At 42.7% G+C, this 72089-nt stretch overlaps 2 protein-coding genes across 3 annotated transcripts in view; both read right to left on the reverse strand.

Moving 5' to 3' along the window:
- Positions 1-6652: 6652 nt before the first annotated feature.
- Positions 6653-47522, reverse strand: vps4a (vacuolar protein sorting 4 homolog A). Of its 2 annotated transcripts, XM_084334569.1 has the most exons (11): positions 47356-47522; positions 39058-39169; positions 36161-36305; positions 27651-27712; positions 25515-25634; positions 24328-24484; positions 22419-22567; positions 18578-18659; positions 17731-17950; positions 14657-14797; positions 6653-10715 (listed from the first exon to the last, which is right to left on the reverse strand). In XM_084334569.1, exons 1-11 carry the CDS (start codon positions 47374-47376, stop codon positions 10614-10616), a joined length of 1311 nt encoding a protein of 436 aa, XP_084190695.1. In that variant the 5' UTR covers positions 47377-47522; the 3' UTR covers positions 6653-10613. The 2 variants fall into 2 exon arrangements, with proteins under 2 accessions (XP_084190695.1, XP_084190696.1); XM_084334570.1 differs by lacking the exons at positions 36161-36305; positions 39058-39169; positions 47356-47522 and adding an exon at positions 36071-36090.
- Positions 47523-66265: 18743 nt separating this feature from the next.
- The window catches only part of sntb2 (syntrophin, beta 2), a gene marked incomplete at its 5' end in the record, with an annotated part of 95284 nt that continues 89460 nt past the window's right edge, over positions 66266-72089 (reverse strand). Inside the window, 1 exon segment of the mRNA XM_084335061.1 lies at positions 66266-66394. Coding sequence (XP_084191187.1) covers positions 66302-66394 — 93 coding nt within the window. The 3' untranslated portion in view covers positions 66266-66301.

Consider the following 72089-nt stretch of genomic DNA (forward strand, 5'->3'; position numbering starts at 1 on the left):
TACTGGCAGCGTTCTGACTGCGCGTGCTTTCGAGCCAAGACAATACCGGTGTCTTCCTCTATCACTCTCAGGAGCGCCATCTACTGACTTGGAAGTATAATAAATGTAATTTACAATGTATTCACATTAATAGATATACATACAGTTAAGTTACAACAGACCCACACACAGATCCAAATGATCCTGTTCTCATATAAGATATAATTAATTATTTGAAGAATAGCATCTGCAAGGAAGGACTTCATTTGAAGATTTTGTGCGCCACCTAAAGAATAAAAAAAAAAATCAGTTCAGGGTTCCTACACATTTTTGTTGATACAATTCCAGAACTTCTCTGTGACTGTTCCATATGACAAATAGCCAATGTCTATGTTCAGTTCATACATTTAACATTGAATAGTTGATTTGAATGTCCCAATATTTATTTTGGACAGCTCCAACAATCACTCACAAAATATGTTATCTGGGTTGTTATTCCTTCAAAAAGATCTACCAGCAGCCAAGCTTGACATTTATTATTTGACCTTGTGAAAACAAGAGTATGAACACATTTCCAAAACTATTTGGACATGTAACATTTTCCATAAATTGTTCAGGCCTGCAATTAGCCTAAATATGTCTTTTCCAGCTTTTCCATGACCATGAGATTTCCTTTTGCATCTCAATATATAAAAGAAATTGCGCCGTTTAAACCTTTCACTGCCACACTATACAGAAGGTTAACCCTTTACTATCACACTACCGACGGTCTCTGTATTGTCGCAAGGCAAGGGTTAACCGTTTGGTAGTGTGGCAGTGAAAGGGTTAATCAAATGTGGAGTTAAACTATATGGTAAAACATGAAACTTTCACCATTCAGACAGATCTGAAGAGAGGTTTGTCTCACTTCACTGGACTTAGAACAACACACTAACAAAGTAGCATAGTTGACAATTACACAAACTGGACTTGAATATTTCTGCATACTGTGTAAATAGTCAACATTTTGCGAAACTTGGGAGAATATTTCCATCACTTCCTGGTTGAGCTATGGAATGGCTGGTATCTACAGATGAAAAAAGTAGTAGAACGCGCTCACCTCACTAGACTTGACACTGGGTGCTGTAACCTCTGATATATCATACATAAAAATAGGGAAACAATGTCCAGGCACGCACTCCAGGTTTTTCCAAATTTATTGGCAGCCTGTAATCATGACGTTTCGGTGTGAACACACCTTCTTCAGAATGGCTTGCATGGCCATTCTGAAGAAGGTGTGTTCACACCGAAACGTCATGATTACAGGCTGCCAATAAATTTGGTATCTACAGATCCCTCAAGATCTCTAGTTTCTGTTGATATCTCCTTCGTCACACCGCTTTAGAACTGAGCCCGCTATAGTTTCCAAAAGACAGTTATTTCAGCTGAATTGTGAGGACGTCCGACGGTTCTATGGGGTTAACACTAAAAACACAAGATACAATAAAATAGGCACCAAGCTTATTTAGTTTCATTATTATTGAGTTATCGCACAGCAATCTATTCCAATGGAACTCGTACAAAGAACCTGTGGGTCTAGTCATACATTTCACTAGCTCCATCTCAAAAAATGGTTCCCAAGGTGGGAAGAGGGTTGAGAGGAACCCAACCTGAGCATTACATGTGAATACTAGGACCAATATTTCTTTTGGTCCTTGGGCCTGGAATGACCTCCAGACACGTCTCAAATTGGCCTCTCCGATCCCCTTGTATTGTTTTAAACTAAAAATATCCTAAATACTTTCCACCTGCTGCTCCTGCTTTGGTGTTGAATTAAAAATGTTGGCTGATTGCTATTGTGCTTGTATTTTTTTTTAAACTGAATTTGACTTTTCATTTAAAATATCGGTTGTATGGTAGTCTACTGTATGTGTATTGTGTTATCATCTGTGCTCGCCTTCTTGGCCAGATCACCCTTGAAAAAGAGACCTCGGTCTCAATGGGTTTTTATTTTCTGGTTAAATAAAGGTTTGATGATGAATAATGGTCAATAATGGTCACATAGCTCCCGCCACCAGGGCAGACGTCAGACTCACACAGTGGTCCCTGGCATATGTAGGAAGTCAAACAGCTCCTCAGTGCAGTCCTCCACCGTCGCAGACCGAGGCACCACGCGGGTCTCACACTGCTCCAGTCTCGCTCTGTTGTGGACGCAATGCTCCGCAAGCTCACACTTCTCCCGCACTGAATCAAGGGGATCCTACAACAGGACAACCGACTGTGATTAAATCCTTCTAGAACGCTTAGAATAATACATGCAACACACTGCCACGTGGAAAATGGGCAAATCAGCTAAATCTACCACTGTCTCTCTGCAGGTCAGTAACCTTTCAAATTCACTGGCCCAACCATTAAAGCCACTAACCCTGAAATAATAGTGTTATTTGATATGAGTGTCATGGTCCACCAAGCCCAAGTTTGATTTGTGCCTTGGCTTTTGGTCCACTGTTCTTGAAAATAAAAATGTAATATTGTAAAAAAAAGAAAAAAGTATCATCTGCCAATTATAAATATATATTCATCAATATGCCGTAACGCATGCTTTGTTCATGAGGTATTGCGGCACGGTGGTGTAGTGGTTAACACTGTCGCCTCACAGCAAGAAGGTTGTGGGTTCGATTCCCGCTTGGGGACCAGGTTGCAGGTACCCAGGTGTGGTATCTCCCGGGCCTTTCTGTGTGGAGTTTGCTCTCCCCGTGCTCGCAAGGGTGTCCCCATCAGTTTAGATCAACCTTGAACAGACAGAACAGATCGCTAACGCTGTCGTGTCCCTGATGAAGAGGGACAGGAGCACTTGGATTGGTCCTCGGGCACGGCCCACGCCGCAACCCATGTCTGCTCCCGGTTGCCCTTGGGAGGGAAGGACGACAGGATGGGTCAAGTGCAGAGAGGCAGCGTGTGTGTGTGGGTGTGTTCCTCTGTGTCGCTCATCTTACATGCGTGTGTTCAGTTGCTGCATGACAAATAAAGACTTCTTCTATTGGCATAAGTTATTGGAGATAAATAGAAAAATAATCTGGCCTAAATGATTTCCAACCTGATATCCAATATAAAAGCAGTGAATGGCATCACAGATCTGCCTACAACCACGAGAGCTTCCTGCTTTACAAAGGACTACACTGCGGCGAGAAAAAGAGGCGGGCATCAAACAATATCAGTCAAAGGATGCGACTCCTACTGAAGACACAGGAGGAGAAGGCTGAGCTTTTACTAAGGTTACTCCATTACCTGGCTGAGAGAGAGAGTGGGAAGCTGATAGAGAGAAGATTGAGACAGAGGAAACGCCACTGTTTACATTTACATTTACATTTACATTTACTGTTGTATTTCTTCAAAATGTTGTGAGGGTAGCGTGCCTCTACCAAATTAGCACCTTCCACTGCCAATATTTCCACTGCCAAGCAGAGAATGCTTTTGGCTCAACCACATAGAGAATTAATCAGTTATGCTTCAATCTGGTAAATGATTGAAATTTAGCTTTGCGGTGTAATTTGTTTAACATCAGTCTTGTTTGTAATGGTGTTTGTTTGGAATGAACTGATGGAACACCACCATATCCTCCTCCTCTTCTTCTTCTTCCTCCTCCACCTCCTCTTCCTCCTGAAATAGTCACATTATTATAATTTATATAAACTCAACGGTCATCCAGTAAGAGACTGCGGTATAAACAGACGTATGAGTTTGCTATGAGTATGAAGAACCATAGACTGTAAACGATTTATAGAAACAAAGGATGTTTCTTCAGTCAAAAGTCTATGATAAGTTGGTGGACCAGGGAGTCTTTCAATGCATTTAAAAAGGCCCTAAAGGATCAAATAATTCAGGAGTACAGTTTTGAGTAAAACATCAAAAAAATCATTATTTCTTTTTTCCTAATTTTTTATAATAATAGGTAATATCTTGCAGCATATTTAAAGTTTTTCTTTCTTATATTAAAGTATAGTTTTTAAGAATTGTAAAGGATAGGCAAAAATAAGCATGTGCTTCAGCCTATTCCTTTTTTCGGTCATTGAGTTTGGATTTTGTGTGTGAGCTTACTTTGAATATGTACATTTGTGATTTTTTTTTTTTTTTTTTTAAGTCCAAGTTTTTGATTGATCTGTAAACAAAGACCGAAAATAAACTATTCATCATCATCATCATCATCATCATCATATAATCTCTGCACAATGGAGGTTTTCACAACATTGAAAGATATACAACATGTATAGGATATTCCTCAGGGAATGCTTGTTGTGTGTATTGTCACTCTACTTTGCATGTGCGTTCTTGTTATTTCAGTGTGTCTGTACAGTATTTTGGAATCGTATGTGCCTAAGAAGAACAAGGTCACTTGTTTAAATTATGTGAGGACGCTGTTCATAAACTTCAGCTCAGCTTTCAACACCATATAGTCCCCTCCATACTAGACACCAAACTCAGAGACCTGGGCCTCAACCTCAACCTGTTCAGCTGGGTCCTGGACTTTCTGTTGGATCGGTGACAGGTGGTGAAGATGGGCTGACAAGAACAAGGATCTGACCGTTGCCTCCAGGCAGGGAGGAGCGCAGCAGGACCCCACATCCACCTCCACCTCCAGGCAGGGAGGAGCGCAGCAGGACCCCACATCCACCTCCAGGCAGGGAGGAGCGCAGCAGGACCCCACATCCACCTCCACCTCCAGGCAGGGAGGAGCGCAGCAGGACCCCACATCCACCTCCAGGCAGGGAGGAGCGCAGCAGGACCCCACATCCACATCCACCTCCTGACAGGGAGGAGCGCAGCAGGACCCCACATCCATATCCACCTCCAGGCAGGGAGGAGCGCAGCAGGACCCCACATCCACATCCACCTCCTGACAGGGAGGAGCGCAGCAGGACCCCACATCCACCTCCAGGCAGGGAGGAGCGCAGCAGGACCCCACATCCACCTCCAGGCAGGGAGGAGCGCAGCAGGACCCCACTTCAGCATGGAGACACACCTCCTGAGAGACACACCTCCTGAGACACACACCTCCTGAGACACACCTCCTGAGACACACCTCCTGAGAGACACACCTCCTGAGCAGTGATGCCAGTAACTATTACTAAGTAACTAGTTACTCTAATCTGATTACTTTTTCAGTAAAGTCATCTAACTTACTTACTTTTTACAAGCCAGTAATCTGATTACAGTTACTTTTCCAAGTGGCTGTGCGTTGCTATGTTATCTCATAATGCTGATATAAGAGCCAGGGGTACAGTCAGCTAAACTGGAGATGGGATGTGTGCTCGCGCACGCACGCACACAGCCACGTGTTTACGTTTATAGCTGATTTTAGAATGGCTTCAGCATGAAGTTAAATCAACTATCCAGTTCGTTTTATAGTGTACTTTGGCTACTTGAGAGAGAGTGAGAGTGTGAGAGAGAGATTCACTTGAATAATATACTGTACTCGTCCAGAGTTACCAAGTCAACGGCACAGTCTCAAGAAACACCAAACTGTCCAGGGTGACCACTTCCCTGTAGGAGAGACGGCAGGGAAGAAAGAGAGACCATTTTAGAGGGTTGCTGTAACCTTACCCTTTTCACTGTTACCCGTCTTTGCGATGGATAAATCGATGGGACGATGGGCTTGCCTGTCAGAGATCCCTCAAAACTACGTCGGCGTACAGCGGGTTTTCAGGCATATGAGAAAGTGTTGCATCCCGTCAGTATGCTCTCCGTGGGGCCTCTGTAGAAACTCAAACTACTTTTAAATGTATACTAAAAAGTAAAAGTGAAAACTTTTTTTATTCCGGGTTAATAAAATGTTCCGTTGCGTCCTCTTCGTCACTCGTACTATCGTTTGCGGCCATCTTCTGTATAGCTTGTTACTCTGACTGTCTATTCTTCTGATAGCAGGTGTTTAATCAAATATCCCCGCTTTCTAGTCTTGCATAAGGACCAATCAGCATGGGTATGGGCGGGATCATTTTCCATTGATGGGGATTTGATTGGCTGTCTTTAAATAAAGAGCGGCCGCAGGATTAATAACGTTAACGTTAGTTTGCCCAGAGAAACAAATATACGAATTAAAATTGTTGGACCTGCGAGATTTGTACTTTACTTTGTAGGTCTGCATTTTAAATGTAACAAGTAAAAAGTATTTTTTTTTCTCTGAAATGTAATTGAGTAAAAGTACAAGTATACAAACCTAATAATACTTGAGTAAAGTACAAATCCCCAAAAACAGTACTTAAGTATTGTAACGAAGTACAATTACTCAAGTACTTTACACCCCTTTTCTGTCGATACGACGTGCTGTATATAGAAAGGTCACGCAGTAATACAATTCTGTACATATGTAACATGATTAAGACATGAAAACACATATTTCTGTTTCTGCATCTATTTCAATCCCGGTATTGTGCACGCCTGCATGCCAATAAATAAAATCACTATCAGCTGATTATGTTCACTGATACATGCCAAGTCACCGATATATCGTGCATCCCTACTTTTTGTGTTGCATTAAGTCTTTTCAGATGCTATGTACATTACCATCACCATACACTACTACAAATAATGTATACCGTAAATGCTCATTTGAAATAATGGACACAATGTCGAAATAATCACAAACGCATGAAAATGCAACCGCTTCATTTGAAATGTCTTGTTTTAATTAATTCAGGTTAGTTTAGTAGTCATGGTTACATGGACCAGCAGTAGGATAGGTGAGGGTCTGCGGAACTGACTGCAGACTGAATCTATATGTACTGTACCTCCAATTATAAACACACAGCAATACTATCAGAGGGATATCTCAAGAAGCAGGAATACGCAGTTCACCAGATAATGAAAGATGATCATGAAATAACTTACTCAAGTATCAGTTCTTATGGCTGGAACAAGGTTTGATATAATACATTTAAAAATAATTGACGTTACATTTGTTTTGTTATCTGGCTCACTATAGGTGAACCTGCTCCTTTGAAATACCTGCCAGGGTACACATTCCCAAAAGCATCAATGCTCCGTCAACACCTTTTTAGCTTACAATAGAACAGATACGCATCGAAGATGCTATTAGGGGGGAAACCCTTATGGGGTGCATTCCAGGAAACAGGGATTATAACGGACAACTTTGTCAGGCACTCAAACCCTATTCCCTTCTCATTATAGGTCCCAGACACATTGAAACACATCACAAACATATGTTGTCATTTGAGGGACCAACCAGGAGAGGGCCTGTGACCCATTTTGGGTCTCAAACCATAGAAACCAGGAAATAACATCCAAAATGTTGCTCGTAATGAGATCATTGGCTGGTTCTGCCTACAATATATACTGGAGTTTGCTTCTCGACAGTTATGATAGAAATATTGGTTGTGTCCGTCCTGGGAACCTACTGTTTACACTGTTACACCCCCACCCCCCCCCAATCTGTCATACAGGTTACATAATGAAATGTGTCAAATGGAGAAAAATACTAAAAGTGTAAACAGGTCTCCTTATCTACCATGAGCTCTACAGTCAGTTTGTGATACGGACACAGTCAAAGAATTTAAATATAGATCTGAGAGAGATGTCATTAAATAAATAAGTTAAAGTTGTTCAGTAACACTGTTGGCAGAAAGCGCATACCGTAAAACGTATTACTAATTAATACAAAGTAATATTTTTTTGGTTGTTGGGACACAAGCAAATGCCTGGGCTGGTACTATTCCATATTTTGTGGTATTTCAAAACGGTTTCAATGATAAGTCAGCCTCCCAGGATGTACTAGATTTGCTGTGGCAGGGATACTTGGTAATCCCAGTAGCAAGATACTGGGGCAACTGGTCTTGCACAAAGTGCCATGCCTGTGAGCCGCCACTAGGGGCAGAGTAGCTAAGTGTGAGTGAGTTTGGGACATTTGTTCAGTTTGCGTGTAGCCTTTCTCCAACGTGTTCGTGTTTCCGCGTCTCTGATTGGCCAGGTCATGTGACATGTACGCCCAATCGTGGGAGCGCAAGTTTTTGGATGGTTAAGCTTAGGCGCTCTTTCGAAGTTGGTTAAGGTTAGAGTTTGTCTTGACTTAGAGCATGGCGATAGAATGCCTGCCCTGATTCCAAACTCTAACCTTAACCAACTTCGAAAGAGCTTAACCAGTGATAAACTAGGCGTTAGGTAGTTTGCAGGCTGTTCGACCCTGAAATAGGCGCAGAACTTGCCGTCCCACGATTGGTGCACATGTCACATGACCTGGTCAATCAGAGCGCAAAACGGGAACCCGGAAGCGTTGGAGAAAGGCTACACACGTTCAGTTTTCCATTTTTGTTTTGTGCACCAGTCATGAGCAGCACAGGCGATCCTGTAAACGCTAGGACAGTCTCTTAACCCTTTCAGTGCCACGGACGACATATCTCGTTTTATCAGCCCGCCCGTTGAATGCCCACGACGACAAATATCGTTTTATTCTTTTATTAGCGATCTGAATTCATATTTCATCAACCGAGTCTCCCGTTGGTACACCAGCCCCTACAGGAGCTCAGATTGGAAAAAAGCGCCCCCTATCGTCTATCCCTGTGTAACTGCAGGTCAGTCGCTTAGACCTGGGATCTCTAGATCTCTGGGGGGGAGCCAACTCGCTCCTTGTGCTGGCGAGCAGTATGCTCAAGAGGGATCTGCTCGCGGGACGGGAATCAGCCTGGAATATATATTCACAGCAGCCAATAATAAGCGTGATCGATATTTGGAATGGCGATCAGGAATTGGAATAATCTTTTTGGAGAACATCTGATCTGAGGTAAGGAATCTATTTTTACCAGTCTTGGGATAATCAGTTGTATTCGCTGAGATCTCAGTGTTTGCCCTATGTGTGATGTGGCTGTGAGTGTGTGATCGCTGATGAGGAAATAAGAGAATTGATTTTTCAGCTTGCGTCTATAGCGTGCATACGTACACATATACTATCGATAATCTAGCGTTTATTTGAAACCGATTCATAAATGGGCCGAAAAATTACAACGTTTTTGTGTATTCTAGAATATTCCAGTAAATGTCTTATCATGGAATCTTTATATTTTCCTTGAAAACGAGGGCTTTTCAAAATGCTATAAAACGAAACTGAACCGATAAAAAAACAATCCGCTTCGACAATGTTGACTGCAAACGAGTCATTGATAAGCGACGGGCAGATTAGACACATAGCCATAATTTAAAACATAGATTAGGCGTTTTTAACGCTAACATTGAAGTGGATGGTGGCATTCAACGGGGTAAATCAAGGTTAATCAAAGGCTCTGAAAGTGTTAACAGACACAGTTAAGAAGAAACAAATCAAGGATTCCTCCCGTTTTTCCCCATAAAGATTTGAAATGAAGCTAGACCCTTTGCCCAGGTCCAACTGCTTGTACCACCTTAAGGACAATTCTGTTAAACACAAGTGTATATATATGGAGTGACAATGGATAAGGGATGATCAATCAACACCAGATTCACCCATCAAAAACTGCAAAATAACAATAACAAACAGGGCGGTCAACAAATAACAACACACAGTAAAACACACAAATTCAATAAAAACAGAAATTATGCATGTATGCATTCACACACTCGCGTTCCTGGCAGGAAAACTAACATTAACACTTATTTTTTACTTCAAAAGCTTTTCAAATATCTCTTCACATTTCTTTCAGAGTAAACAAAATAAAAGTGCAAGGTGGCAACAAAATGACAGTCCTTCAGTCAAGAGATTCAATAGTATAGTAGGCTCAGAAGGACAAACAATAGGCATTTCCGGGGTTAAAAATGCTCCTTCGATTTCGCCAATGTAGGTTAGTTGGGAAAAAGTCTGTAGAGAATGATGTCGTTGTGGCTACTGTTGGTACCGAGTATGTGGGTTTTTGACACCTCCCTCTACCATTTTACCCTAAATTCTTTACGGTTCTTCAACCGCTTACATGGATTTCAAGGCGTTCAGTCGTGGGGTCGAGGATTCAAATGAAATAATAAAACTGGTATATTGAATTCAACACTCTTTTTAAGAGTATATCTCGGTACGCCCACATTCTCTTTGATCCTCCAACCACAACTGTTGCTTCCCTTTGTCAGAGGGAAGCAACAGTTGTGACTGGAGGATCAAGAAGGGGGCGTGGTTTGAGAGGTAAATTCTTAAAAGCGAAACTGACCCTGAAAACGAAACGAAAACTGGCCATAGTGTAACCGCAGCCTTAGTAGACCAATAGTCCTAGGATCTTTACAGACTAAATTGATTATCTGGAAAAATTGTGTTTCCAGACATTATTGTGCCCTCTCTAAATGAACACAATTGTGCAGAATGGCCTCAGTCAATATATGGAATATTAAAAGACCAAAAGCATATTGGTATGAATATTATTGTGATGCCAGAGATATACTTGAAGAAAAAAATAAATTACATTTAGAAAATAAATAATAAATAAATAAACAAATTCTAATTTATTAAAAACATAGGGGCGGCCAGTCCCATTCCTTACACACCACACCACCAGCCTTTGAAATCCATGAAAGGCAATGAACCAAGTATACGTTTGAGAGTAAAAGGGGTCCAGAATGGTACAGCAGGCAGGTGCCAGGTAGTAGTAGTTTTGACTCTTCATGGGCAGTGGAGATGTCTCTCTCTCTCTCTCTCATCCCTCCATCCCAAAGTCATCTCTGAACTTCTTCACCTTCAGCAGGTCCTCAGAGTTGACGGTGGGTCTGGTGGTGGTCAGGGAGCGCAGCATGTCGGTCTGAAAGAAGACACCCAGGGAGAGACGGACAGGACAGACGCAGGACATTTCAAATAAGTTAATAAAGTCCAGGCGGTGTGTGTGTGCATTATTGTCGTCTTGGGGGAACATTTGATTCCTAGATGCATTGCGATGCGGACGATTCTGAATCGATTCACGTCAAAAATCTAGTCAAAACTCAGAAGTGCGGAAGTGCAGCGCCTATGGAGCACATAACAGGAACTGCTGTGAACCGTGGATTATTTGCTAAATGTAATCATCATAGTGAGCTATATCACATTATATTTTCCAGCATGGATGCTGTTTGGGCACATTACAGATTTAGAGATGGATTAAACATTACAGATTTAGTTTTGTCTATCGCAGAGATGGATCAAACATTACTGTTACGTATGGGCTTTATGTATGTAGGCATATCTTGTTTGGTTCTCTTGTGTTTTTGTCTCCCTCTTCTGTTTCTACTTCTCCTTTTCTCAGATGCACCCCTAGTTTCAGTCCTCATCATCCACCACCTGTTCCCCATCAGCAATCAAGCATCCCCACACCTATATATATATATATATATATATAGTCCCCTTTGTGTTCAGTTCTCTCTTCCTTTTGGGTATGTTGTGTGTAGAGCTGGTGGCAGAGCTCTGGTTTTTCCCTGTTGTGATTATTTGTGCTGTGTTATTTAGGTGAAGTCTGTCTTTTTGTTATCCATTTACCCATTATTGTTTGAAGGTAACATTTGTAGGGGCGGCTAGGTGGCGCAGTGGGCAAGGCGCTCGCCACCAACGCAGGAGATGCTGGGTTCGAGCCCAGCTCTCGGCGTTGCTACCAGCTTGGCTGGTCGTTCATACTAATACAATTGGCAGTATTAGGGGGTGGGAAGCTGGTGGGTGGGGATCGGACGTTGTGGACAGCGACTCCTACAGCGACTCGGTTGGTGCGCCTGCGCAGTAGAATCAGGAAGCGATGGGGGCGGCGTGTCCCTCCCACACAGACCCTCGCCGCTGAGACATCACGCTGTTCAGGTGAAAAGATGCGACGGCTGCCTCCTCGAGTACCGGAGGGGACACGTGATGCAAGGCTTCGTCCACATTGCAGCCGGCTTGTGGGAGGCATGGCCTAACAACGACCTGTAGGAGTCGCTGTCCACAACGCCCGATTCCCACCCATCAGTTTCCCACCCCCTAATACTGCCAATGTGTATTAGTACGGACGACCAGCTAAACTGAAAGCAATGTGGAGCGCTGGGATCGAACAGGCGAACCCAGCATCTCCAGTATTTGTGGTGAGCGCCTTGCCCACTGCACCACGTAGCCGCCCTGTTGCCTTTTTTTGTAAATAAACATTTTATAATCGGTTTCTTGGTTTTGTGTCTCTGCACCCTCACCCACCATGTCTGCTGCCTTATGTTGTGCCCTTCCACTGAGTGACCACAGGGGGGCGTAACATAAAATGTATAGATTGAGTTTTGTCTATCATAGAGATGGATTAAACATTACAGATTGACACCTATTGTTTTATAGGTTTCTCTTTGTGTGTAGCATTTTTTCACAGATGAACTCTGGACAATGGCGCAGGTGCACAGCAGGCGATTCTGAGAGATGTGTTATCTTATAAATGTACTCTGCTTGGTTCAGGTGAGGGTGGGTAGAGCAAGGACATGACCTCCTCTGCTGGGAACGGAAGATCATCATAAAGGGGAACTATCTTATAAATGGCCTTTTTGAGTGTTTAGCATTGTTTCCTAGCTATGTGAACTTATATTAATATGATCTATGTCTCAAAATTCTCATATTGGCGCATTCTTCCAATTCTCCTCTCACAATATTCACCCTCACTGAACTGAGTCGTTTGAAAATGTGCCTATATGTGATGTCATATAGTCACCGCTGCATGTTAATGTTCAGGCGAACACGACGCTCCGCAGTGGTTTAGGAGCCCAGGCTCAAAACAGCTCGAGATCTTGAGGTAGAAAAATGCTGTTTTTGAGGACTTGATTAGAAATACAAAACAATGAATAAAAAAAATATATATATTACAGAGGTGTTCCATAGACTCACAGGAATTGTGTAAAAGTGCCCAAATAGTGAAAGAAATAGTCAAATAGTTCCCCTTTAACATATTTATTTAAATGCCATGTATCTCGACATTGTTGCAAACGAGGGCAAACGTTTAGTTAAAATAAAGGTTTGAAATTAAATGAGATAAGTCAACGGTATCCCAGAGTGAAATAAGCAGCCAACAGCGTTCTGTACAAAAACAATTGTATGGATTTTACGCCGTGAAAAGTATATAAATAGTTACAATCAATCCAAAATGTTTCTAGTACTATGTGAATGTTTTTGGATGATGAGCAAACAGTGTTTCATATGTCTCATCCTCAGACAGACAGCGGAGCAAACTGACCAGCATATCATCTTGACTCGATAATCTCCCGTTCCAAAGCATTATTGAACAAAAGCTAACAAATTATGACCACTTAACAATAGTTTCATACAGGCTAAATCACTGTGAGAAGCACACATTTAATATAACTGTTTCATACAGGCTAAATCACTGAAGCACACATTTAATATACTGTAACTGTTTCATACAGGCTAAATCACTGTGAGAAGCACACATTTAATATAACCGTTTCATACAGGCTAAATCACTGAAGCACACATTTAATATACTGTAACTGTTTCATACAGGCTAAATCACTGTGAGAAGCACACATTTAATATAACTGTTTCATACAGGCTAAATCACTGAAGCACACATTTAATATAACTGTTTCATACAGACTAAATCACTGAAGCACACATTTAATATAACTGTTTCATACAGGCTAAATCACTGTGAGAAGCACACATTTAATATAACCGTTTCATACAGGCTAAATCACTGAAGCACACATTTAATATACTGTAACTGTTTCATACAGGCTAAATCACTGTGAGAAGCACACATTTAATATAACTGTTTCATACAGGCTAAATCACTGTGAGAAGCACACATTTAATATAACTGTTTCATACAGACTAAATCACTGAAGCACACATTTAATAGAACTGTTTCATACAGGCTAAATCACTGAAGCACACATTTAATATAACTGTTTCATACAGGCAAAATCACTGAAGCACACATTTAATATAATTGGTCGTAGGCGTGTGCCTCCACATCTTTTGGAACATATTGGGCGCAAAGTGTTTTCATTTAACTATCAGTAGCAAAAGGAACATGGTTAGTCTATATTACTCAACACGCCCACTCGCTAACCTTCTGCAAACAATGATCTGCTGTATTCTCACATGGGCTCAGTTTGTCTTGTCAGTTTGTCTTTATGACTTGGGAGCTGGGGGGGGTAAACACTGCGGAATAATCTGAAAGTTAACCCGATTAATGTTTAAACCCGGTTAACCGTCTGTAGTGTGGTAGTGAAAGGGTTAACCTTCTGTAGTGTGGTGGTTGTTTTAGTTTAGTTTATTCGGATCCCCATTAGCCATTGCCACAGGCATAGGCTACCATTACTGGGGTCCATACAAATCAATACAATAAAATCAATACAATACAATCAATACAATACAATAAAACAATACACCTCAATAACACATACAAATATTATATAATAAAATATCTTAAGTTCACCAATCACACATACCCATCTACTCAATCATGTTGTTAAGTGAACAATGTTCACTTAAAGTACAACAATACATCTCAATACAACATACAAATATATAAAAAATCTAAGTTCACCAATCACACATACCCATCTTCTCAATCACCCACTATGTTTACTTAACAGACAGTACCATTCTTTCTTATATGATTTTTGTGAAAGGGTTATGGTCAGGATTCCAGTACTGACTGTGTGTGCGTGTGCGTGTGCGTGCGCGTGCATGTGCATGTGCGTGTGCGTGTGTGTGTGTGTGTGTGTGTGTGTGTGTCTCTCTCTCTCTCACCATGCAGACTATGGGTTCCAGCAGCTTATCGCTAGGCACCTCCATCCAAGTCATCTCTATGGCGGCGGGGTCGCCCGGGGAACACGGGGTCAAGAGGTCGTCTACCGCCAGCTGGCTGTTGCTACGAGACGGACCGCATACCTGAACAAACATTATAAAAAAAGGGGGTTTAAACAGATGGTTTTAGTATTGAGAAACTTAACACTGTGCACCCTCTCATCACCAGGCTCCAATCCAATCCAATGGGACAAGTGTTTTAGCCTTCTGTCACGACCTGGCTCCACTCCCCAGATCCCTTCTGTCACGACCTGGCTCCACTCCCCAGATCCCTTCTGTCACGACCTGGCTCCACTCCCCAGATCCCCTCTCTCTCACGACCTGGCTCCACTCCCCAGATCCCCTCTGTCACGACCTGGCTCCACTCCCCAGATCCCTCTCTGTCACGACCTGGCTCCACTCCCCAGATCCCTTCTGTCACGACCTGGCTCCACTCCCCAGATCCCTCTCTGTCACGACCTGGCTCCACTCCCCAGATCCCTTCTGTCACGACCTGGCTCCACTCCCCAGATCCCTCTCTGTCACGACCTGGCTCCACTCCCCAGATCCCTTCTGTCACGACCTGGCTCCACTCCCCAGATCCCTCTCTGTCACGACCTGGCTCCACTCCCCAGATCCCCCTTCTGTCACGACTTGACTCCACTCCCCAGATCCCTTCTGTCACGACCTGGCTCCACTCCCCAGATCCCCCCTCTGTCACGACCTGGCTCCACTCCCCAGATCCCCTCTCTGTCACGACCTGGCTCCACTCCCCAGATCCCTTCTCTCACGACCTGGCTCCACTCCCCAGATCCCTTCTCTCACGACCTGGCTCCACTCCCCAGATCCTAGTGGCCAACTACTAAACCGATCATTGGTCTTGAGGCCTTCACACTTCAAAAACATCATCCTTTTCCAAATGGGAAGCTCACATTATAATCGGATGTATCTGCATTATGTTCTGAGGAAGTGGGTGCAAACGGTATCAAAAGGTTCTAATGAGTCTCATAGGCCAATTACACGTGTACCTAGGTAGCTTACATACTGTAAGCACAATGCCTATGCACATTCTTTCCTCAGTAGAACATCATATTTAACAAGTGAAATAGCATGCATTCTGGTTTTCTCCATATTTATCCACATAGACATGTTTTTTCCTTAAAAGGAACATCCCAACATTTTGGGAAATGTTCTTATCAGACAGTAGAGTAGTGTCCAGTAGAGAGAGAGATCCTGTTACACACTAGTCTAGCTTAGCACAAGAACTGGAGGCAGGGGGAAACGGCTAGCCTAGCCCAGTCAAAAGTAAAGAGATGCACCTTCCAAAATCTCTCTTATTCACGTTTCTCTTGTGTTTATTTAGGTATTCTGGCCCTCCCCTCAGGCTCAGCCTCCCTTCCTGCCCGCTCAGCTTCCAAAACTTGTAGTTCCTTCTCTGTCAATTCTGGTTCAAATAGACCTGATGCAACAAACTTCAACTGAGTTTGAACCTGTGACATCTACAGTACATGGCGTGTGCCTCAGCCGGGATCATCCCTATGTTCCCCGGGTCCTATGTTCCCCGATTGATTGATTAATAGATTGAAAATGTTATTAATTTTTATTATTTTATTAATTATTAATGTCCGCCTTGTTTCGAACTGGTTAAGCTTAGGCCCTCTTTCGAAGTTGGTTAAGGTTAGAGTTTGCAATCAGGGCTGGTGGTCTAAAATTTTCAATCAATCAATCAATCAATCAAGCGGGGAACATAGGACCCGGGGAACATAGACATGCTCCCCCTCAGCCCACTGAGCTAGCATGACCACAACACAGACCTTAGCCCCACTGAGCTAGCATGACCACAACACAGACCTTAGCCCACTGAGCTAGCATGACCACAACACAGACCTTAGCCCCACTGAGCTAGCATGACCACAACACAGACCTTAGCCCCACTGAGCTAGCATGACCACAACACAGACCTTAGCTCATTGAGCTAGCAGGACGCCACAACACAGACCTTAGCCCACTGAGCTAGCATGACCACAACACAGACCTTAGCCCCACTGAGCTAGCATGACCACAACACAGATCTTAGCCCCACTGAGCTAGCATGACCACAACACAGACCTTAGCTCACTGAGCTAGCAGGACGCCACAACACAGACCTTAGCCCACTGAGCTAGCATGACCACAACACAGACCTTAGCCCACTGAGCTAGCAGGACGCCACAACACAGACCTTAGCCCACTGAGCTAGCATGACCACAACACAGACCTTAGCCCACTGAGCTAGCATGACCACAACACAGACCTTAGCCCACTGAGCTAGCAGGACGCCACAACACAAACCTTAGCCCACTGAGCTAGCATGACCACAACACAGACCTTAGCCCACTGAGCTAGCATGACCACAACACAGACCTTAGCCCACTGAGCTAGCATGACCACAACACAGACCTTAGCCCACTGAGCTAGCATGACCACAACACAGACCTTAGCTCACTGAGCTAGCAGGACGCCACGACACAAACCTTACACTGAGCTAGCAGGACATCACAACACAGCCTACTGAGCTAGCAGGATCAACCCAGATTCGGCTCAAACAAGGGACTAAACACGTTTCGCAATTATGCCACAACAATGTCCTACCCACAGCCGTAAAATAATGTGAATCCCTACCCACCTTCATAACTGCTCTCAAAGAGCACCTACTGGAGGCTGCAATTCAAAACTGGCCCCGGTAAATGTCCAACCCCCCACAATGTAGTTTCTTCCCCCTCAAATGTATATATTCTCTTTTAGAAACTGTCTCTTAAACAGTACTGTATATTTGTATGTCGTGTATGTCATAAATGTTATGATGAATAAAAAATGGCGGACCCTGAGGTAAACAAGACGAAAGTATTTCTCTGGTCTGCATCCCCTTAACAATTGTGTGTATTGGGCCGTACTGTATTGTACCCATTCTGCAATATGTTAATAAAGTTTTCAATCAATCAATCAATCAGGACGCCACAACACGGCCCACTGAGCTAGCAGGACGCCACAACACAGACCTTTTTGAAGTGCGTGGCGGACTGGACCTTCCTCACGGGCTGCATGAGTGCGTCCCGCACGATGACGCTGATGTCGGCTCCGGAGTAGCCCTGCGTCTTGCAGGCCAGCTGCCTCAGGTCGGCGTCGCTCAGGCTGTGTGGCGTGTTGCCCAGGTGCAGACGGAACATGACAGAGCGCGCCGGCTCCTCCGGCAGGGGGATGTAGATACGCTTCTCGAACCTGCAGCGCAGAAACACAGAGGATCGTATAGTCCGTCATATATTTTCATTTAGAGACTAGCCCAAGGTACGCTGAAGTCACTATTTAAAAGGGGCTATAGATAACATTCAGCCACTAGATGTCGCACTAGAGCACCAGCATGTAATTTCATGGCAATGCACAATCAGGTGCGTTCCACGTGGGGAAATGGGATGTAGGCAGGGGATACATGCACGCAACATGTAAACGACAACATTCATTTTGGACAGGCAAACCTTTTTTTAAATGATAAATTCATTCATCGATAATTCTTTGTGGGGAAAAGCAATACTTTTATTTTGCACCTCTCTAAAAGCTATGTGGATGTATCTTATTTTATGATACACTACATACAAATGTTATCTATAGCCTCTTTAAAAACAATCATAAAAACGGGAACAACAAACACACACACACACACACACACACACACACACACAGAAATGTGAGATAAAACAACAAGAACATGCAGGAAATCAGAAGGGTCCAATAGGCATGAATGGTAGTTGCCCATATAACCCAAGATGCTGAAAAAAAAACATGAAATGCACACAAACAAAAACAAAAACAAACACAACACAGCTACTTCTCCGGGGAGCCTGCACTGACCTTCTGCGGATAGCGGCATCTAGGACCCAGGGGATGTTAGTGGCTCCCAGAGTCAGGACGCCATCATTGTTGTTCCCCACACCTGCCAATCAGAGACCAGGAATCAATCATCGCTTACAGGTGATCAATTGTTGTGGTACTGTTAACTGGTTCTGCGCCAAAAACGAGTATACTCGTTTTTGCCGTCCAACCGTGGCGTGCCAACCACAAGTATACTCGTTATTGGATCTGTTTTTCTTTTATTCGCTATTGCCATTCATAATTCATCGGGGCAGCCTGTGCATGCTGTTCCGAATGTGTCTGAGCTGGCAGACGGTCAATACCGCCCTCTAACGCCTTGCAGCCGCTATTGCACACCATTTGAAACGATGTAGTTTGTTTTCTGGGCCGAGCTGAGCCGTGTGGGCGGGGTTTAAATACTCCGGCGAGGCAAGCGCTTACAACGATGCATCAACTAGGCTGCCCTCCTTCATATGCAATGCCGGATAACGTGGGATGGAGTACCGCGACCAGTACTTGGAATGGCGATCAGATAATTGGATTCTTTTTTTTGCATTACATCAGAGACAAGGTAAGGACACTATATATCCAATCTTGCGTTGATCTGATATTTTTTTCTCCCGCGATCGAAGCTGTCTGTGTGGAATGTGTGTGTGCTGTGTACCGTTGGTCACATCACAGCACGCAGGGGCGCCCCGCTACAAGCCCCCTTTCATGCATGCATGAGGAGACATAATAACGATAATCTAGTGTTGATTTCAGGAAGATTCGATAATCAGGCAAAAAATGACAACGTGATAACTGGATTTCACTAAAGGGCTATTTTCGCATCTTTTCCTGGGATTACTCAGAATCACCCAAACTATACTCATATTCACCACGGTATTTACATGTTGACCAGAAGAAACTCACTGACAATCGACAACGTTATTAGATCCATAGCTATAATAGTTCATATAGTTTAAGCACTAGCAAACACGGCATTCTCTCCATTGAACAAAGCGATGGCAGACAACAGCCCAATGACCGTAGCGCCCTCTGGCATCCAATGTGTTAAAGGTCCCCTATCTTATAAATGGCCTTTTCCAGTGGTTTGCATTGTTTTCTAGCAATGTGGGGCTGTACCAACACTGACTAGATGTGAAATTCTCATTCAGTCCCATTCCTCCAGTTCAGATGAGACAAGGTCCTCCCCCACTAAACCAAGCCATTCGAATTTACGCAGATCTGTGACGTGTAAGAATTCTGATCTGCCACCGCCCGCCCACAATCAACTGTGATACGTTTATATGAGCAGCGAGTGGAAATAATGCGGAAGCGGAATGCACGTCATATTTATACGGATACGGCGCTCGGAGTCGCGATACACACTTCATGTGGTTATTTTAATAACGGCGCATTGCAAATGTGAATCCCGCTGGGATATTTTTAATGAATGAAATCGGGCGTTTGGCTCTGATTAGTTTCATATTCTCTGCGGTTAATGTATTTGCGTAACGGAGCGCCCGGATTGTGTTTCATTCAAGCATAAATTGAAGTGTCTATGCGTGGACTGTGGATTATGAATTACGAGGACTCTGAATCTGTGGATTGTTGAATTGTATCACTGTCACTCACACGTTATTGTGATATTGTAACTGGGATTAAAATGTCAGATGAGATGCGCTGTTTGACGGATTTGAGAAATTGAATGAGCCGTTGACATTAATGCATTTGAGAAAATGCATTTATCTGTTCAAGCACTGTTATCTGATGATGAACATAAAGTGTCACTGCACTGGTAAAAAACCAAAGGTTAATCAATTCAATGCATGTATGGATTATGTCCGAAACAGATTAAAACCTGATTAATAGTGAAACTGTATAGCCTCCAAGCCTCTCTGACACGTTATTTCGGGTCGCGCCTTGAAACTTTGGGAAATGGGAACCATGTATTTATATATAAAGTACATGATACATAAGCCGAGCGCATACAGTACAGATATCCTCATAAGTATCTATTAATTCGTATCAATTAGATACTCTTTGGGCTTGTTTGTATCTACTTACTCTGAAAGTTGAACTAATTATTTTCGCTAGCAATAGATCTCATTCGAATATTCACTTTCTATTAAGCCTACTGCCGGCACATTTAAATAAATATAATCTGATTGATTGGGGTAATGAGGGACTTAACATTAGCCTATAGATTATGCATTTAACTTGTCGGCGAGGCTATTGAGCCGTACTGTATTGTACCCATTCTGCAATCTTGTTAATGAAGTTTTAAATCAATCAATCAATCAATGCCGTTAGAAAATCAGGATTTCTGCGATCGACACCTGCTGTCTTTTCAGCTGAGGCGGCCGCGCGCAATTATCCTGAGTATCAAGTCTGGTTCGAATTAACAAGACTGAATCAGCGTTCGAGGAACAGGGAAAGCGAGGATTCAAACATCGGGTTAATTGAATCTGGATAATGGGACTTTTGATCGACTTAGTTGAACCAGGTACGGGGAATAGGGCCCTGGAGTGGTATTGTATATTATTCAGCAAGTAGTTTTGTACTCTTCTGAGTGGTATTGTATATTATTCAACAAGTAGTTTTTGTACTCTGGAGTGGTATTGTATATTATTCAACAAGTCGTTTTTGTACTCTTCTGGAGTGGTATTGTATATTATTCAACAAGTCGTTTTTGTACTCTTCTGGAGTGGTATTGTATATTATTCAACAAGTAGTTTTTGTACTCTTCTGGAGTGGTATTGTATATTATTCAGCAAGTCGTTTTGTACTCTGGAGTGGTATTGTGGTTGGCTAGACAGACCATACTCGTAAGTAAAAGAAACGCATTGTAGGTTTTGTCTTTTCATAGGCTATGTTCATTATAAGAATAATGTATATATTTTTAAATGTATACTGGTCTTATCCTTTAGTTTAAGATGTGTGTTTGGAGCAAAATTCTAACAAAAAAAGTCTGTCATTGAAAATATTGCACATTGTATCTTTAAAGTAATCTTCTCTTCTTTTGTATCTTTAACCCTTTCATTACCACACTACAGGTGGTTAAGCCTTTCACTACCACACTACAGCGGGTTATCCCTTTCACTAGTGTGGTAGTGAAAGGTTAACCTTCTGTAGTGTAGTAGTGAAAGGGTGAATTAACCCCATGTGGTAGTGAAAGGTTAACCTTCTGTAGTGTGGTAGTGAAAGGTTAACCTTCTGTAGTGTGGTAATGAAATGGTAACCATCTGTAGTGTGGTAGTGAAAGGTTAACCCCCTGTAGTGTGGTAGTGAAAGGTTAACCCCCTGTAGTGTGGTAGTGAAAGGTTAACCTTCTGTAGTGTGGTAGTGAAAGGTTAACCTTCTGTAGTGTGGTAGTGAAAGGTTAACCTTCTGTAGTGTGGTAGTGAACGGTTAACCTTCTGTAGTGTGGTAGTGAACGGTTAACCTTCTGTAGTGTGGCAGTGAAAGGTTAACCTTCTGTAGTGTGGCAGTGAAAGGTTAACCTTCTGTAGTGTGGTAGTGAACGGTTAACCTTCTGTAGTGTGGTAGTGAAAAGTTAAGCCCCTGTAGTGTGGTAGTGAAAGGTTAACCTTCTGTAGTGTGGTAGTGAAAGGTTAACCGTCTGTAGTGTGGTAGTGAAAGGTTAACCTTCTGTAGTGTGGTAGTGAAAGGTTAACCTTCTGTAGTGTGGTAGTGAAAGGTTAACCTTCTGTAGTGTGGTAGTGAACGGTTAACCTTCTGTAGTGTGGTAGTGAAAAGTTAACCTTCTGTAGTGTGGTAGTGAAAGGTTAACCGTCTGTAGTGTGGCAGTGAAAGGTTAACCGTCTGTAGTGTGGCAGTGAAAGGGTTAAGTCCTCACCCTGCATCTGCACCAGGAACTCGGTCTTGATCCTGCGCGCCGCTTCGCTCTCGTTCTCGTTCCTGGAGCCGCACAGGGAGTCCACCTCGTCGATGAAGATGATGGAGGGCTTGTGCTGGCGAGCCAGATCAAACAGGTTCTTCACCAGCCTGGCGGGGGCGGGGGAGGGGAGGGAGGGAGGGAGAAGAGAGAGTAGTAGAAGAGAGAGAGGGAGAGAGTAGGAGAAGAGAGAGAGGGAGAGAGTAGGAGAAGAGAGAGAGAGGGAGTAGGAGAAGAGAGAAAGTAGAGAGGGAATTAATAAAAAAAAAAAAAAAAACAGACACAGTAGAATACCATACGAATACCATTAGACTATGAATAGGCTGAGATGAGGCAAATTCTAATGACATTTGAATATTAATGATAAAAGTGGGTGTGAAATAGGTACAATTGACAAGTGCATTGTGTGTCATTATTGTATCTTCTATTCTAGGCAGCACCAACAGGAAACAATCCTTAGGCATGGGGCTGTGCTTTGTTATAGGCAGCACCAATAGGAAACGATCATTAGGCATGGGGCTGTGCTTTGTTATAGGCAGCACCAATAGGAAACGATCCTTAGGCATGGGGCTGTGCTTTGTTATAGGCAGCACCAATAGGAAACGATCATTAGGCATGGGGCTGTGCTTTGTTATAGGCAGCACCAATAGGAAACGATCATTAGGCATGGGGCTGTGCTTTGTTATAGGCAGCACCAATAGGAAACGATCCTTAGGCATGGGGCAGTGCTTTGTTAACACCCATGTTTTCATACTGTAGAAACATTCTTCCAAAATCACGGGGGGAAAAAGGACAAGAACCGGCCATGTGTTTCCAGTTCACCTCATAACAATACTGTTTCTAATTAATCTATGTACCGGTACATACTTTACAACTGGTAATTTGGTGGTCAAACAGTGGAACAGAGCATGGCATGTAGCCTGGTAACTTTTTTGTTTAATATCTGGAATACTGGGAAACCGGAGGGTTTGCACTCACAACTGTACCCAACGAATATGAGACATGGATATACCACAAGGCAAGCATTAGATTCATGCTTTACTTTTCCTCTACCAAAAACTAGGGATGTCCGATATTATCGGCCGACCGATATTATCGGCCGATATCGGCAGTAAAATGTGATATCGGAAAATATCGATATCGGTTTAAAAAAAATTAAAAATTATTATTATTATTATTTTTTTTACATTTCTATAACCTTTATTTACCCAGGCAAGCAAGTAAGAACAAATTCTGATTTTATTTATTGTCAAAAGTATGCATAATGTTGTGTTAATTCCACAACAAGAGATATGTAATGTTAATTACCTGAAATTATTCTATTTTGGGGGGGGGGGGAGGGGGGGGACCCTGCATATATCGGTATCAGTTGATATCGGTTGATATCGGTATCGGAAATTAAGAGTTGGACAATATCGGTATATCGGTATCGGTAAAAAAGCCAATATCGAGCATCCCTAGTTAAAATCATAAACAATTTGGTCTGTTTTGTTCTTATGGACTGATTATGGAATATTATGTATTCTATGGTTGGAGAATTGTTGTGATATTTGACTTCGAGTGAGCTTTGATTCACTTGTTTTGTTTGTTTTTGTTGTGATGTTTTCTTGTGAGTACTTCAATGTTTGTGGTTTTATATTATAATTTCTTTTGTGTTTATATTTTAAATGTTTGGACCCCAGGAAGAGTAGTCTCACCTTGGTGTAGACTAACGGGGATCCACAATAAAACAATAAATATCTTTCTCAGATTCAAATTAAATCTTGAATATTTGTTTTTCCGACAGCCATATTATACATCTGTTATTAAATCAACTATTCGATTTGTGAACAAAGTCCCGTTAGGCGACTAAGAAGGGAGAGACACCCACTTCTCGCTCTCGCCCAGCCATTTGGACATGAGGTCCGAGGAGGAGACGGAGAAGAAGGTGGAGTTGTTGGCCTCGGTGGCCACGGCCTTGGCCAGGTAAGACTTCCCCGTCCCGGGGGGGCCGAACAGCAGGATGCCTCTCCACGGAGTGCGCTTGCCTGGGAGACACCAGAGGACAGGGTCACATACACAGTTCGACACAGCGGAGGATATGGACTGTGTGTGTGACGGACCAAGGAGAATGGGAGAGAGAGAGACAGAGAGAGAGAGGGACAGAGAGAGAGAGGGACAGAGAGATACAGAGACAGACAGAGAGGGGGACAGAGGGCGAGAGTGAGAGAGAGACAGACAGACAGACAGACAGACAGACAGACAGACAGACAGACAGACAGACAGACAGACAGACAGACAGACAGACAGACAGACAGACAGACAGACAGACAGACAGACAGACAGACAGACAGACAAGGGATTGGCGATATTGAGGGAAATCAGTATGACGATTCAGTATCACTTCTCTTCTTCTTTATATATCTATATATCTATTAGGGCTGGGTATCGCCAATGATTTCCCAAATCGATTCGATTCACAAGGTTCTGAATCAATTCGATTTCCGATTACATTAGATTCCGATTCACAAGGTCCGGAATCGATTAGATTTTCGATTAAATTAGATTCAATGCTATCAAATTTAAATGGTTCTAGAAGGAACCCTCTAACATGTTGCATTGTTAAAAATATCAATGTTTGCATTAAGAATTGACTCTCAAGCAGTAACATGAATGTACTTTTTATTGGAACATTGGCTTTTGCATAATGTCACGTCTGGGTGATGTCTCAGTAAGTGGTTTCGTAGATTTGTTGTATTTCCACAATCATTATCTATGTCTGTCACTATAGCCAATGGAAATGCTAGAAATGGTCACGTGGGCTGGGATAACAGATGGAAAATGCCTACCCTGAGGTCAAACTTAATTGCAGACCCCTGGTCTACACCGTCCCCAGACCAACAGTGGGGCAATGCGTGCAACAACCAACAACCAGGAAGGGAATTGGCATAACGACTAAATTAGGGGTAGAGAGACATAGACAGAGACCTGTGAAGAGGTGAGAGAGAGTGAGGGGTAGAGAGACAGAGACCTGTGAAGAGGTGAGAGAGTGAGGGGTAGAGAGACATAGACAGAGACCTGTGAAGAGGTGAGGGAATTTGATGGGCAGGATAACAGCCTCCTTCAGGGCTTCCTTGGCTCCTTCCAGACCAGCCACATCAGTCCACCTGACGTTCGGCTTCTCCATGATAATGGCCCCTGGAGGGAGGGGGAGAGGGAGAGAGAGAGACACGCCAACATGATGATTATAATAGTCCCTGCAACATGTCTGCATTAAACCATGAAGATGCTTTCAAAAATAATAGTTTTCAAAGTTTATAAAAAAATCTAAAAGAGTAGTCTACTGACACACTAATACAGATTTTCTTTTATTAACATCTAAGACAATTTATATAAAAAATAGATCTTGAGTGCCTAAGACTTTTGCAAAGTACTGTTTTCTCTATCCACTTTAGCCAAAAATACACACACACACACACACACACACACACACACACACACACACACACACACACACACACACACACACACACACACACACACACACACACACACACACACACACACACACACACACACACACACACACACACACACACACACACACACACACACACACACACACTACTGTGAGAAAATAATAATAATTTTTATTATCAGCAATGTTATAACATCCTACTGGTAAACAAAACACTGTAAAGGTGTGTGTGTGCATCATGTGTATTAAATATATATATATTTACTTTTTAATTGCATGAAACATTATGAAGTATTCTCTTAGGCCGCTTTTCCACTGTCTCATCTCAGCCGCGGCGGCTTAGAAACCGACGTGACAAGATATACTAGGCTTACAATAACATCCAAATACAGGGTGTGTGCAAAACATTGTGTTTCAGAAGTTAACTCATTCCCCGCCAACAACGAGTTTACTCGTTATTGGGAGCCAACGCTTGAACGCCAACAATGAGTATACTCGTTATTTGATATTTTTTTATTATTCATCCAGGGACCTTGGTGTTACCATAGGGAATGAGTCTGAGATTGCCAAAGTGCAATACCGGCCGCATCCAGCTAGACGGCGGTATCGAGCACCCTTTGAAACCTTGCCTGTGCAACGGACAAATGTCACGGGCTCACTTTTCTTTGTCGGGCAAATGGACAGAGCGTCGAATGCTCCCGATGCATGATGGATTATGTTGGCGACACGATCGACACCAATACTGGGTCTCGCGATCAGATAATTGGAATATTCTTTTTGGAGTACATCCTAGTGAAGGTAAGGGCTATATAATATCAACCCTGCTGTGATCCAACCATGTCTTCACCCCGATCGCAACATGTCTGTGTAACGTTACTCCACAACGTATGCCGTTGGTGACAATCAAAGCATCAAAAAACGACGTTTATAGTAGAATTGACGTATAAGGCTATTACTCAGCCCTTCGGGAATTACCCCAGACCACGCTATAACCATACTTATATTCACCACGGTATAACACGGGAACATATGGATGAAGATATTAATTCTTTTTCACATATTGAACGATAGATAGGTGATGTCAAATGGGCCATAGTATTGTATCCATAGCTATAATATAGAATATAGTTATAGCTCTACAAACAAGGTGATCCACTCCTATCTTTTAAAGTGTGGCAGTGCTAGAACGGGGCCCGGCTAATCCCCGGCGGTCAATGAGTTAATGCAACTGTACCCGATATTTATTTAATATCATCATATCGCCCACCCCTAACAGTACGTTATGAAATCATGTGCACTCTCACATACAGTACATACGTTATGAAATCATGTGCTCTCACCAGTGTTGCGATGCTCATATCAACACTGGTTGCATGCACGCTAATGACGGCACGCTAATCCCGCGCATGCGTATAAATGTTCCCTCGCATAAGGACAGACTAAAAACAGTGCCTAATTGCCTCTACGAATGGAATGTAACACCTGACGACCGGCGCTATTGATATGCAAATTAGCCAGGTGGGTACTGCGAGTTGGCGCATCAGTTGAGTGCAGCGCATTCCTGTGTGCACGCGCGTCCACATCCGTGCGTGTGTGTGCACGCGCTTCTGCTCACAAAACTTTGCAACCTCGTCCCATGAGCAACGCATCACTGGCTCTCACATACATACATTATGAAATCATGTGCACTCTCACATACATACGTTATGGAAGCATGTGTAGACAGACAGACTCACCCATAAGCTGCTCTTGTAGTTTCTTCTTCTCTGGATTCTCACCCTCGCTGTCGCTGTCACTCCTACAGGAACACATGAAGAAGAAACACATGACACAAACATAGACCACCAATAAAGCTGCTACTAACCATCATTTAACCATCAATTTGTCTGACTTTGGTTATTTAGCGCATTAATCTGTGCATCTAAACAATACATTTTATTAACACCCCTACAGCACAGGGTCAATGAAAGTATCTGAATCTATTGTATTGTAATGTAATATCAGCCCCACAGACTTCAACAAGACATCAAGACTTCTGAACATAAATGGGAATATTATTGGGACTCCTCTGTCGAGCCTGTCCTCCCTCTTCGGCTGTGAGCTGTGAAGAAGGTTCAAAGCATCCTAATGGAAAGCAAACCAAGCACAATATAACCATGGCATGGTATCAAGCCTCTCTGAGGAAACAGCATTCAAGGAGCAAGAGACAGAAGGCCAAAGTTCTTCTCTGATGGAAATAGATGATCTGTGTGCACCCAAACATTCCCTCATCGTAGCACATGAATCCATAACAGTCCGTTTGTGGAATCTATATTTACTTAGTTCCGTTGTCGAGTGTCCAATAGATTTTGCCTAATCAGTTTGATCAGGTCAGATTCTACCGACAGTTGCTGGATAGGATGCCAACATGCGACGGGACCGGAGTAGGGCCTTCTATTACAAATGTCTTTGATAAAAATAGGAATTTAATAAGTAAATAAATAAAAAATATTAACCATACACTTAGTTGCCTTTAGCCAGATTCTTTAATTACCATTTCTTATGACATTATATTAGGCTCTCTTTAGCCTGTATCATGTCATATGGTGCTGAATGTTCTTGAAAATTGTGTTGAAAGTATTCTAAATTTATTTGGAATAACAAACGGCAGAGAATCAAAAGAACTACCACTCAACGTAGTGAACAGGATGGGGGTTTGGCAATCCCCGATTTTAAGTTGTACTTCTGGTCCTTTTCGCTGAGACCCCTGATAAGCTGGTTTGACCCTGAAATTGCTGTGGCTCCTTAGAAGCAGCAGCGGTCTCACCACAATACTATACTACAGGATGTAGTATACTCCAACACCCCTATATCAAAATGCCAATTATGATATGGACCGATCATATCCCACGTAATTCAAACATGGCGTAACGAACAGAGGTCTTGTGCTGTCAAATGTCCATGGCAAATCATTCTTCCTCTACTTGCAACTAAGGTCGGCGCTCAAGGCTCATGGGGTGCCGTGGGCTCAAACATTACACCCACACACCGTTTTATTAAGCTTATCAGGGACAGGACAACCTCAAGAGGATTTGTCTCAGATTTTTATACACTCATAATCAAATCCACATATAAAAAATTATCATTGGATACAGTCTGGCGAGGGGACATCCCAGAATTAGACTCTGAGTTTGACTAGGATGATATTTGGACAAATGTTACATTAGCCTCCCACAACCCTAATCATCAACAAATACATTTTAAAGGGGAACCATCTTATAAATGGCCTTTTCCAGTGGTTTGCATTGTTTTCTAGCAATGTGGGGTTGTACCAACACTGACTAAATGTGAAATTATCATTCAGTCGCATTCCTCCAGTTCAGCTGAGACAAGATCCTCCCCCACTAAACCAAGCCATTCTGAATTTACGTCGATCTGTGACGTGTAAGAATTCTGATCTGCATACCTCAGCTCCTTCTGTGGTTGTAGCCACCGCCCACAATCAACAATTAGAGGAAGTTAGTGTAACATTGAAGTTATGACCAAACGGAGCGAGTGGAAATAATGCGGAAGCGGTTTCCCTGTCAGACAGCACTTCCACAAAAGAGACAAAAAGAGAGAGAGGGAGAGAGAGAGAGAGAGAGAGATAGAGAAAGAGAGAGAGAGAGACAGATAGAGAGGGAGAAAGGCTCATACGGTGCGAGTCTCGGAGCGATCTCTCCTCTCTCCTCTCTGCCCCTGCTTTTTACACACACTCACAATCATTACTACCAGCATCCATACAACAAAAGATAATCATTCTGGTGGGCGTGACTGCAGCCAAGAAGCTGATAGCCATGAGGTGGAAGGAACCTGAGAAACTCACAATGATGAATTGGTCTCCGACACTACTGGATGTTATTTATATGGAAATCTCAACTGCTCGTATAGTTGGGGTGGGACAGGCCAGCATTGAGCTGTGGGTCACAGCGGCCGAGAAGGTTAAGACCACCATATAGCGGCGGAGCGGGGTTGGTCCTGGGGGGACCGGTGGTCCTGGGGTGGGAGTGGGGGAGGAAATGTCTAATGTATTTTGTGGTGTTGTTTTTCTGTCATTTGGTGTGTTGTTTTTATTTTTACTCTGTATTCATTATTATTTGCGTTATCGTTATTGTAGTTAACACTTTAATCGCCGTTGACGCTGGAACACGTCATTCCCCGCCATGCTTATTCTGCCGAAGACGCTGGACAGCGTCTTTGATATCAATATTTCAAAAATCTGTGATCGAAATCATATTTCTCCCCCGGAGACATGAGATGTACTGGTGAGCCCCTATCAACTCTCTAACGGTACAAGAGCGCCATCTGGTGGCCGATCGGCGGATCGCCCAGGGAAGAAACAGGAAGTGGAAGCTGGTGCTCATTTCAATTTGGTCCGATCACTCGGTAATAGTCCCAGGACTCGAGCTGATCATGACGGATAGTGATCCGTTACCAATAACTCGATAAACAACATGATTTGGACGTATATACTATTATACAACCTGGAAATGGATAGGATATTTCGACATCCCATAATAGAAAAAATTCTGTTCCACGATCATCTCCCAACGGCGAGAGGAAGCTACGGTGAGTTTCAGCGTTATTTTGTAATGTCTTCTATACTAACTGCTCTAATGATCATATCACCCACACTAGATGAATGATATAACGTTGCCCACGGAATTATAAACGACCCCCCGCCCATCATCAGATCATACGTAGTAACTTCTAGAAGTACGTCCATTTGAAATTTTTTATCTGGCACAGATTCCTACCAAACTGTATTTGATCATCAATATAATGCATTTAGGGCTATAAATCAAGTTCTGGAGAAAGCTGCAGAAAACGATAAAAACATACTTTTTTTTTATCCACTTTTTCTCCCATTTTTTCTATATTTTCTCCCATCCCAATTTCGTATCATCCAATTCAACCCTCCCCTGTCACGAACGCTGTTTCTTGCCTCCCACAAGCCGGCTGCAATGTGGACTAAGTCATACATAGCACAAGTCCCCTCCGGTACTTGAGGTAACAGCAGTCGCATCTTTTCACCTGCGCAGCTCGATCTCTCAGTGGCGAGGAGTAACGCGTGGGAGGCTCACGCTGCACCCGACACTTCCTGATTCTACTGCGCAGGCGCACCAACCGACCTGTAGGAGTCGCTGTCCACAACGCCCGATCCCCACCCATCAGTTTCCCACCCCCTAATACGGCCAATGTGTATTAGTACGGACGACCAGCTAAACTGAAAGCAAATGTGGAGCGCTGGGCTCGAACAGGCGAGCCCAGCGTCTCCAGATTTCGTGGCGAGTGCCTTGCCCACTACGCCATGTAGCCGCCCTACGATAAAAACATACTTATACTTCATACTAAAATACGGTCTAAATATGTGAATGAAAAAGTATAACGTTGCTACACCCTGAACAATAGATATAAGACGTTGAATGGGCCATAGTAATGTCAATTTAGCAATAAAATTAAAAAAGTTATAGCCCTGCAAAGAAGGGGAACTTCTCCATGTGAAATAATGGTAAATTATGAATTTAACCCCGGCGATCAAAGTGTTAATATTATTGAAGTATCGTCTTGTGGTGTCTTATGTTGTTTGTTTTGAAAAAAGTTTTGAAAAATATTTGATAAAAATATATTTGTTGAACGTTTCACCAAATGAAATACAACAATAGCATACAGTAGGCTCATATTCACAGGTATTGTAGTACATCCATCTATATATATATGCCCAGTCTTTGAAAGGTCTTGTAATGTACTGTATGCACCTCTAGGACTAACAAACCTATGACAAATTGTTGTCTTCTAATGTATGGTAGGCATTACCAGGGCTGTACAGTGCGACGAGGACATCGCAAATTGCGCCAGAATTTTGTCTGTGCGAGTAGAGACAAATATTTGCGCACACCTTTGCGAGTACTGATTTCAACCCTCTCATTCGCATTTCACTCCTTTTTTTCAGAGGAATTTAAACGTCGCAAATCTTGTTGGCCGTTTTCTATATCTCTCCTCCCTCAGTCTCTCTCCGTCTGCCCGATCAGGAGCACACACGCTCACATGCATACGGGTACTTGAGAGGTCCGTGCTGAAGCAGAGCAGAGTGGAGCAGAGCGGAGAAAACGAAACGTTCGAAAAGGCTATAGCGCGACCCGTGTAACGTTAAGTAACTTGTGTTCCGCGGGGAAAGACTGTTCATCACTGCATAAAACTTGGTTTAATCCAAATATCCATTCAGAAACTTTGTATTATGAAATAATTCTGGGATGTCTGTCTGACTATTTCCCTGCCTTAGGTGCGAGTTCAGCTGACACTACGCAAAGCGTGTGCACACACACACACACACACACACGGTGCGAGTTCAGCTGACACTACGCAAAGCGTGTGCACACACACACACACACACGGAAAATACAGCATCAGGCTATTGTTCTAAAAGTATCTCTACTAATAAAATGGAGTATTGAACCGTTTTTAACAGCTGAGTATTGGGTGGGACATTCTGATTTAAGAACTTTCTAAATAAAATAGAAAGTCCCAAAATAGTTAATTTATCTGACTGCTTGTATTAATTGATCAACAAGTAGTAATATAGTTATATAAAAGAATAAAGCAATGTCGATTCTGTTCTTAATAAAAAAGAAAATTGCAAAATAAGCAAAAAAAACGATAAGAGTATCGATAAAGTACAGAACCGTTAAGCAGTATCGATAAGAGTAGTAGTATCGATAAAATCCTAACGAAACCCATCCCGAACACTGTTAATACACTTATCAATGAAAGAAGAAATGTTTGCAGCTGTGGTAATACTTCAGTTGGTTCATTATAAAAGATACAAAACTGCAAAACAAAAGCACTTAAATGTTAAATAAAAGGACCACAGTAATGAGGCAGGAGGAACATATTTTTTTGCACTATAATGGTAAAATTTTTATTTAAAAAAGTGTCACTAAAAAATATTCTGTGCCCCTAGTGAAAAAGCTTAGCGTACAGCCCTGATTACTTGTAGGGGTGATTCTATCACTACTGATTCAAAACCGATTCACAATGTTTACAATAATTATATATATTACAGAAGACTAGGGGCGGCTGGGTGGCGCAGCAGACATTGCGCTCGTCACCAACGCAAGAGACACCGGGTTCGACTCCGGCTGTCGGCGTTGCCTCCGGCTTGGACCAGCCGTCATACTAACTCAATTGGCAGAGTTAGAGGGTGGAAGTCAATGGGTGGTAATCTGGACGTTGTGGACAGCGACTCCTACAGGTCGGTTGGGGACGCCTGCACAGCAGAGACAGGAAATGGTGGGGGTAGTGTGAGCCTCCCACACGTTACACCTCGCCAATGAGAGTCCGCGCTGGCAGGTGAAAAGCTCTGACAGGCTGCCTCCTCGTGTATCGGAGGGGACACGTGATGCAAGGCTTCTATCCTCCCTACAACCAGCCAGTGGGGGGCATATGGCGAGCAACATTCAAGACAGGGGAGGGGAGAATTGGCACAGTGGAATTGGGATGGGAGAAAAATAGAAAAAAAGTGGATAAAAAAATAATATATTGCAGAAGACTGCCAGTAACGTTATGTTCCTGTTCAAATGATTGCATTTATGTTTCATATTGAGTGGACTAAACTGTAAAATTAATCGTACTCAAGGTTTACATTTGATTCAGTGTGATTTCTTTCTTTGAGACCTATTGAAGTGTCTACCGCAGTCAAATGGGGAAAGTTATTCAGGGATCGTTCTGGATTTTGGAACCCTAACCATATAACCCATTTACAGGTGGCTGCAATTAGAAACTGGCCCCGGTAAATGTCCAACGCCTCGAAAAACCCACCCACCCAACCCCCTCCAATGTACAGTTTCTTCCCCTTTGAATGTATATATTTTTTTATGATCTCTTTCTCTTAAACAGTACTGTATATTTGTATGTCTTGCATGTCATAAATGTCTTGATGAAACAGTACTGTATATCTGTATGTCATGCATGTCTTGATTAAACTAATGGGGTCCTGACTGAAGGTAGCTGAAATTTACTCCACAGTGCACACAAAGCACATTCCAGAGAGCTTCAGTCAGCTTGTACAGACATGGACGAGAACAGACTCTGCCAATCAACATCATCGTTGGTCAAGTAGGAAAATCGGGTCTAGGGTAGTGTTCATTTCGTCAGTAATTTTTTATTTTAGTCATGTGTCAAATGCTCTTTTTCGTTTATCATATTTAGTCACCTTGATCTATTTTTCATTTAGTCAGTTTTAGTCAACTACAGGTCTGAGCATTTTAGTCTTCGTTTAGTCTTATTTTTTGTCTCGCCACTCAGTTACAGCCTCATAAGTTGGCATGAGCTTTTTCTAAACAAAATAAGCTAACAATAGTGCTAGCTGGTTAGACTTATGTAAGCTATTTAATGTGTTCTATTGTGGTGGATCAACATAATGTAGCGATCCGTCATGCAGTAATGTAGGGAAGGAAGAAGAGTTTCTTTTTCTGTATGGTGCTTTATTTCGAGCTCAATATGGGGTTTTACAGGTTGATAATTTCATTCTCATACACAACACAGCTACCGGCTAATACATTACTGTAGTGCGGTCCATCCTCCCATATCTCCCGGGGGGAAACAACACCCTGAGCATAACAGTGTGCTGTTCAACAGCAGAACGATGTGTTGGGGATAAGGGTTCCGCACGGACAATTATGTTTGTTATCTTCCTGTCTGCAAACAAGCTCCTGTTAGCTAGCAAGTAAGTCTCGACGTTGAAGTTGAATAAAGCACGATTTTATTTTGCAAACTACACTTTTGAGTGCCAGCAGGGGGCACACTATTTATCGCTTGAATGCCAGCCATTTGAGACTGATTTTCCGATATTTCATGATTTCCGCGGAGCTATTTCTATATTGTATATTATGGCTATGTCTAATACGCCCGTCGCTTATCAATGACTTGCAGTCAACATGTACGAAACGGATTGTTTTTTCATCAGTACATTTCCGTGTTATACCGTTTTTTTTAAATGTCCAAAAAAAAAAAGATTCCGTGATAATAGCTCTTTAGTGGAATACACAAAACACATCGTCATTTTTCGGCCTATTTATGCTGAAAAATCAATTATCTATTTCCTGGTCAGCGCTAATGTCATACACGCACACACACACACAGACACGTTGAGATATGTGAAAAATACATCTGATTACCCCAAGACTGGTAACATAGATTCCTTACCTCACATCAGATGTTCTGCAAAAAGATTATTCCAATTCCTGATGGCCATTCCAAATATCAATCGCGTTTATTGATCCAACGTTAGGTACTCGAAACACATATTCCACGCTGTTCTGAGGGTCCACAATGAATCCGATCGGCTCGGGTTACATGCCTGAGAAGTAAAATGTGGAATCCGGATTTTTTTTTCTCATACATTTTCATTGAGTCCAATCCAATGGGTGCATTACCATCCGGGAGACGATAGGGGCGGTATTTTCCCTGTTCGAGCTCATAGACAGTCCCAATGGTAACTTGAGGCTAGATTGATGAAAAATGAATGGATAGCTAATAAAAGCAACAACGATTAAATAACGAGATTTCTCGTCCCTGGCACTCAACGCATGGCATGAAATAACGAGATTTCTCGTGGCTGGCACTCAATGTGTTAACGTGACGTTTCGTCTCGTTGTCGTCAGGGGAAAAAAGCTTCGCTGACGACCATATTTAGTCATAATTTTCGTTGACTAAATTAACACTGGTATAGGGTTCCAGAAATCCGAACTATCCCTCTAAACTACTCAAGTGACAGCTTCCCCGCCATTTCTTTGTGCCTTCTTGACGAGTTGGAGTTAGAGAGTGACAGCTTACTTGTCGTTGCTCTGTGCCTCCTTGGTGGGTTATGGTTAGGTTTAGGGTAGGAGTGACAGCTTACTTGTCATTGCTCTGTGCCTCCTTGGTGGGTTAGGGTTAGGTTTAGGGTTATGGTTAGGTTTAGGGTAAGAGAGTGACAGCTTACTTGTCGTTGCTCTGTGCCTCCTTGATGGGTTAGGGTTAAGGCTAGGTTTAGGGTAGGAGAGTGACAGCTTACTTGTCGTTGCTCTGTGCCTCCTTGACGGGTTATAGTTAGGGTTAGGGTTAATGTTAGGTTTAGGGTATGAAAGTGACAGCTTACTTGTCATTGTTCTGTGCCTCCTTGACGGGTTATGGTTAGGTTTAGGTTTAGGGTTATGGTTAGGTTTAGGGTAGGAGAGTGACAGCTTACTTGTCATTGTTCTGTGCCTCCTTGACGGGTTTCTTGCCCTGCTTGTCTTTGTTCTTCAGGTAGTCTTTGAGTTTCTCCGCTCGGTCCAGGTACTGCATACACTTCCCTCGTATGCTCTCCTTGGCCTTGTCGCTGTGGGCCTCATCTGTGGAAGAGATGGTCACGTGCATTTGTACGTGAACCGAACCGATTAAGACTTATTTTTTTTTAATATATTCTGAAGGACAGAAATGCTGTAGAATGTTCTGGATTAACTCTGATTACTCCACTTTTCATCCTAAAAATAAAGACTTTCAGGAATTCAACAGCTTGCGTTGACTTGTAAGAGTGTAATATTGTAGAATATGCACATCCAAAATGTTACTACAAGTACAAGACAAAAGGCAGTACACACACACACACACACACACACACTCACTTAGACACTACACCATATGTTATCTATTTATTAAAGTTTGCACTACATCCATATCTCCTTTTTGTACCTCATTGTCTGCATTTTTTGTACCTCATACATGTACTTTATATGTGACAAATAAAAACAAACTTGAACTTGAAACACACACAGAATGTAGTATGATGAGAATGGCATGGAGTTCTTTTTTTAAGGGATTCGAATGTCAATGCAGTATTTAAATGCTTAGTTTTTCATTGTTTTGCTAAGAAAGAGTATATTTTTTGGGATCAAATATTTTTATTTTATTTTTTCAAACATGAAACAAAGACATATCACAATACAATAATAATAATAATAATAATAATAATAATAATAATAATAATAATAATAATAATAATAATAATAATAATAATAATAATAATAATAATAATAATAATAATAATAATAATAATAATAATAATAATAATAATAATAATAATAATAATAATAATAATAATAATAATAATAATAATAATAATAATAATAATAATAATAATAATACATAAAAAGACATCCCAATGCAACAACTTAACACAACATGACAAGACAATAATTGAGACAGACAAAAAACACCAAAAACAAAACGAAAAAACAATATACCGTACATGGGCACTCGATCGCTCTTCCACCCCCCCCCCCCCCCCCCCCTTCCCCCGCTCACCCCCGGACCTCAACGTGAACCACACACACCACATACCACTCAGCAATCAAAAATCAAAATTCACAATTTTATATGAGCTCTTTTATCTTTTCCACAGCAGCCAACCAAATTGTGATATTGGATTCATTAACACCTATAACACGTCGTGCAGTGGATATCTCCAGATATATCACATCAAGATAGGTGAGAAACCATACCTTCGGGCAGTTTGTCTGGGTGAATCCAACGTGAGGCAATAAAAAAATTTGCGGCTGTGAGGCCGGCCAAAATGAGTCTTTTCACATGTATAGAGGTCGGTAATTGAGAGACATCATTCAATAACAATACAGAAGGAGATACAGGTATATATATCTATATGAATTGAAAATGGGGGACCCTGATGGAAACAAGACAAACGTCTTTTTCAGGTCTGCATCCCCTTAACAAATTGTGTGTATTGAGCCGTACTGTATTGTACCCATTCTGCAATCTGTTAAATAAAGTTTTCATTCAATCAATCAATCAGTCAAAGAGAAAATGTCAGAGCTGAGATGTAACATTTTCCCAAAAAATCTCAACAGGAGGGCATTCCCAGTACATAATATGCATAAATGTTCCTGTGGCACCGTTTGGACACAAGGTACATCGAGAGTCAGGTCTGAGACCCATTAAATTCAATCGTCTCTAGGGGTTAAATAAGTCCTGTGAACAAAATTTAGATGAATCTGTTGGTGATCTGGGTTGTGTGAGGATAGCCGAACATTTTCACAGACTGCATCCCAATCAAAATCTACATCCAACTCCGGGACATCCTTTCTCCAAATCGTATCCAGGGGGAGGTCTTTATACGAGGACATGAGTAAATGGCGATAAAAGTCAGAAACGAAGCCTCTCGATGTCTCTTTGTCATAAAATAATTTGTGAAAGCGATTATGCACTAGTGGAACGTCCCATGGAACGCCATGAGCCTTCAGAGCTGCTCTTATTTGTAAATAAATTTAAAAAAGGAGGTTCCGGGGAGATCATATCCGTTGGATAGATCCTGGAAGGAGCGGAGACCAGTTATCGAAGATATCCCCCAATGTGTGGATGCCTTTCTTTTCCCATCTAGGGTACCATAGGTTGTTGTCCAATAAGGAGAAGATTGTTATTAAATAGAGGGGAATGCGTGTGCCATTGATGGTGGTTAGTACCCACTTTCTGGGTGTCACGCCAAGTCTGGATCACATGTGTGATAAGAGGGCCAAATCGTAATTGATATGTTGGTATACACAATATCCTGAAGTCTATATGGGGACACCATCTTCTCCTCCAATGATCGCCAAGATACGGCTGCTTGAGCGTCAAACCAAGTGATCAGAGGTCTCAGAGAGAAAGCTTGAAAATAATATTTGAAGTCTGGAAATGCTAAGCCCCCATTGAGTTTACTCCTTTGGGCAGTTGATCTCTTCAAGTGCAGACGTTTATTGTTCCAAACGAATTTATATGAGGCAGAGTGCAATTTCTGCCAGTAACCAACAGGAGGAGGTAACGGGAGCATTGAGCTGATAAAGTAAATTTTGGGTAAAATATTCATTTTAATTATTGACGCACGGGCCTGTAATGAATTTTTGTATTTGGGCCATCTGTTGAGATCATTCGTAATCCTGTCACCCAAGCTGGAGTAATTATACCTTACCTTCTGGCTAATAGTGGGGAATATTTCAATCCCGAGACATTTAAAGTGCTCCACCATAAGTATGTTTGCAGGTAGGATGGTGGCCTTCGCAGGCTCATTAGAGTATATTATAGTAAGAAAGAGTATATTATATATATACTTACATCTGATAGCATGTAGGAAGTACTCCACCGCATGCTGGTAAAGGCGCAAGGCCTCCTCGTAGTTCTTAGCCTTGTCCTCCTGCGTGGCTTTGGTCACAAGATCAATCGCTTTCTGAATAACAGGGATGAAATGATCAGATGCAAAAAGAGTGAGTGAGTGAGTGAGTGAGTGAGTGAGTGAGTGAGTGAGTGAGTGAGTGAGTGAGTGAGTGAGTGAGTGAGCGAGCGTGACTGAGTGTGTTCCCACCTCTCTAAAACAACCCAGAGTCACACCACTCTAGGGCTGTCACATTATATTCGAATATCGAATTCAATTCCGAATTTACATAAAAACACCAGATTCGAACATGAACGGAGAAATACAAAAATAAAATAAAACTGACTGTGCCTTTAACACTTTCAGCGCCACGCTTAATTCCCATCTCTACCGCTAGATGGCCAGCTTAAAATGGTCGTTTCCGCGGTGTTTCACTATGTTTGAAGAGCTGTGTGTGTGTTCTGTATTATAGCTGTGGAGACAATGGTGTGGCTCTTTTGACAGACACTTGTAGTGCAACATGGATTTTTTTTATTTTTTTCTACACACTGTAGTTTGTAGTTTATTACACGCTAAACATCGCGCATTTCCAAGATAATCCAGTCTTTTTTCATAGATCGCAAGATAAAACGCGTTATGTGCAATAAGCCCGAATCGTTCTGGTTGATTCCCTGAACCCCCAAATCAAAAGGTATATAACATGTACATATGTACCTTCACAAAATCATCAAGGGGGGGGTGGGTCGTTTTAACTCAAAACTGTGATCGTGTTTGCCGAGCATGTTTTACGTCCGGTGAAACACAGAGCTGTGATCGTTAGAAAAACACGTTTCAGGTTCGGTAAAATAGACATAGGGGGTCCTTACCTTAGCCAGAAGGTAATCCAAAAAGAATAATTCCAATGATCCCATCGGCGATCGCGATTACTCGTTTATATGTAATTACACGTGTTTACGGGACACTATAGGTTTTGAGGCGAGCCCACAACACCAGAGGGAGTTCCACAAATCATGTGCAACCCAGATTCGGCACAAACAAGGGACTAAACACGTTTAGCAATTATGCCACAACAATGTGGAACGCCCTACCCACAGGCGTAAAAAAATTAATTTGAATCCCTACCCACATTCAAATCCGCTCTTGAAGAGCACCTACGGGAGGCTGCAATTCGAAACTGGCCACCGTAAATGTCCAACCCCCCCCACCCCCTCCTAATGGACAGTCTCCTCCCACCGTATGTATATATTTTCTCCCACCCACCCACCCCCTCCTGATGTACACTGACAGTCTCCTCCCCATCATATGTATATATTTTCTGTTAGGATCTCTGGGTAACAATACTGTATATTTGCATATCGTATATGTCAAAAATGTAACAGTACTATATACCTGTATGTCATGTATGTCCCTATGTCATAAATGTCATGATGTCATGTATGTTGTGTATGTCATAAATGTCACTATGAATTGAAAATGGGGGACCCTGATGTAAACAAGACAAACGTCTTTCTCTGGTCTGCATCCCCTTAACAATTGTGTGTATTGAGCCATACTGTATTGTACCCATTCTGCAATCTGTTAAATAAAGTTTTCATTCATTCATTCATTCATTCATTCATTCATTCATGCAGATCTGCTAGCGATTGCTTTGGAAGAGCTCCTACCACTCAGAGCGAGTCTCGATAGTCCGGTTCATTCATTGACTCTCCTGTTCCCTTTCTATCCGAGTTCAAAAGGTATCCGATACCGTCACCTGGTGATATTCGATCGGCATTGCAATTCCAACGTAGGTAGACGAGCCAGGGACAGATAGAATGATCCGGATGATGGTTTAGAATGGGGATCAAAGGAAAAATATCAAAGGATCTAAAAACGTAATATTACGTGTTTGCAGCTGAATGAGTTAAACGTCTACCATTACGTTGTGGTCCGGTGAGTTATTATACACAATATTGGCGACGAGGATTATGGATTCTTTACTCTCATATCTCTCTCTGTTCCTCACCCTGCCTGGCGAGCCACCAATTCTGTGGATTCACTGGCTGGAATCTTTCGACACGTTCATAATAGCCGTCGGGCTAGCCGATGCTAACGACGTGAGGAAGAGAGCCCTGCTAATACACAATGAGCCAAGGCACAATGGATTTTTTGGACTCTCGGAAATGCACATAATTATAGGGATTGTATCACGCTGCTGTCTGGAGTGTGGACATTTCTCTGCCATAGAACGTGATGCAGGCGGGTGAGTCGGTCCACCATTATGTAGCTGACCTACATGTATTCCAAATAGGGTTGGGTAGCTTTCACATTTGAACCAATACCAGTACCTGTGAATAGATACCGGTACCCAACAGTACCTTTTTTCGGTACTTTAGTCTCTAAAAATGTTATCTAACTACCTCAGTTCGTTGTAAAAAAAAATCCAAACTTCAAATAATTTATTATGATATATAATATATAATATTGCAGCGAGTGTTGTCTGCATCTAGCTTTGTAAAGTGTAACAACACTTGCGACCGTTTTCCGCTTGCCATTTGCCCCGACTGCTTTTTTGTTGAATCAAGTCAAATCCTAGGCAAGCGTGTATTGTGCACGTGAACGTTGACGTGAGGCACACTTCATAGTAGGGCTGGGCGATTAATTGAAATAAAATTGCGATCTCGATTCATAGACCTATGCAATCTAATTTCAAAATCATGAACATTAAAAGAATTAAAAACAATTTTTTTTAACTTTTTAAAATGATGACGATTCTGACTCGAGTTATTTTGTATGTTACAAGAGATAATAAGTCAAGCACTTTCATATATGTTATGATTAAGTCAAGCACTTTGATATGTTATGTTGTCTGTTTAAGAAAGAGTGCAATAAAAGATTTTATTGAAAAAATAAGAATCGTGTGAGAGAATCGTGATCTCAATTCTTAGAGAAAAATCGTGATTCACATTTTAGCAAGAATCGCCCAGCCCTACTTCATAGGTTTCTTTTTGCGGTAAACGAAACATTGATGTCGTCGAACTTAAAAAAATATAATTTTTTTTTTTTAAACAGTACCGAAATGTGGCACCGGCGGATCTCACGTGAATCGGTACTCGGTAGTACCGACGTGATTCGGTCGGTACCCTTAACACATTCGGTGCCAGACCCGAGATTCTTCTTCTTTCGTGTAACTCGAGATAACTTTGTGTATCTCGGGTTAACTCGCTGGGCGCCAATCCCGAGATATCTCGGGTTTTAATCGTTATTTCTTTTATTCGCTATTGCCATTCATAATTCATCGGGGCAGGCTGTGCATACTGTTCTGAATGTGTCTGAGCTGGCAGACGGTCAATACCGCCCTCTAATGCCTTCGGCCGCTATTGCACTCCCTTAGAAATTATGCCGTTTGTTTTCTGGGCCGAGCTGAGCTGTGCGGGCGGGGTTTAAATACTCCGGCAGGACGAGCGTTTACAATGATACATCTACGAGGCTGCCCCTCCCCCCTCCTTCATATGCAATGCCGGACAACGTAGGACGGTCCTCCGCGACCAGTATTTGGAATGGCGATCAGATAATTGGATTATTTTTTTTGCATTATATCAGAGACAGGGTAAGAACACTATATATCAAATCTTGCGTTGATCTGATATTTTTTTCTCCCACGATCGAAGCTGTCTGTGTGGACTGTGTTGTGCTGTTTACCGTTGGTGGCAGGAGGGGGGGGGGGGGGAAGCGCCGCGCTCCAGGGCCCATTTCATTCTTGCATGAGGAAGGATAATAACGATAATCTAGCGTTGATTTCAGGAAGATTCGATAATCAGGCGAAAACGTGATAACTGGATTTCACTAAAGGGCTATTAACGCGTCTTTTCCTGGGATTACTAAGAATCACCCAAACTATACTCATATTCAAAGCGGTATAAAACGGAAATGTACGGATGAAAAAACTATCTGTTTTTTGCATGTTGACCAGAAGCAACTCACGGACAATCGAGGGTGTTATTAGATCCATAGATATAATATAAAATATATTTTAAGCACTCGCAAGTTTCGCAGTCCCCATTGACTTACAGCAATGGCGTTCTAGCCAGAAGGTAGACAGCGACCCCTGGCGCTGAATGAGTTAAAAGTACCTAATTCGAGGGCGGCTGATTGGCGCAGTGGGCAAGGCGCTCGCCTCTAATGCAGGAGACGCTGGGTTCGAGCCCAGCTCTCGGAGTTGCTACCGGCTGGCCGGTCGTTCATACTAACACAATTGGCAAGTGTTAGAGGGTGGGAAAGCCGGTGGGTGGGGATTTGACGTTGTGGACAGCGACTCCTACAGGTCGGTTTGGTGACGCTGGTGCGACGGAAGCAGGAAGTGACGGGGGCAGCGTGAGCCTCCCACGCGTTACTCCTCGCCACTGAGAGTTCGAGCTGCTGCGGTGAAAAGATGCGACAGGCTGCAGTTGAGCTATAGATTGTGGATGAATATGGACAGAAAGGTACACCATGCCAATATCCATGCTTTATTTCTTTTAAACGGGCCAATTTAGAAATGGGCAATGGGGAAATACATTAAGTGGAACAGAGGGTGGAACAGGAAAAAACTAAAATGACGTAACCACTACACCTCCCTATACGGGTGGAACAACCAATGACGTAGGCCAGACTACACCTCCCTATTCGGGCTCCTGGGGAGTAGGGTATATCTGCAGAGCCGCAAGCCCAACGTCTGGGCGGGGCTTCGGGGCTTGTACTCTGTGTGAGGTGGGATTTCGGGGCTTGTACTCTGTGTGACTGTGCATGGGCGCCGGGCGGGGTGTCGGACTCGGGGCTTGTACTCTGTGTTGTTTCCTGTAAAACCCGGAAGTAGTCAGTTTGTGCTGTTTATTTTTAACCCTAACCATAACCCGTCCCTAACCCTAACCCTAACCCGCAACACGGAACACAGAAATGCAAATGCTGTCGAGTCCTCACTGCTAGTAAAAATAAACAGCACAAACTGACTACTTCCGGGTTTTACAGGAAACAACACAGAGTACAAGCCCCGGCGCCCCGCCTCACACAGAGTACAAGCCCCGAAGCCCCACCCAGACGTTGGGCTTGCGGCTCTGCAGATTTATGCTATTGCTCATGGGGGGGGGGGGGTGGTCAAAGCGAAGCAGGCTATTCTCTGTCCTTCGCTCCACACAAACTTCCCACCAGTTAGGACAGCTGGGGCAGTCTGTGTGGCATGACGTGAAATAAAAGTTCAATTTTATTCAGTCATTGATTTGATTCAGAAAGACATGCGTCGGTCATCTACATATTTAACACTTTGAGTGCCAGGGACGTCATATCTAGTTTTATTAGCCCCCCCCCCCCCCCATTGAGTGCCGATGACGACAATTATCGTTTTATTTTTTTATTAGCGATCTGATTTCATATTTCATCAACCGAGTCTCCCGTTGGTACAGCAGCTCCTCCAGGAGCTCAGATGGGGAAAAAGCGCCCCCTATCGTCTATCCCTGTGTAACTGCAGGTCAGTCGATTAGACTGACCTGGGATCTGTAGATCTGTAGAGGTGGAGCCAACTGGCTCCATTGTGCTGGCGAGACGTCTGATCAAGAGGGATCTGATCGCGAGACGGAAATCAGCCTGGAATATATATTTACAGCAACCAATAATCAATCAATAAGCGTGATCGATATTTGGAATGGTGATCAGGAATTGGAATAATCTTTTTGGATAACATCTGATCGCAGGTAAGGAATCTATTTTACCAGTCTTAGGATAATCAGACCTGTTTTCACTGAGATTTCAGCGTTTGCCATATGTGTGATGTGGCTGTTTGGCTGTGATCGCTGATGAGGAAATAAGATAATCGATTTTCAGATTGCCTCTATAGCGTGCATACATACACATATACTATCGATAATCTAGCGTTTATTTGAAAACGATAAAAAAAATAGGCCGAAAAATTACAACGTTTTTGTGTATTCTAGAATATTCCAGTACAGGGCGTTTATCATGGAATCTTTTTATTTTCCTTGAAAATGAGGGCTTTTCAAAATTCTATAAAACGAAAATGAACCGATAAAAAAACAATCCGCTTCGACAATGTTGACTGGAAAACGAGTCATTGATAATCGACGGGCAGATTAGACACATAGCCATAATTTAAAACATAGATTAGGCGTTATTAACGCTAACATTGAAGTGGATGGTGGGCATTCAAGCACTAAATCGTGCGCCCCCTGCTGGCACTGAAAGTGTTAAGGGGATGCAGACCAGAGAAAGACGTTTGTCTTGTTTACATCAGGGTCCCCCATTTTCAATTCAGTGACATTTATGACCTACACAACCAGCGTTGCGTTGTTATTATGGGCTGAGCCGCCACGCAGGATAATGACGCCGCGCGCATGCGCATATGTTCCCTCGCGCACAATAATACACTTTGTTTGTATAGCCTTTCATACAGAAACTGCAGCTCAAAGTGCTTCACAACAGAATTAAGACAGGCATAAAATGAGCACATAAAGTGCAGACATATAAAATCAGTTTTTCACATTAGGATCTAACATCCCAACAGGCAACCTTGTTTATGGTTTGATTCAGTTTTAATATAAATAATAAAAATAAAGAGAAGATTAATTAATTATCTACTCAGTCCCGAAGTTTGTGATGTAGATATGGAATGTCCCGGGTTGCTGCTGTTTGCAGAGTGTGTTGTTGTCCGGGGGTGAGTGGTGGTGGGTGGGGGGTTGAATCAAAACAGTTGTCAATTCGGAATTGACGGCTGTTTTGATTTGGCCCTTCGTTCGCCGTCGTTCACCTTTGGACGGCGGTGCACTCTGTGGGCAGCGGCAACTTGGGACGTTCCATATTTACATCACAAAGAGTCCCAGACTGGTTGAAGACACCAGCCTATAGCGGCTATTGTTATGATAATGCGAGGTAGCGCCGCAGGTAAACACAACGATCCGAGCCGAGCGCAGCGCGTTCTCGCAAGCGCGTGCATGTGCGTGCACGCGCTTCTGCTCAAATCTTTAATACTCAGTGAGGTACCACTGAGTGGTACCCCGTGCCATGAACAACGCATGCCTGACACACATGACATCATGACATTTATGGCATAGGGACATACATGAGTAACATGACATACAGGTATATAGTACTGTTACATTTGTGACATATATGATATGCAAATATACAGCATTCATTCATTTATTTTGCATTTATTTTAAATTTGTTGGACCTTATGGTGTTCTTGACTTATTGTTATGTTTCTTCTTGACTTGTTTAAAGACGTGTGCGGCCCATGGGGACATTAACGTGTGTTGTCGGGCCTTACACATACATTTGATTTGATTACTGTTACCCATAGATCCTGACAGAGAGTATAGTATATACATATGATGGGGAGGAGACTGTACATTAGGAGGGGGTTTGATTGATTGATTGATTGAAAAGTTTATTAACAGATTGCAGAATGGGTACAGTACAGCTCAATACATACAATTGTTAAGGGGATGCAGACCAGAGAAAGACTTTCGTCTTGTTTACAATGTACAGTTTCTACGCCTAATGTATATACTCTTTTCTTTCTGGACTCTTTTTGTATCACAAATACAGTACTGTAATTGCAAATCTGGTATGTCATAAATGTATAGATGTAGCAGTACTGTCTATCTGTATGTCATGTATGTCATATATGTTACGATGAATTGGAAATGGGGGACCCTGGTGTAAACAAGACGAAAGTCTTTCTCTGGTCTGCATCCCCTTAACAATTGTATGTATTGAGCTGTACTGCACTGTACCCATTCTGCAATCTGTTAATAAAGTTTTCATTCATTCATTCATTCACATCAGGGTCCCCCATGGGTGGGTCACGGTGGGAGAGAAATAAAGGGGAGAGAGATACCCTCCTCCCAACCACACCACCAACTCAAAATACAGCTACGCATGGTGCCGATTTTCTTTTGCTATTTTATTGCTAAGCATCAAACCACAAGCAACACAAGCGGGTTCAGTTTTGGCAGCAGACTAGGGAGCAGTTCTGAAGGCTAACGTTACATACAATCCAAATGCTAACTTAACTTCTCATCCATCACAACGATTAAGCTATTGATATTGAGCTACTGTCTTTAGGTTAACGACTGCATTGTGTAACATCTATGTAATTTAAAATAAGACCGAAATTGTTAATTGACGAGCTTGCTTTTTTGCTTGCTAGTAGATGGTAAATAGTAAAGCTGTCTTTGGCTGTAGCCTACAGCTAACGCAGCTAACCTGAGACAGCTTGCTAACACTAGTACCTGTAATGTTGACGTTGACATTTCATCTCACTCTTCTGTAAACGTTACCCGTACAGATTTTCTAGCCACCGTAAGTACCCACGGAAGTTCCAAGAAAAGGGTTTGCTAACTTGACATGACAAAGCCAAAGGTAGATAACACAGCTAACGTTAGTAAACCGTGCAGTAGCTACAGCAACGCCAGCAGCAACAACACTGCGTCTAGTCTCGATAGATGGGAGAGGGTGCTGCCACCTAGCGAGACAACGATGTAATGAAAGAAATGGTCAACAACCAGTTTGTTTTATCCACATCAGATTATTTGTAATATATTTAGGTAGTGACCACCACCCACACTATTGTAATCTATACTATTTATTAGTGTGGGTCCTCCTCCACACTATTGTAATCTATACTATTTATTTATTCCGCCGATTTTTGTCCAGTAACTCCTGCCAGAGCTTTCACACCACACACAAGAACATTTGTGATGTCACAGTATGATGTCATAATAGAGGCATCACCCACACTTTCACAATTTCCCCGCGCGGAATTGTCTAGTTATTATTATATTATATATATATTTTTCTGTTATGTTGGTAAATCAGTTACGTGTGTTTAAACCCCCTCCCAGCAGTCATGACACTGTCTGTCTGTATGTCGTGTGGGTGTGTATCATATATGTTATGATCAATTGAAAATGGGGGACCCTGATGTAAACAAGACGAAAGTATTTCTCTGGTCTGCATACCTTTAACAATTGTATGTATTGAGCTGTACTGTACTGTACCCATTCTGCAATCTGTTAATAAACTTTTCAATCAATCAATCAATCAATCACACATATTTTATACATAACTTATTATGTATTTGTATTTTACCTTACTTGTCAATCAGTCAATCATTAACTCGTTTTCAATTCTCAATGGTCCACTCCATACAGACCTTATTTATTGTATGACCCACCAATCTTTTTCATTACAAAACCCAATTTTTTTTGTCTGAACCACCAGGCTTAGAGGCTTCATGAAAACATCACACTGGTCATCTTTAGTTCTACATGTTCACAATCATCCCGATTCCCCAGGATGAGGATGTCATCAAGTTTCTTTACTCAAACATAATAGGAGGGTTCATAGAGCTTCTTTCTGACCTACAAACAATAGCATACACATACACTGTACACTGTGTGTGCAATATAGTGTTTGTTTGTCGTATTTTTATTTATTAGCGATTTGAATTCATATTTCATCAATCGAGCCTCACGCTAGTGTTGCAGACTCTCTCTGAGCTCAATTGGGAAAATACCGCCCCCTATCGTCTCTCCCTGTGTAACTGCACCCCATTGGTTTAGACTGATGGGGGGGGGTCCAGCCTCCTCATGTTACTTCTCCGGCGAGGCATCTGAAGAGACCCAAGTTGATCGCCGGCCCGGAAAACGCGTGGAATACATATTTACAGTACCCAACGCTGAATCAATAAACGCGATCGATATTTGGAATGGCGATCAGGAATTGGAATAATCTTTTTGGATAACATCTGATATGAGGTAAGCAATTTATTTTACCAGTCTTGGGGTAATCGGATCTGTTTTGACCTATATATCAGCGTGTGCCCCATGTGTGTGTGTGTGTGTGTGCTCGCTGATCAGGAAATGAGAGAATATATTTTTCAGATCGCTTCTATAGCGTGCATAAGTACACATATACTATCGATAATCTAGCGTTTATTTGAAAACGATTCATAAATAGGCCGAAAAATGACAATGTTTTTTGTGTATGCCAGAATATTCCAGTAAAGGGTGTTTATCACGGAATCTATATATTTTTTCCTGAAAAACGAGGGCTTTTCAAAATGCTATAAAACGGAAATGAACCGATTAAAAAACAATCCGTCTTGACAATGTTGACTGTCATTGATAAACGACGGGCAGATTAGACACATAATTTAAGACAGAGATTATGCGTTCACAACGCTATCATTGAAGTGGGTGGTGGCATTCAACCATGCTTTACCATGTTAACAAGTGGCACTGATAGTGTTAAGCCCTATGATCCAATATGTATATATTGATCATATATTGATCAATATAAGTTTCTCATACCGGCAATGCAACTTAGCCAACTTTGCTCGCTGTCTCATATGATGTTTACATTTTTATCCATCTTCACTTGTACATGGGTGTTTTTTCCTGCAATTTCCAGCGTACATTTGTATTTATTCAAATGTAATGATGACTTGTTTAAAATTATAACACTGTTTTATTTCAGGTAAACACATTCTAAAACTGACGCAAATTCTCCCCAGAACAGAAAGGATCAGCACAACCCCTCTAATACCATACCTATCCATTTTATTGAGTAAGATATCATGATCAATAGTATCAAATACTTTTTTAAGATCTATAAATAATTCAACTCCATTCTTCTTTTTGTCAATACAATTAGTTATTTCTTCTATTAACTCAATTAGTGCCAAATATCTGTTTGCTCTAAATCCACACTGACTGTCAATCAAGAGGTCATGCTTATCGACAGGCAAGTGCCCAAGCATATGTGCCCCTTGATGACCAAAGTGCCATTTTTTGGCAAGGCTTTTATTTATTTAAAAAAAAAAATGTATTATATATAATAAAAAAAAATTAATCTGTAGACCGTTTAAAAAATATGTATATATTTTCTTTTAAAGAGCAATGCCCATGGTCCTCATCAAGAATACTTTTAATAATATTATAAATAAAAATAAATATTTGAATGCCTGTCTGTCTGAGGTGCATGGTTTTCTGTTATCTTGTGTGACGAGTCGCCCTCCCTCTTGGAATGACAGGCCCATTAGCCAATAGAAATCTATAATACATTTTTGATAAATCCCAAACTATTCTAAGGCATAATCATAGTATGATGCAGTTTGTTGTAAGATTCCGTGTTACATTCTCTGAATATTGGTTGCTAATGCTATAGTTTGGCTGGTTACGTTACGCTGTAGTTGGTCTTCTAACATTTTGATACATGTGCCCTTTAAAAATGTTTAGCACCTGCCCCTCTAAAGGTCTCTGCACGGCCCGGCTTATCGATGGAGTTGTCTAACCTATCAATGAAGGGATTGTCCAACACCTTGGAGACCTGGGAAAGTAAAGACACTGGCCTGTAATATATCCATCACCAGTTTTATAATGGGATGACTTTAAACAGTTTTAATTTTACTTGGAAATGTACCTGTTTGGAAGGACAAATTACAAATACACGTAACGGTTATACAATACCATCAATGGCCCTCTTAAGTGTAATATCAATTTAATTTAATTCAGTAGCCGTTTTATCCTATTCCAATATCAATAATACTGTTATTGGCTTGGCTTGGAGTTAGCCGTTGTGCTGGTCAAGCCAGCTCCACCTCCCCTTCCAAATGACTGCCGACAGGTAGGAAGCTTACAAATTAGGGCTGGGACTTTATCGCATTAATTTCGATTAATTAACTACAGAAAGAATTAAAAGTAGTGCTGTCAGGCGATTAACAAAATTAATCTAATTAATTACAGGATTTGTAATTAATTAATCTAATTAATCACATTTTAATCGCATAACCATTTTAGGCCTGATATTTTATATTCTATAATCATATTTCAAATTGCATGTGTCCGGATGGCAGAATTCAGTACTGTATCTACAAAACCTTCTGTTTAATCATCTTCCCTTTATTCATTATTCATTATTCAGATTTTTCAGGTTAATTTTAGCATGGTGTTATTCACAGTCAAAAAGAAAATTTGAATTGATATTCTCATTTGGTTCATTACAATTTACTCAAGCCTAGTAACAGACACAGTATTTCTGACACATGGGAATACATTCCCTGAGATCCATATGTCCCTAGAATCAGATACCAAGAACATGCAAATGGACCATTTAAAAAAAAAGTGTAAATGTTTATTCCACGTTCTTATGGAATGAATGAGCTTTATATAAAAAAAAGAAATTATAAAAAAAAAAAGATTTGTATTAATTTTGAGTTACTTTTCATAACGCGATAATTTGCTGTGTAATTAATGAATCTAATAAACGCGATAAACTGACAGCCCTAATTAACATTTTTAAGAATTGATGTATTTAATCGCATGATGATTTTTCTTTATTGTGTACGAATGTTACCTTTCTTTTTTTTATCCACTTTTCAAGTTCAAGTTCAAGTTCTTTAATAGTTGTCATACAGAAGTACAGAATACTTTCATACAAAATGCTTCTTACTGTTACGCTCCAGAGACTGTGCTAGACAAGATAGTATCAAATAACATAATAACATAATATAGCATGAATTTAGAAGAAGAAAATGAGGTCACAGTGTTCGGTATAGACATATGTACAATGTTCTGAGTTACCATATAATATACAATACACAATACTATGCAGTGTACTAATGTACAGTACTATCTAGTGCAAAGCAGAAATGGGATGAGGTACAATTTTAGGTACAATTTACAGTAAGGTGTACGAGTTGTAGTGCAATCCTTCATCCATAAATATAAAGTGTGGGGAGTGGGTGCTACAGTGTGTTTGTTTAAAGTGGGTGTGTGCTATAAGTGTGTGGAGTGGGTGCTACAGTGTGTTTGTTTAAAGTGAGTGTGTGCGTGTGGATGTGTGTGCTATGTGCGTTTGGTGGTTGTTGTTGTGTAGTGTTCATTCATTGTTCGTTTAGCAGCCTGATGGCCTGGGGATAGAAGCTTCTTCTGAGTCTTTCTGTGCTCGCCTTGAGACTCCTGTATCGCTTGCCTGACCGCAGCAGTTCAAAGAGGCAGTTGTTCGGGTGACTGGAGTCTTTAATGATTCTCTTAGCCTTGCCCTTGCAACGCTTGTAGTAAATGTTCTGGAGGGTGGGGAGCCCCCCTCCAATTGTGCGTTCGGCTGAACGTGTCACTCTTTGTAGTCTGCTTTGGTCTTGTGCAGTGCTATTCCCAAACCAGGAGGTGATGTTGCCGGTCAAGATGCTCTCTATTGTACATGAGTAGAAGTTCTTAAGGATCTTCTGGCTGACTTGGAACTTCCTTAGGCGCCTGAGGAAGTAGAGGCGTTGTCGTGCCTTCTTCACAACACTGTTAATGTGTGTGGTCCATGTCAAGTCCTCGGATATGTAGGCTCCGAGGTACTTAAAGCTGTTGACTCTCTCAACCGGTGCCCCGTCGATGCTGAGGGGGCTGTAGTCCTTGACCCCCGACCTCCTGAAGTCCACAATCATCTCCTTTGTTTTGCTGACGTTCAGGGAGAGGCTGTTTTCCTGGCACCATCCCGCCAGGACCTTGACCTCTTCCAGGTAGGCCCTCTCGTCGTTGGCAGAGATCAGGCCCACCACCACTGTGTCGTCAGCAAATTTGACGATTGTATTGCTACTCCGCTGAGCCACACAGTCGTGTGTGTACAGGGAGTAGAGGAGGGGACTCAGAACACAGCCCTGGGGGGCCCCTATGTTGAGGGTGATGGATGAGGAGGTGCAGTTGCCTGCTCTCACCACCTGGGGTCTGCCAGTCAGGAAGTCCAAGACCCACTGGCAGAGGTCATAGCCCAAGCCCAGGTCCCTGAGCTTGGCTATGAGTATGGAGGGGACTATGGTATTGAATGCCGAGCTGTAGTCGATGAATAGCATTCTCACATAGTTCCCCTGCCTCTTGTCCAGGTGTGATGCTGCTGTGTGCAGCACATGGGATATGGCGTCCTCCGTGGACCTGTTGGGGCGGTATGCAAATTGCAGGGGGTCCATGTTGATGGGGAGGGAGGAGCAGATGTAGCCCTTTACTAGCTTCTCGAAGCACTTCATGGCTATGGAGGTGAGAGCTACAGGGCGGTAGTCGTTGAGGCAAGCAGGCTTGGATTTTTTGGGTACAGGGATAATAGTGGACTTCTTCAGGCAGGTGGGGATGACAGCCTGTTCTAAGGACAGGTTAAATATGTCAGTGAATACTGGGGCCAGTTGGTCGGCACAGACTTTTAGGACGCGGCCGGGGATGCCGTCTGGACCTGCTGCCTTCCTGATATTCACTTTTTTAAAGGTCCGCCTTACCTCATGCTCTGTTACCCTGAACACTGCGCCTCCATCAGCAGCCGACCCCCCCCCCCCATTGCCGAGGCTTGTGAGCTGGTGTTGTTATTACCAGCATCAAACCTCGCATAGAAGGTATTGAGGTCATTTTCTCCCATTTTCTATTTTTCTCCCATCCCGATTTTCGTATAATCCAATTCAACCCTCCCCTGTCTTTGAACGCTGTTTCATGCCTCCCACAAGCCGGCTGCAATGTGGACTAAGTCATACACAGCACTAGTCCCCTCCGATACTCGAGGTAACAGCAGTCGCATCTTTCCACCTGCGCGGCTCGATCTTTCAGCGTCAGGGGTCTGGGCTTTGGAGGGGCCCTGCCCCCGTCGCTTCCTGATTCTACTGCGCAGGCGCACCAACCGACCTGTAGGAGTCGCTGTCCACAACGCCCGATCCCCACCCATCAGTTTCCCTCCCCCTAATACTGCCAATGTGTATTAGTGCGGACGACCAGCTAAACTGAAAGCAATGTGGAGCGCTGGGCTCGAACAGGGAGGCGAACTTGTTCGAGCCCAGTCTCCAGTATTCGTGGTGAGCGCCTTGCCCACTGCACCACGTAGCTGCCCACGAATGTTACCTTTCAAAGGAGACCAGACTCATGCATGTGCTATAAGTATAAAGTATAATAAATTGCAAATGACTTTTTTTCTTAGTCTGGTTTGTTAAAAAGAAAATTTAAATAAGAGAAATTTAGATCAATCAAGAGTTTTTTTTCCGTAATGGTCAACTGTTCTGGATTGTACTTGAAAGTACTGCGTTTTACTTTTACCTCGAAAGTGCTTGGGTTTACAAAAGGTCCTTTGCGCTATATATATATATATTATTCCTAAAATTGCTGCACTTTGTTAAAAATTGCATTGATCTGTTGGTCTGTGTAGTAGCTAATACAGGATTTTGCTGCTTAAATGTATGTATAATGCATATTCATTGATTCACTCGTATACCAAAATTTATTTGAATTGGACAATTTTGCTTTTCGCATCCAATATTGATATGCGATTAAAATGTGATACATTTAGATTAATTAACTATAAAGTCTCGAATTAATTCGATAACATTTTTTAATCAAGTCCCACCACTATTACAAATACTTACTTAGGTTACAATTAAGTAGTACTGATTTTTAGGACTCGCGACTCGACTTGGACTTGAGCACTGATGACTCGGGACTTGGACTCGAGCATTGACTGCATTCGGACTCGGAAGGTGCAGACTCGGACTTGGGCTTGTTAATTGATAAATACAGTTATTTATTTTTAAATGTTTTTGTGTTTAATGTAGACCTTTTTTATTTGTATGTCAGCTCTTTAACTGCCAGAGTTAAATTAAGAGTTAAGACTCAAACTTGATGACTCAGACTAGGGTAATGGGGACTCGACTCTGGCTCTTCTTTGGTGACTCAGACTTTAACTCGAACTTGAACACTGACTATGATACTATACTGTGGTGGAGCATAATAAAATAAATTACATTTATTTATTTTATTAAATAAAAATCTTCCTGTTTACTCCATTGCTCAGAAAGCAGATCTATCTCATCTTGTGATGTTTTACACTTTGATCCTTCCTGACAACATAATAATATAATAATAATAAATTATATTTGGAACGCACTTTATATTTGTGACAATCTCAAAGTGCTAGAGGAGATAAAGATAAAAAAATTTAAATGAATAAAAACAATTAAAATTAATAAAACAACCAATGAAATGGAAGAAACACACAGATCTAAATCTAAAAAAGAAATTAAATAAAAGAATAATAAAAAAAATAATTAAAACACACAAGGCATCGGTCGGTCCATTCAGGTAAATGCCTTGTTAGAAAGAAATGTTTTAGGCCCCTTTTAAAAACATCAACGGACTGTGGTGCTCTCAGATGGTCGGGGAGGGCATTCCACAGCCCGCGTCGCCCATGGTGCGGAGGTGTGTCCTGTGTGGGGTTGAGTGTCCAGAGCGGAGGGAGCGGGTGGAGGTCGGGGGAGCGATGAGTTCCTTTAGATAGGAGGGGGGCGTTGTGTACCATGTTCAAAGCTCACTCACCAGTACTTAAACTAATGTTACTCTGCGCACACATTGTGAAACGAAAAACGAACTATCAAAACGTACACGGACCTGTCTGCTGTGTTACTTACTTCCCTTCAAATTACAGTGAAGCTAAATCTTCCTAATTGAATGAGGAAATTTTTCAAGTGCATTTAAGGTGTTTCATAAATATCCAAGAATGTTGCCTTACTGATAATAATAATATAAAAATATATATAAAAAGGGCGGCTACGTGGCGTAGTGGGCAAGGCGCTCGCCACGAATGACAGAGACGCTGGCTTGCCTGTTCGAGCCCAGCGCTCCACATTGCTTTCAGTTTAGCTGGCCGTCCATACTAATACACATTGGCCGTATTAGGGGGTGGGAAACTGATGGGTGGGGATCGGGCGTTGTGGACAGCGACTCCTACAGGTCGGTTGGTGCGCCTGCGCAGTAGAATCAGGAAGTGTCGGGGGCAGCGTGAGCCTCCCACGCGTTACTCCTCGCCACTGAGAGATCGAGCTGCGCAGGTGAAAAGATGCGACTGCTGTTACCTCAAGTACCGGAGAGGACTTGTGCTATGTATGACTTAGTCCACATTGCAGCCGACTTGTGGGAGGCAAGAAACAGCGTTCGTGACAGGGGAGGGTTGAATTGGATGATACGAAATTGGGATGGGAGAAAATATAGAAAATGGGAGAAAAAGTGGATAAAAAAAAATATATATATATAAAAAAAAAAACAGCCTCAGTGCTATGGAGTGTGTTATTTTGGCCATTTTATTTGCTAATAACATCATTATAATTAATAAGGTAAATAATATAATGGCCTGCCTGGACTTCACTGGGCACGCCAACAATTGGTCGTCTTCAAGTTATAGACAGTCCTGTTCCAAGGGGGACGTTTTTATTATTACTCTACATAAAGATTGTATCTTTATTCTTTATCACCTTTAAAGGGGCACGTCATTGTGCTGTATACTTAACACAACACAAGGATTACATTTATCCATAACATTGTATATACTGTGAATATACTGTACATATAGCATTATATACATATCCATATTCGTATGGCCTATATTATTTTATTATTCTTTATACTGTGAATACTCTGAATATGAACATATATCCAATCCTTGGCACATACTGTCTGGTTCCAATATTTTCTGTTCTGGGGATAATTTAAATAAACTGCAGGAGGACATTACGCAGGAAATGTTTAAACTTAAAATATGGTTTGATTTCAACAAATTGTCATTAAATGTATTTAAGACCAAAATAATGCTGTTTGGAAATTGTAGGAAAGATATTTGTGTACAGATCAAAATAGATGGGGTGGAAATTGAAAGAGTAATAATAATAATAATAATAATAATAATAATAATAATAATAATAATAATAATAATAATAATAATAATAATAATAATAATAATAATAATAATAATAATAATAATAATAATAATAATAATAATAATAATAATAATAATAATAATAATAATAATAATAATAATAATAATAATAATAATAATAATAATAATAATAATAATAATAATAATAATAATAAATTGAATTTGTATTGCACTTTTTGTTCGCTGGGATCTCAAAGTGCTACAGGGTTAAAACATAGTTAAAAAATAAAATAGTTATTAGTAAAAAGAATAAAATACAGAATACAAATAAGATAAAAATAGAACATAGTTAAAAACATAGTATAAACAGATAATTAAAAACAACAGCACAAGAAAAAAAATAAAAAGCTAACAGTCAAAGCCCGTTTGAAACAGATTTCAGGCCTGCTTTAAAAGAGTCCAGGCTCTGTGGTACCCTCAGCTGGGGAGGCTGTTCCACAGGCGTGGTGCAGCCGTGCAGAAGGGGTCACCCATGGTGCAGAGCCGGGTATTGGGGACCTGAAGGAGCAGGCAACCTGCAGATCTGAGGGTACGGGTGGAGGATTGTGGAGTGATGAGTTCCTGAAGGTGGGTGCGTGTCCGTTTATGCAGTTATGGGTGAGTGTTAAGAGCTACAGGCAGTCTCTATCTATCTCAATCACCTACTCGAGATAGAAGCCTGTGGCCGCTCGATATCCCCCAGCGAGGTGCTAAACTCGCCAAGTTCTCGAGTCAATTACTATTTCTGTCAAGTTTACTTCATAGTCACTGGTCTAGTTATATCCAGTTGATATGAAATGTAAGCATGAAGAGTTGTTAATCTCTTCTAGTTTGTAATAAACCGAATGTATGTCTAGGAGAACTCTTATATGCCTATAATAACAATAATATTATTATTATCATTATCATCACCGTCCTCATTTGTGAGGGAAGGCATGTAGCCTGTAGGCATGTACCGTCATTTTACGTAATGCCTGTTAGGCTGCTTCTCTGGAAGCCTGATGATCTTTCGTCACCACCACCACCATCATCACCGTCCTCATTTGTGAGGAAAGGCCTGTTAATAACATATATATATATAATATATAACTTTTAGCTGAAAAGCATTAACCAGTCAATTGATTCAATCTGTATTAGGTTACAGTACATTATAGTCACCTTCAATAGGAAATCAGGGCGGCGGCCGGCATCGTGGCACATTGCTGGCAGAAATCAGTCCAAGGATTCAATGGATAATTAGAAAAAAGTAATCTTTATTTCAATGAAGTTACAAAAAAAAGGACTGTATTGGATATATCCATTACAGTTTAAAAGATTATATAATACAAAACATCTCATCTCTAAGATCGCAAAGGCCTAACACGGCTTGTGCCTGCCAAAGCAAAATCCTGCATCTTGTCTTCTAAAGTAACAAATGGAAAAATCCGAACATCTGAAAAATCTCTCTCATAGCAAAAAACTCTCTTTGTCATTTTGAGCAAAAGAGCAAATGAGCTAAAAAAACAAAGCTTTGTCATGTTGACTCCACTTTGAAAAATAGACCGATTCCGTTCCTTACGGTATCGGCCGCTAGATAAGTGTCTGCAAGCAATCTGAAAATTCTGAGCTCTCGAAGTAGGAGCAGTCATTTTTATATCGATCCGGCATCATATTTCTATTGGTCTAAATACTGTGATGTCATTTTTACCATCCAATCAACACACAACACACATAGTAAGGATGGACTCCTCCCCTTCTAGTCGTTACATCTACTGGAGAAGTAACAGATTACTTTCTTCTGGGAAAAACCCCATTACATCACTTAAACATGTATGCATGTCTGTTCTGCTTCCTCACTGCAAGGGTTAACTCCCTTACTACATGGGCCTCTCTCGTTCTGACAGTAAGAGAAGACGAGGCAGACTGCCGTAATATACAGTACATAGCCTAACACATACATATACAGATATATACAGATATACATACATATACATGTACAATACAGTACTCATATACTTTAAACACTGATTGATCACACATCATATATGTATTTTGTAGTTTAAGGCCAGTTCTCTCTTCTGCTCTCATCTCTGTGCTCGTCTCGCTCGGAGCTGTCTCTCAAGGTCACATTCTTAAGGGTAACTCCCTTACTGCATGTTCTAGGAAAAGGCCCTGCAGTATTGAGATGGAAGAGAATGGCCTGTGTACACGAATACATGAATACACTTCCTGCATGAATAGTCTTATACGCTTATATATATATATATATATACAGATATATACATATATATATACATACCTATCACATCTAGACGCATACAGTAACATATGCCTAGATTTAAAACAGATATATTTTTACACAAGTGGGAGGAAGAATATACAGACATTCCTCATAATCATATATAATTAACATAAGAACAGGATGTCATAATAACCAGTGTCACTAGTTGGCTGTGACACTTCACAGTGAGCATCAGGATTTTGTAATTGATCAGGGATGAGACGGGGAGCCAATGTAGTGAGTGGAGGATGGGGGTTATGTGATCGTGTTTACGGACTCTCATCAGGATCCTGGCAGCGCTGTTCTGGATGCTCTTGCCAGGAATCCCGATGAAGAGTCCATTACAGTAGTCCAGTCTTGAGGAGACAAAGGCATGGACAAGCTTCTCTGCGTCTGACAGGGTTAAAGTGGGACAGAGTTTCGATATATTTTTTAGGTGATAGAATGAGGTCTTGCAGAGGTGTTTTATGTGGATGTTGAAGGTCAGGTGGGGGTCAAATCGAACCCCCAGATTTGTGACTGAGGGGGAGAGGGGGATTACCTGGCCGTCAAAGGTGAGATGTGATATGGATGAAGACTGAACCTGGTGAGGGGTGCCAATTAGAAGTGCCTCGGTTTTTTTGCTGTTTAGTTGGAGGAAGTTGCATGCTGTTCATCCATGCCTTTATCTCCTTAAGACAGGTGGTGAGGCATGACAGAGCTGCAGAGGGGTTTGGGGCCATTTTTATGTAAAGTTGTGTGTCATCGGCATAACAGTGGAAGGACATTCCATGTCTGTCGATGACACGACCGAGGGGGAGCATGTAGGTGATGAATAGGATGGGACCAAGAGCCGACCCCTGCGGAACACCACAGGTGACATCGAGCAGCCTGGACTTGTGTCCTCCCAGTGAGACATATTCAGTCCTGCCTAAGAGGTAGGACTGGAACCACTGCAAACCATACCATGGTCTTCGGGGGAGCTCATTATATTTGGGGGGGGGGGCTATAGGTATGAGTAACGTTACAGAACCACACATAGTCCACACCACACAGGTCTGCATGATGAAGACGCACATATTGAAATACACATGCTCAGATTAACAGTCCTATTTACACATAAACACACGGATGAACCAATACCGAACAACAAGTCCACGACCAAACACATCGAGTCTAACATTATTATAGTAGGCAAATGCAACATTATCACACCAGTCAGCAGTGGCACCCTGGTCAGTACTCAAAGAGTGACATTTTATAAATGAGCAATAATGATAATAATAGTTACTGTAATTAGGAAAAGCAGGTCTTACTTTTGATATACATTTATTATTTGAACGGCTTATATATGTACTTGATGTTTGCTACATTTTGCATTTACTGTTAGTTTCATTAAGTTATTCCATACGTTTCTATATGCTACCAGCTGCAAAATGTAAACCAACTGATCATAAAACATAAAAGCAGACACACACACATGCACACGTGCAGGGACGTGCACAGGACTTTAGAGGGGCAGGTGCTCAAAGGCTGTGAAGTGAGCGCACAAACCGTGCAAGCCCAATCTTTGGGGGGTTTTGGCGATCAAATATTGAATATTGAACTATAATAATCAGTGCAGGAGCTCACTTATCCTTGAAAGACACTTTTATCACTGACTTAAAAGGCCCATACATTTCCATATGTATATATGTGCAACGGTAAAAAAGAAAAAGAAATCTTAAAAAAGGGCACTTTTTTATGAAGCACAAAAGGACAGGTGCTCAAGCACCCTTTGGGCTCTATGTGTGCACGTGCCTGCACACGTGCAGTGTATATAGCGTTGGTGGCACTCAACTGGCGGCATGAACTAACGACAAAACACGTCCGTGGCACTCAAAGTGTTAATACACTCTGCATTGTTCACTTGCTTTGTGTAGTGTAGTGGTGTAGTGGTTAACACTGTCGCCTCACAGCAAGAAGGTCCAGGGTTCGATTCCCGCTTGGGAACCAGGTTTCCATGATGCCAGGTACCCAGGTGGGGTATCTCCCAGGCCTTTCTGTGTGGAGTTTGCATGTTCTCCCCGTGCTCGCAAGGGTTTCCCCCCCGATAAGATAAACCCAATGGAAAAACATGCACAACAACAGATCGCTAACGCTGTGGCGTCCTTGACGAAGACGGACAGGAGCACTTGGATTGGTCCCCTGGCGCGGCTCATGTTGACGCCTGTCTGCTCCCGGCTGCCCTTGGGGGGGAAGGACGACGGGATGGGTTAATCGCAGAGACGAATCACATCAGCGATCCTACAGACAATGCATGCGTGTGTGTTCCGGTGTGTGTGTGTGTTGAGGATAATTGCCAATGCCAATTAAAGACCTCTGAGCAGGTCCTGCATTATTATTATTATTACTATATCTGGATTACTGTGTGGATATGTAACCCATAAAATGCCACCCTACAGTCCTTAGCACAATGAATGGAAGCGGACATGGCCGGTTAGCCTAGGCATTGTCCAACTAACACCTCTCCCGAAGGCTAACCGGCCATGTCCGCTTCCATTCATTGTGCTAAGCTAGGCTAACATGCAGACAGATAGCTTTCTACTGAACGCACAGAGAGGAAACTGGTATCTATCTTCTTGTCTCTCTCTGGAGAAGACGGTAAGCTAATTTCCCAAAATGTTGGCATGTTCCTTTAAATTTGTGGGCCGATTATATGAAATGGTAACCATGTACAATTAGAAAATCGGTTCAAGATGATGCACCAAAACGTTGAAGTACAGGGATGTGAAATGAGAAGTGGGCCTCATTTAAGGACCGTAGTACATCATGGTATTGCTCTAGATAAATAAATGGTAAATGGTGCATTTATATAACTGCTTTTATCCAAAGAGCTTTACAATATTTGTTCCTCACATTTTACCCATTCACTCACACATTCACACACTGTTGGCAGAGGGAACCATGCAAGGTGCCAACCTGCTCATCGGGAGCAATTAGGGGTTAAGTGTCTTGCTCAAGGACACATCGACATCGATGTTTTTTTGTGATTGCTGGGACATGCTGGATGAGCACATGTACAACAAACATGCATGTATATGATATATATATATTGATTATTTTTTTTATTAAACATTTTAAATGATAAATGATGATCAATTAAAGTCATTATTTAAGTTATAGAAAAGAGGCGGGACAATGACGTCTGTTGTCACCTGACAGTTTTCATACGGCTGACTGCTGTAAAGGAAGGGTGCACTGTGTTTACAACTCAAGGCAAAATGAGAGCAACACGGCATGCAGCACAATAATGGTTTTATCTCGAAATTGAAACTCGATTAATCGCCCCGCCCCCCTAGGCTCTACTGAACGCATTCTTCTAGTTCATTATTCATCTCCTCAAAGTCTCATTACAGATGACAGGTCACACGATATCTGTTGTCGTTATGTTTGAACAGTTTTATTGGTAGATATTTACAGTTGAGATTATTACATTACTATCATACATTGATACACTGTATCTCAGAGTGCAGGCTTGGTAGGAAGTCTAAAATACTTTACATTATGTTTTTGCAGCAGCATTTTTAATCCCTCATGCTTTTTCTTGTTCTGCTAAATGATTGTGTAGGACGCAAGCTGCCACAGATATTAACTTTGGTTAAAAAAAAAAAAAAGTTCTTGAGAAGCTTTGCTTTGCATAGACAGGATATAGCCACAAACTCCAAAATTGAAAGAAAGTAAAAAGAAAAGATTAAAAATAAAAATAAAAGATACAATAAAGAAAATGGTTTTGTCAACCTGTCTGAAATAGTTTCGCAAATACAGTACATTCATAGGGTTTAACCCACTGTGACAATACAGAAGGTTAACCCTTTCACTGCCAAACGACAAAGGGTTAACCCTTTCACTACCACACTACAGACGGTTAACCCTTTCACTGAAAGGGTTAACCTTCTGTAGTGTGGTAGTGAAAGGGTTAAGGGACACGACAGGCTCCTGGTGTGTGAAGCCTAAACGTTAACATCCGCAGCACAGAAGTGTTTTGAAATGTCAAAAAGAAAAAGAAAAGAAAAGCAGAATGTATAATTTATAACACTGTGTGTTGGTTACTGTTCAACACGACATGTGATGAAGACAAAACTCATTCTGTTGCTGTTTCTAATCACAGGAAGCCGTTACCACCAGGTCCCTAAATAAAACAAAGATCAAGACCCGCTATTAGAAAATGAAGCTTCTGACACATCAAGTTTTTATATCCAAAGCTTAATCGACCCATGTTCTCATGCCGGGCCATTTCGCTCTTCATGTCGTGCTCAGGTTGGGGTTCCTTTCCACTCCGTTGCCAGGTGAAACCCATCCTGAGCACGACATAAGAGCAAAATGGCCGCCGTGTGAATATGGTCAATGGGGTTTGAATTGTTTTACAGAATGATCAAGGGGACAATTCGTAGTATTCTCATGTCACGCCAACAATATGGCACAAGGCCACAGCTCATTGGCCACCTGATGATAATCACCTGTTGTTTGCCTACCAAGATGTCTGAGATGGAATACTATGAATACCATGAATACTATGAACACTGTACCAACTTTCGCCACTGTTATTAACAAATCCTTATCTTGCCTTGAAAGTAATACAATATGTGCATTGTCCCTAATTAATAAGACACACAGATCATGTTGAAAATTACACTTGTAACAGACACACATTCAAAACCCAGTATCCTACATTTACAGTCAGCCCACGAACCCCCCCCCCACCCCGTGTCCAATTAGATTGTTTGGCTTGCAATGTTTTGGGCAAGGCCACTCCGACTCAGAGACATGCCGGAAATACAGACAGACAGACAGGAAGACCGGAACCTTGGCTTTACATAAAATGGAAATATGAAATTCACTGGAATAAAACGAAGCGCTTTTTGACTACCGGTAATAGCATCATATGGTAATTATTTTCTGCTTCCCCGACAAAGGGTGTTTCGTTGGGATCATTACGTCTACGAAATCACGCACAGTCGAGGGCCAAGACGAGAGGCCCAAACCAGGGCCCACAGTCGTAAAGCTTCCCAGTGTGGCAGTGCTGATCTGGGGCACAGGAGGTCAGAATGCCAAATTTTGGAGAATAATCTCAGACAAAAAGAGGAATGGAAGAGTTAGCATCTTAAAGAGACAGGAGGAGGGGGGGGGTTACACTTCCATTTCATAAACGATCCAAATACGCAGTTCATTTTAAGTCCTCTGTCACTACAATGCTAAACACAAGATAGTATACACTTATATAAAACAAACAAAAATTACAAAATGAAATAACATGATTTACAGTTTTAAGAGTAATACTATTGCTGTGCATTGTCAAAAGTTTACATTGTTTTTGAATTTTTTGATTCTCTTATCTTGTGAAATCAAATGAAAACGTTAGAAAGAGCGTCTTTGACTACATGTGAGAAAAGGCACAGTTGGCAATCCTGATTATAACAGTCATTTTGGGATAATGCGCTAAAAGTAGGTTGTCTTTTAGACAACAGGCACACTATCAAGCCAACACAAGGATGTAGTATTAAGTCAACACACACACACACACACACACACACACACACACACACACACACACACACACACACACACACACACACACACACACACACACACACAATTTCTTTCATGTGAACAAACATAAACATGCATATACACTGAAACCCTTTCACCATTCACGCAGTCTCGGCACGCAATCTCATTTAACGGTGCGCCCTCGCTCTCGAAAACAGCCGACACACCCGGCTTGTTTCTTTCCACTCGTCCACCAAGAAAGCAATAAAAGTACATAAACTGAGCCCCAAGTACATTATAAGGCTGTAATGGAATGATAGTAAAAAGAGAGAGAGAATTTCCTAATTTGTCCTTGGCTGCGTTTCAATTGTCTGAAAGGTCCTTCCTTTCCTAGTAACCTCTCCTTGACCTCACAAGCGAAAGTGTATGGTGGAGATCGACAAAAAGGAAGAAGAGAAGGTATAATTTTTAAGACAATCACCACCATATGATTCCAGGGTGAAGTTGCCCCTTATAACACTGATCGGGAATCATCTTCCCCGTCTAAAAGCCTCAACGTGAGTGAAAATTGGGGTATTAACCGTTGGACTACATAATAATGGTATTAACAGAGGGTTCCACTAGCCAAGCCAGACGAGGTCTCACAAGATCAACTCACAAGAGCTTGTCTGGTTCTACAGTGCAACCATTTTGGAAGCGTATACACTCCCAGCCCCGTTCAGGACGAGCACAAACCACTGCGTGCCTATGTCCAGTATAATGCGACCGGTAAAGCCAACTTCACGCAGGCAAGGTTTCCTGACCCAATTTTTTGCAGAGCAACACAAAGGTGAGAGTTTATACTTTATTGCAAATATTTCCGAAACAATACGTTTCACTAGGATGTCACAATGCTCACTGGGGAAAATTCAGTCGGGAAATTTTGCCCGCATTCAATCGGATTAACGATCGAGGCCACACGACACTCAACGCGGCCTGCGCTAGTCCTGAACGGGCAGAACACACTCCCAGGTTTGAGATCGCCATGGTGACATTACCTCGGAAGATGGAGAAAAGGGGAGTGCGTGTGCCGCGGCTCGAGAGTCCTTCAAAACAGAGACACTTTTAATTGTCTTCACACAGACCACGCTATACTCAACACCACTCCTGGAATAAAACCTAAACATTTCTGTCAGTTCAGGAGCACATGCGCTCCTTGGAAAACAACGCCACTGTGTATGATCCTTTATCAGCGCTGAGGGGCTGCCTCACCCTACTCCCTGTCCCGGTGGTGGTGGCGGTGGTGGTAGCGGTGGTGGTGGTGGTGGTGGTGGTGGTGGTAGCGGTGGTGGTGGCGGTAGTGGTGGTGATGGTGGTAGCGGTGGTGGTGGCGGTAGTGGTGGTGGTGGTGGTAGCGGTGGCGGTGGTGGTGGCGGTAGTGGTGGTGGTGGTGGTGGTGACGGCGGTAGTGGTGGTGGCGGCGGTAGTGGTGGTGGTGGTGGCGGCGTTGGTGGTTGTATCGGTGGTGGTGGTGGTGGTAGCGGTGGTGGTAGCGGTGGTGGTGGTGGTGGCGGTAGTGGTGGTGGTGGTGGTGGTGGTGGTAGCGGTGGTGGTGGTGGTGGTGGTAGTGGTGGTGGTGGTGGTGGTGGTGGTAGCGGTGGTGGTGGCGGTAGTGGTGGTGGTGGTGGTAGTGGTGGGCCCTTGTTGTTTCTGCTGCTTCTGCAAGCTCACGTCAGCAGACCCATGCGCGTCAGTTTGGCCGACAGGAAGGAGTGGAGGACAAACACGACCGGCTTAGGGCCCGAGTGGAGGTCAAACACCTGCATGGGGGAGGGAGAGAGGGAGGAGGGAGGGAGGGAGAGAGAGGTGGATAGAGGGAGGAAAGGAGGGATAGATGGGGAAAGGAGGGATGGAGGGAGAGATGGAGGGAGAGAGGTGGATAGAGGGAGGACAGGAGGGATGGAGGGAGAGATAGGTGGATAGAGGGGGGAAAGGGGGGATAGAGAGGGGAAAGGAGGAATGGAGGGAGATAGGGGTGGATAGAGGGAGGAAAGGAGGGATAGAGGGGGGGAGGGAGAGATGTGGATAGAGGGAGGAAAGGAGGGATGGAGGGAGAGATAGGTGGATAGAGGGAGAAAAGGGGGGATAGAGGGGGGAAAGGAGGGATGGAGGGAGATAGGGGTGGATAGAGGGAGGAAAGAAGGGATGGAGGGGGGAAAGGAGGGATGGAGGGGGGAAAGGAGGGATGGAGGGAGAGATGGAGGGAGAGAGGTGGATAGAGGGAGGAAAGGAGGGATGGAGGGAGAGATAGGTGGATAGAGGGAGAAACGGGGGGATAGAGGCGGGAAAGGAGGGATGGAGGGAGATAGGGGTGGATAGAGGGAGGAAAGGAGGGATGGAGGGAGAGAGACGTGGATAGAGAGAGGAAAGGAGGGATAGAGGGGGAAAGGACGGATGGAGGGAGATAAGTGGATAGATGGATAGAAGGAGGAAAGGAGGGATGGAGGGAGAGATGGAGGGAGAGAAGGAGGGATGGAGGGAGAGAGAGGTGGATAGATGGAGAAGGAGGGAGGAATGGAGGGAGGTGGCCAGACAGAGGGAGGAAGAGAGCGTGTTGGGGAGTTGGAGAAGGATGGAGGTAGACAGAGAGAGAGATGGAGGATTAGAGAGAGAGAGAGGGAGGAAGAGGAGAGAGAGAGAGAGAAGAAAGTGTCAGTCAAAAATCAATTAGCAGTGTCTAAGTGTGTGTACTAGTGTTAGGTTGTTGTTGTTTTTTTCTCTTTCCCCATGTCCCCCCTTCCCCCAATTAGGTCATTATGCCAATTATTCCCAGTCACCCAGTTTTAAAAGGGCATTTAAAAGGATACAATTCACTTTAAAATGCTTTTTTTTTCTTCTTTTTTTACAACACTTAGACAATACCTACAATAACATCAATAACATAACAGTATACAGACATGGGCCCCTTGAATTACTGAAATACGGCTGCGTTCAGCCGCCCAGACCCCCATAAGAGGGACCCCCCCTTCCGCCGTCCACCCCTAGAAATAGGGCTCCCCACATCCCAGGTCCGTCCGACGCGGGGCCGAGCACTCAGCGACACGGGTCCCTTGAATTTAATTGGGCCAGGCTCAGTAGAGGAGCGAGGGGTGGTACCTCCCCCCCACCGAGCCAAGCCTGATACCTCCCATGTCACCAAGCACCCCACCCCACGCACAACGACCCCACAACATACAAGACTCCACTCTCCCGGGCCAAACCACGGAAACGATGCCCCCCCCCGACACCCCCCCCCCCTGAGTTAAGCCTGTAGAACTCCCCCATATCCCAGGCCGATGCGCGCGGAGCCGGGCCCCCAGCGACACGGGTCCTTGAATTAATTGGGCCAGGCCCAGTAGAGGGGAGGGAAGGGGAAGGGAACTCCCCCCCCACCGAGCCATGCCTGCTACCTCCCATGTCACAGAGAGCCCCACCCCACGCACACCGACCCTGCAACACACAAGACCCCACTGGGCAAAGCTCAGCTGCTCTGACCCCCATAAGAGAAACCCCTCCCTCCCGCCCTCCTCCCTGAGAAACAGAACACCCCCATATCCTGGTCCACCATGCGCGGAGCCGAGCACCTAGAGCCCCCACCCGCCCCCGCCAGGCCCCCGAGAACCCCAAGTCCAGGCCCGCAGAAGGCCAAAGCACCACGCCTCAATGGCCCCCCGACCCCCCGCGACCCCAAGCCCGGTGTCCCCCCCGGCCCGGTGACCAGACCGTCCAGGCTACGGCGGCCGAGGGCCCCGCCCCACCCATACCGATCCCACAAGACGCAAGACCCCCCTCTCCCGGGTCGAACCGCCGGAACGATGGCCCCTCCCACCGTCATTCCCCCCCGCTGAACTCAGCCTGCCCACTTCTGTACCTCCCATGTCACCGATATCACTATATACATTTATGCTAACATGACTTAATTTTTTTTTTACTGAAAACACACTAGATGAAAATAAAATAAGCTATATGGCTAGCACTCTTTGCCTCCGGGTTGGTGGGTTGGAGGGGAATCAGCTCTCCTATGGGAGAAGCCCCCCCCTAGTGATGGAGATTCTCCAAGCCTCTATCATTGTCCAACATCTTTTGAATTCCTGTCCTTCACAAATGTCCATGTGCACATTTAAAGCAACTGCTATTCTAACACAACTCAAAGAAAAAAGACAACATTGGTGCTCCCATGGTGTTAGAGCAGGGGTTCCCAACCTTTTTTCCCCCAGGGACCCCCAAACATCTCTGATGAAATTCCTGGACCCCCCTCCTAATAAAATATCATAAAATACTTTTTTTTTGTTGTCATTTTAATACTTTTTTTTGTCATTTTAATAACAAACTGCTTATACACAGGAATATGCATCATAATTAGACCCACTATGCTTCTTTGACTTGTGCCTTCAATCAACAAATCTCATCTTGCACCATATGTATTTCAGAATGTTGGCCAATATTCAAATCCTGTATTCATCCTCTCAAATCAGGCCCTAATGGTGAATGGTTTGCATTTATGTTGAATGAAGTAAGAATCCACTGCAGTAAAAATATCCTCACCTCGAGTGGTGGTAGTAAGGTTGACTGACATGAGAATGTCCTGCTTCAGATCCTCATTTTCGATATACTGCACATAAACGATGAGCACAGCCTCGTCTGCGACAGTTGTAGTTTCATCAAGTTGTATGGCAAATGGACCCTTTCTAAGCTTTTCTGACAGCTGCTGCTCGCAATCACTTGACATCTTATCAATTCGGTCTTTCACTACATTGTTCGAGAGTGGTACTGATTTTAGTTTATCCGCCACCTGTGGGCCGCACAGTTTCTAAACCATTTTGATGCAGGCTGGTTTGATGAGCTGCTCGCCAATATTGTGCGGTTTCTTTGCTTTTGCAATTAAAAGCGAACACTCAAAGGAGGCTTCGGTAGCCTTCTGTAAATCACTGCCACCCCTGCTCCACGCTACTCTAACATCAACGGGCTTGTTCGCCTTGAGAGACTGTTCTTTCCTCCGAAAAAAGTCTGGATCCTTCCCAACGGTTTCTGGGTGCTTAGACGCCTGATGTCTCTTCAGCTTTCTGGGCTTCAGGCTCGAGTTTGCCAACTTTTCTCCACAAATCACACACTCAGGTCGTTTGTCTGGTCCCTCAGTGAAGCCCATGGTGATGTAATTTTCGCGATTGCTGTAGGTCCTAACTTTTTTTGCAGATGAGCTGCCGTCATCTCCTTTTCGTTTGTCACACATTTTCGCCTCTGGCGGCTGACTGCAGACGAGCCGAGAAAGTTAACTAGCGTGCTAGGCTAGCTACGGAAAGTGATACAGTCAACTGATTCGCGTTTTAGCGGCTACCCGGTAGCCTACTGTTAACGTTCAAAAATCATGTCTAGATGTTTATTTATTTATCTTTATTTTTTATTGTAGTGGAGAGACTATTCATATAGATAAAAATATGCTAATTAAATATTTCTCTGAAAGAAAAAAATTATAAAGTAAAAATAAAAATAAAAACTCAAATCATCTGTGGTCTGGCGGACCCCCTGCGCCCCCTGACGGACCCCCAGGGGGTCCGCGGACCCCAGGTTGGGAATCACTGTGTTAGAGGATCTCAATCGTATCCCTCTGTTCCCCGTTGGAAGGGTGAGGAGTAATGGCTCTCCTAGTGAGAGGGCTCCCCCTAGTGGCGAAGTGCGCACTATATAAGTCCAACATTCGTTCTGTGGACGGCCTCAGAGCTCCCGGTCAATGTTCTGAATTAGTCTTTCTTATGCTCATGTTCATTGTGTATTGTGTGTCACGTGTAATCCTGTAGTTCCTGCATACCAGTCCATCGTGTATTATTCCCCATTATTACATGGCGTTTTAACATTCGCCGAAATGCTTGATTGTGATTGGTCAATAGCGCTCGGCAGAGGTCCGTTATTACTCGATAACGGACCTCTGCCGAGCAATAATGACCGCTGTTTGCAGCTGAGCAATCAAGCCCACTGACACACACTGCATCAGTGCAATCAGACACACCTGCCGGCTGCCGGCGATAATAATAATCACTTTATTTGGGCTGACAGAGCCACAGAACAACTGCGTCTGCATTTGATCTCGTCTTGTCGATGGTGTAAAATGAATTAGGTATATTGTTAGTAAGTTAGCCATGTAATAAGCGGGATAATGTATAGCCTATACTCGGGCATTGTCGCAAAATAATTGACCTTCACTACGTTTAGAACACCTCGGCGAGGCGCCTCGGTATTCTAAACTCCGTGTCGGTCAATTATTTTGCGACAATGACCTCGTAGCTATACATTACCCCTTACATATGTTTCCTAATCAGCGTGTCCCTTTAAAAAAATAAATATATTTCAAATCATTTGTCTATAACGTGTGTATTGTAAATCATAGTGTTAATTATTCTAAATTCTGGTGTTATAGTTTTATACTACTTGGGGTAACTGTTCAATTATCTTTCCTCTGTTGTATCTATTCTCATCCCCAGGTCCCCCGTGTGTATGCTTGTATTGGGTACTCTTCCACGTTGATTTTGTCTTGTATCTTTCCTTGGATCACTGTGTCCCTTCATGTCCCTTTCTCATGTCCCTTTGTCGTTCTTCATAGTTGATCTGCTTTGAATTGGTTCAGGTCCCCTCTTCTCCTCCTCCCGTCCTCCTCTCCTCGTCCTCGTCTCTCGGTTCTGGTCCACCTGCACGCTCCCTCTCCATCCTCTGCATCAGCGTAGGCCTAGGCCGTAGGCCTCTCTCCTTCCCCTCCCGGCTCCTTCCATCCTCTCCGCGGCGTGTCCCTCGCCGCCTCCAGCACGTTAGCTTGTTAGCTTGTAAGCTAGTTTGTATGTTAGCCTGTAGCTCCTCTGCACTGACATTCAGCGTCCCGCTAGCTTGTTCTACCTGTTGCATCATTGCCTCGTGTTGAGTCTTTTCCATCTCTGTATTTACTTCATCTGGGGTTGCTTTTCTTTCATTTGTCCTCATGTTCATTCTTCTTTCTTTGGTCCTCGAATCTTCACTTTTTATTTCGTTTTGAATTGTTTTACTTCCTTTTTTTGATATTCATTGACCGGGAGTTCTTTCATGTGGCTGCTCACCAGAACGTCGCAAACCGGAAGTCTAAATGCTGTTTTTAATAGAAAAAAATCCAATATTTATGGCTTAAAACCAATTTCCGACAATTAGTTACACTTTAAATAAAAGAAAATGTAGTTCTTTATCATGGATGAACAAAACTTTCAATGCGAATGGTTGATTTGAATTTCAAGGACTTTTTAAGCACTTTAAGCACTTCAAGGACCTTGTGTGAACCCTGGTCATCACTGAGTCCACCGTCTGATCCGTGATATGTATTCCCACCTTTCACTACCACACGACAGAAGGTTAACCTTTCACTACCACACGACAGAAGGTTAACCCTTTCACTACCACACTACAGAAGGTTAACCTTTCACTACCACACTACCCTTTTCACTACCACACTACAGAAGGTTA

Source organism: Notolepis coatsorum, assembly GCF_963971535.1.
Source record: "Notolepis coatsorum genome assembly, chromosome: 18".
Lineage (NCBI taxonomy): Eukaryota > Metazoa > Chordata > Actinopteri > Aulopiformes > Paralepididae > Notolepis > Notolepis coatsorum.

What these genes read in the sequence shown, in the direction of transcription:
- vps4a (XM_084334569.1), bottom strand. Translation starts at nt 47,376, where the DNA reads ATGTCAACGTCAACATTACAG. An exon ending in CTTCCTACATGCTATCAGAT is followed by an intron (nt 36,306 to 39,057) that starts GTAAGTATATAT and finishes TCTCTTCCACAG; the next exon opens with ATGAGGCCCACAGCGACAAG. An exon ending in GATGCCGCTATCCGCAGAAG is followed by an intron (nt 17,951 to 18,577) that starts GTCAGTGCAGGC and finishes TCTGCGCTGCAG; the next exon opens with GTTCGAGAAGCGTATCTACA.